This window comes from Rutidosis leptorrhynchoides, chromosome 2, assembly GCF_046630445.1.
Source record: "Rutidosis leptorrhynchoides isolate AG116_Rl617_1_P2 chromosome 2, CSIRO_AGI_Rlap_v1, whole genome shotgun sequence".
NCBI lineage: Eukaryota > Viridiplantae > Streptophyta > Magnoliopsida > Asterales > Asteraceae > Rutidosis > Rutidosis leptorrhynchoides.
The window spans coordinates 451,461,657-451,530,000 of record NC_092334.1 but is presented as its reverse complement, the minus strand read 5'-3'; the positions used below and the strand labels follow the sequence as shown (position 1 = coordinate 451,530,000).

Sequence of the window (68,344 nt, the reverse complement as noted above, 5' to 3'; positions counted from 1 at the left end):
ACTTAATATTTTTATATATAATGAATATAGGTTATTAACATAAAAGTTATATTACTAATAATATATATAATTGTTTGACTACAAGTACATGATTTAATATATATATATATATATATATATATATATATATATATATATATATATATATATATATATATATATATATATATATATATATATGAATAATATAGGTTCGTGAATCCGAGACCAACCCTGCATTGTTCAATATAGTCATATGTATTTTTACTACAAAATACATTAGGTGAGTTTCATTTGCCTTTTTACCCTTTATATTTTTGGGCTGAGAATACATGCGCAATTTTTATAACTGTTTTACGAAATAGACACAAGTAATCGAAACTACATTCTATGGTTGAATTATTAAACCGAATATGCCCCTTTTTAGTCTGGTAATCTAAGAATTATGGAACAGACACCCTAATTGACGCGAATCCTAAAGATAGATCTATCGGGCCCAACAAGCCCCATCCAAAGTACCGGATGCTTTAGTACTTCGAAATTTATATCATGTCAAAAGGAGGATCCCGGAATGATGGGGATATTCTTATATGTATATTGTGAATGTCGGTTACCAGGTGTTCAATTCATATGAATGATATTTTTGTCTCTATGCATGGGACGTATGTTTATGAGAAATGGAAATATGAAATCTTGTGGTCTATTAAATTTATGAAATGATTATTTATGATAAACTAATGAACTCACCAACCTTTTGGTTGACACTTGAAAGCATGTTTATTCTCAGGTATGAAAGAAATCTTCCGCTGTGCATTTGCTCATTTTAGAAATATTACTTGGAGTCATTCATGGCATATTTCAAAAGACGTTGCATTCGAGTCGTTGAGTTCATCAAGATTATTATTAAGTCGTTTATAGTTTGGATATATTATGAAATGGTTTGTATGCCGTCAACTTTCATTGTAAAGAAAGATTGTCTTTTAAAATTGAATGCAATGTTTGTAAAATGTATCATATAGAGGTCAAGTACCTCGCGATGTAATCAACTGTTGTGAATCGTTTATAATCGATATGGACTTCGTCCAGATGGATTAGGACGGGTTTCTACAGTTGGTATCAGAGCGGTGGTCTTAGTGAACCAGGTCTTGCATTAGTGTGTCTAACTGATAGTCGTTAGGATGCATTAGTAAATCTGGACTTCGACCGTGTCTGCATGTCAAAAATTTTGCTTATCATTTTTGTCGGAAATCGTCAGTTTATCATCCTTAGGAAATTACATGCTTATCATTCCTAGTCTAGACACATCTTACTGCATTGATTACATGAATAGTGTATAGACAAAATTCATATTTTAGCTTATCTGTTATTGTTACCTTTGCCTCGCAGCTTCTGAAGATTCCTTCGTAACTTATGGGATTTTAGTATTATATATGCATATGTAAATTATGTATTGCAGGGTACTAATCTACCTCCTATAATCAATTTCTTATCGGAAATCCTTCATCTGATCGTACGAGATGAATCTCTTCACCAGTTCGAATTCCTCGGATTCCGACAGCTATTCCGATATGGAGTTTCACCTAAGCTCCGAAAGCAGTGTCACCAGAATGAATCAATCAATCAGCCATCCCCAATTCATCTGATGAGTTCGTAGTCGACTTAATCAACGGAGACGAGAAGAAGGCGATCCTTTCCACCCACCAACCTGCACTCTTGACGATGAACCTGAAACACTTACCGGAGAACCTATCCAAAACACCATTTTCAACCTCATTTTCAGAGTAGCTTGACACGATTATATTCTATCTAAAATTCTAAACCTTATTCATTCGCTCGTTCCGACCGACAATCATTCCGGAATAATGGAAGAAGTCAACGAGCTTCGCGCCTGAGTTGTAGCCTTGGAAAATATGGTGCAAAACGTACCAGCTTCAACAACATCACCGGCACCAACGGTACCATCAATAAACAGCACCAGTACCATTAACAATCCATGCCTCAATATCTCATTCTGTACCTCGAATGTAATCATCATTCTACGTATCGTTCTACATCAAATACCTTCGTTCTTCATGCCGATTATGTAATCTCTAATATTTTAGAGATTATGTATTCTAGTTCTAACGATAAATCAAATGAGATTAATATCATTTTGACTCATTAAATCTATAGTTACATCTGAAGAAAATATATATGTATATATATTTTCATGAAGATTGTAATTAAAAGTTCTTTTGTACAAACTGTTAATATTGAAAATATTTTAACGGGTAGGTAATACTCAAGGAATATTCATATTCCACATTAATAAGTTATACTGTACATTCTTCGAAGCTGATTCAACATTCGTTTACTATTCTACTTACATCTATCGTTATACGTATCCGTTCACCGCAGAATAACCCTTTTCATTCAATTTCATATTTGGATTTTGATCTATCAGAATCCAATAAGTGGCATAATGAAGAACACATTTGACGAAATAAAAATTTGATAGAAACAAACAAATTAACTACGAAAATTTTGTTAAGAATCCACGCTAACTGTTCCAGCTAACTGTTCCTAGCTAACTGATTACATTTATTTATCGCAATTTGTTTATCGCAATTTAATTATCGCAATTCTATTTATTGTCATTTAATTTCTGTTATTTACTTTACACATTTTATTTACCGTCATTTAATTTCTGTATTTATTTTACGTACTTTAAATATCGGGACACGTATACAAGGTTTTGACATATCATATCGACGCATATATATATATATATATATATATATATATATATATATATATATATATATATATATATATATATATATATTATTTGGAATAACCATAGACACTCTATATGCAGTAATGATCGAGTTCTCTATACCGGGTTGAGGTTGATTCTACAATAACATATATACTTTGAGTTGTGATCGAGTCTGAGACGAATACGGGTCACGGTATGTATTAATAAATTCGAATATTATATATTAAACAATATATGAATTATTGAATTGCTAACTGTGGACTATCAACTGTGAACTACCAACATTGGACAATTAAAATGAATTAAAATATTGACTATAACATATGAAACTAAACAATTCTTCAAGTTGCCACTTGATTTCATCTTAAACCTCATTGTATCTTGACGATTACAATCTGCGTTCAAACCTTTCACGATTCTTGAAAACATCTCAATCGAGAGGATGAACCAACCGTACTTCATCTACGGAAGGAAAGATTTATGTATATAGTATTGCTCCTGAGAAACTCTCGGCAACTGAGTAAAAGTTTAACACGTATCCGCATCAGATCCTTTGGCATTTATTAGCAAAAAAAATAACTTTGCGATCCCTTTTCAAAGTAGTCAATTTTGTCACAGCTCCAGCAAGTCAACTTCGAATTTTCATTCGAAGTAGCCTTACTATAATCCTGATATATACGATTACCCTTTTGATACCGGAGAATTCTTTTATATTCCACCATATTACCAGCAGATGTACCAGCAACCTCGTCGCTCCTTGGTTTAATTCTCTCCGACAAATCACTATATTTATCTATTGAAATCTCATCATGTACTCATCCGCATATTATAACAAGAACTGTCATACCAATTACCGGGAATCAACAATTAGTACTTTGAAAACTCACAGCATATCTACATCAACAGATATATGTATAACATTTGCCTCTTAGAATTATGATCTTTCATTCTGAAATTCTGAAAAGCACCCAGTCTGCAAATTAATGCTCTGAATTTTAAAAAGTTGAATGAAGCAACAAAAACTGTAAATGACCTCAACAGCCAAAAGTTGATGATAAAGAATGGAGTATTGGAAACACTCAATAGAAAATTTAGTACCGAAAAGCGGATTATGCGAAACTATGAAGGAAACCGTGGACAAATCACAAAGAATAAGTTTGACTTCAAAGAATCCAAATAATTCAATGCCTGCTGAAGTCTTTAGCGAATATCTTGCTTCTTACTCTAGACCCTTGCAGACAATAGTCTCCATCATCCTCTGATCTTAGATATTCAAAGATATTATCGTATCTTTCATTATAAATATCCTCCATATTTCTGAAGATATTTTCATAACTATTCTTATCTGAAATCATTATTCTTTCCATGCTATCAGTGTTACATCATATAGAAACTGTTAGTTTCTATATTCTGTAAACTTTCGAGTTTAAAATAGGAATGTTATTGAAATAATGTTGGAAACTGATGCATGAGTTATTATAATATAATGACACTTGATCAACGTGATTGTATTACAGTAAGTCATGCTGAGTTTTTAATGGAACTTGATGATTCACAGATCATAACGTCATCATGTGCCATGTTACACGAATCTTATGTTCTGTCTAATCTATAAACATATCAAGAACATATTTTTCTTGATAGTCCTATTTTTCCTTGAATTCTGGTAATTTGACAAGTCAAATTGTGCTAATACCATTTCTTTCTTAGGACATTAACAATGTTCATTCTGAAACTTATATCTGCGAATTCTGGACCATTACAAGAGATGCCCAATCGTAAGAAGAAGAAACAAAGGGACAAAACTCTGAAATAGAAATTGGAGTATAAATCGCAGCAAATAGGGGGGAGTATTAACTGGGGATGACAATGATTATAGAAAACAGGAGCAAGGACTTCGAAGTATAAGGGAAGATATAAAGCCCGATAACAACACATAAACTACAAACCGTGTATATCAATGTTTATCGTAACATAAAGACACGGGAGAATTAAAAACACTATAACCCCAAGGGCGAAGTAGAAGAAAACAGATTCCTCCGGTGGAAGTTGAAAAAGGAGAATGATTGTTGTGATAGTAAGGATAAGGACAAGGATCAGAACTGGATTAAGCATTTTCACGATCTTTTGGATATATGAACTAAGAAAGAAAGTATAGGAATGGTGAGGATAATGGAACGGAAGAGTTTAATCTATAATGGAAATATCAGACAGAGTAATCGAGGCAGATCATCGTATTTAATTATAGAGATCTTAATTTCCTTACTCGTCGAAGAATCAAATCTTTTAGATTTCGGAGATCTTCATTAAATCTTTTGAATTCCGGAATTCAACCCCCTACGTCAAAAGTTAAGACGCACCTTATTTTCTAAATTCAACCCTGACTCTGTTAAAAGTTAAGATGAATCTTTACTTTCCTATTTCACTCTTTGGTGATAGCTTCATTCGTATTTTTCGAATAATCGAATTATTTTATCCATATTACTCAATGATGATAAAAATCAATTTATCAACTCATATTTGTCATGAAAACATTTTTATTGTTAGCCAGGACCACCTCACTCAAATTTCGGGACGAAATTTCTTTAACGGGTAGGTACTGTGACGACCCGGGAATTTTCGACCAAATTTAAACTTAATTTCATATGATTTCGACACGATAAGCAAAGTCTGTAATATTGAAGTCTCAAAAACTTTGAACTGTGTTCATGTAATCATTTGACCTTTGACTATGCCCGACGATTCACGAACAATTATTTGTAAATAAATATGTATGTATATATATATAACATATAAATATTCAATATCCAATAATTGTCAGCATAGGATATATAATATAATTATATAGTTAATAAGAAATAACATCAATCTTACTTGCAAATAAAAATATAATTGTTACATTATTAAAACTTTTAATATTAATAGTAATATCTGTATTAATATCATCATTATATAATAGATATAAAATTTGATATATATATTATTGCTGATATTATTATCACCATTATTAATATTAACATTAGCAATATTATGATTTTTTTGTTATTAGTATGATTAATATTATTATGTATATGTATATATGAAATCGAATACATTTAAATACTAATATTATCGTTATCATTATTAATATCATTATTATTATATATAATAGTAAAGTTTATGATTTGAAGATTTATATTTTATTATTACCATTATCATTATTAATGGTTATCATTATTATTATTTTTAGAACAATACAAATTTTTATTAATATCATTATTAACATTATTATTAAAAATTTATTTATTATTATAAGGTATTATCATAAAGAGTCATAATTATCATTATTAACAGAGATATTATATTATGATTACTAATTAATATTTCAGTATTAATATTATTGATTATTACTAAAATTATTTTTATTAATACATTTAATTCTTAGTAAATATGATACCAGCGAATTTTGTCAAGGAGAGCAGTTTCAATCCCTTTCAAACTGTATTACAATTTTGTTGTGTCTCCAATCTGTTATCCATCTATCTCAATTCCTGATTCCCTTTAACTTCTTCCTTGTCTTTAACTTCTTCCTCTTGTCTCTGGATATCAAAGTCTGATTCTTTCTCCTATATCAACTAGTCGATTACTTATTATTATTAATTAAATTCTTTGAACTCTCAACCCTCACTAATAATTACAACTGTCCAAAATTGTGTTAGATGCGAATGTAATATTTTCTTTTTTTTAAAAAAAAAAGGCCGCTATCTCTGTTCATATACTTTTTAGCAAAAACTTCAAAACGAACCAATTATCAAAATCCTTAAATGCAATATTGTTAGGAATCATTCACTCAATCTTTCTTCAAAATCCCATGTTTCAATTCGTTGTATCGAGTACGAATTCGCGAGTCAAACTTTTGTGTCAAAAAGTCAAACGGATGAATATTGATCAAATTCGTATACATATGAATGTTTCAAGGTAAATTAACAATTCCATTAGTTTCTATAAACAATTTGAAAACAAATTCGTGTTATAACCTTTATCAAATTCGTTGCCAATTGAAAAATCAAATTTTTTTTTTATATTATTCAGCGACGAACATGGCTGCTTTTTTTTTTTTTTTTTTGAGTTTCTCTTTTCTAATAAATCGAAACACAAATGGTTCGTTCATATTTTATTATAAGTCAGGTTCCTAATTTGTAGTTGTGGTTGGTTATTGGATTACTCGATTGGTTTGAAGAAGAAGGAAGGAGGAACACAGAAAACTAAGTTAAGTAAATTTGAATATGAAATAAATCAGAAATGTTAGAACGGAGAAGTGGTTTAGTGTGTGTTCGGGTGTTCGAGAGGTCGCGGGTTCGAGTCCCAGTTTGGAGAGCTATTTTTTTTGGGACTCCTTCTTTATGAGGTACTTTTATATTTTAAGAATCATTACTATGTTTACTATCATTATTGATTGTATTGTATTATTATTACAAGTATTATTATTCTTATTATTATTATTATCATTATTATTATTATCATTGTTATTATTATTAGTATTATTATTATGATTGCTATAAGTATTATTAATATTAATATGTTGATTATTGTTAAATGGTATCATTTACGAGATATAGATATTGTTACTAGTATATGTGTTAATATTATTATGATTAAGGTTATTATTATTATGGAATATAATACAAGTTATCATTTTTTTTTCTCATTAATATTAGTACTAGTATCACTTTTGTAACTCTTAGTATTATTATTATTATTATTATTATTATTATTATTATTATTATTATTATTATTATTATTATTATTATTATTATTATTATTATTATTATTATTATTATTATTATTATTATTATTATTATTATTAAACAAAGGTATCATTTTTAACAATATCTTTATTAATATTAGCATTTTTAACAAAGTTATTATTATTATTATTAGTAAATCATTAATATCATAACCACCATAAACAAGTGAAATTAATATTTTTACAAGTATTATTATTAATATCATATTATTATCATTAATAGAGTTATTATTAACATTATTACCTTTATTAGTAATATAAAGTATTAATACTATTATTATGGTAGCCATTACTAAGATTATGGAAGTATTATTATAATTACTATTTTTAACAAATAAATACTATATATATATATATATATATATATATATATATATATATATATATATATATATATAAGAATATAATTATTACAAATAACATAACAAAACTTAATATTTTTATATATAATGAATATAGGTTATTAACATAAAAGTTATATTACTAATAATAATATATATAATAAATACTCTATGCATGGGACATAAATACTCTATGCATGGGACGTATGTTTATGAGAAATGGAAATATGAAATCTTGTGGTCTATTAAATTTATGAAATGATTATTTATGATAAACTAATGAACTCACCAACCTTTTGATTGACACTTGAAAGCATGTTTATTCTCAGGTATGAAAGAAATCTTCCGCTGTGCATTTGCTCATTTTAGAAATATTACTTGGAGTCATTCATGGCATATTTCAAAAGACGTTGCATTCGAGTCGTTGAGTTCATCAAGATTATTATTAAGTCGTTTATAGTTTGGATATATTATGAAATGGTTTGTATGCTGTCAACTTTCATTGTAAAGAAAGATTGTCTTTTAAAATTGAATGCAATGTTTGTAAAATGTATCATATAGAGGTCAAGTACCTCGTGATGTAATCAACTGTTGTGAATCGTTTATAATCGATATGGACTTCGTCCAGATGGATTAGGACGGGTTTCTACAGGAAACCTTCACTAAAGTTCTTTTAGCCTGCTCTTCATGTCACTCTCATCACTGAGTAGCACTTTTCATTAATTTGTAAGCGTTGATAACAAACTGTGAAATTACTTGTATACTTGTATATAGACATATAGTTATTATACGGCTGTAATCTAGTCACGAAACAACTTTTAAAAATGCAAGCTATAATCATGTAGCAGGACGCCTTTTCAACGCCGATTAACGACATGGTCGTTACTCTTTAGTGACTTGATGACTATAGTCTATACCAGAGGCGGAGCCACACACACTCTTGTGTGGGCACGTGACACCAACCAATGAGGCAAAATACTAAAAGCCCAGCAGCTCTCTAGTATATAATACTTAGGATCTTTAAGAGTGACACCATCAATTTGGACTATTTTAAAAGGTGACACCATCAATTGAAGATCAACTTACAAAATACCCTGTAAAATCAATTTACAAGCTATAATTTATAGATAAAAAACTATAGGTATAATATCCATACTCATGGCCCAACGAATACCCATCCAGTAAATTTAATGGGTCAAAAGTCAAAAGAGTTTTGAAAAATTAATTAACAGAAAAAAAAAAAAAAATTGACATAATTTTTCAAGATCTAGCTTTAAGTTCTATGAGTAATGAGTAATGATATTTCAAGATCTAGCTTTACCTCTATGTAAAAAAATGATATATATTTTTATACTAATTACATAGTATTATTTTGTGACACCAACCATATGAAATCCTGGCTTCGCCCCTTGTCTATACATAAAAAAAAAAAATAAGACAATTTTTTATGTGCAGATAAAAGAAAGTTACTATTTACTAGTAAATGATGTAGGACCACTCACATTTTGTTTTTTGTATGTTGGCAGTTTGCTATGTAGTTTTGAATATGATGGGTTGATCTTTTTATGTTGGCCTCATAAATATTATCACTAAAGATTCCATTAAAGGTTTGTTGCAAGCAGAAACAAATGAAAAATACTTTAAAATGTGTGTAAAATGAGAAATTACTGTAAATTGGTTGCCCCATACTCAAAGAATGGGCAATGGTTGTGGACTGTCATCATTTACTGAATTTATTTACTCATTTGTGATGTTTAATCTAAAAATTTACTACTTTTTTTCAATAACCAGTTGTGCAAAATCCAACATGTGATAACATTATGAGCCATGACCCATCCAAAGGCTGACCCATTTCGACCCATGACCCATTTCGACCCGTTTCAACCCATTTATGTTATACGATTTCAATATTTATTCATACAATTACGAGCTTCTTTGTACATTACGAGCTTGTCAACTACATTACGAGTTTCTCAACTACATTACGAGCTTATTTGTATAGTAATGTGTCTTGATTTTGTATATAGAAAATTATACTTATGTTTATTGTAATTTTCAGAATTGATAGAATTGTAGATTCTTGAAGAAAGATGTTATTGGCCTGTACCCTTGCTACTATTTGCTGGCTAAGCATGTTATATGTCTTCCATGTTGTCTTCTCAACTAACATGTGTGTCAATTAATATTTTATAAAATAAAATCCTATGTGTTTGTTTATGTCCTAATATCCAATCCAACCCACTTAAATAATGTGTATAATCAAAAACTATAACATCTATTTATTATTAAGTTCAATCTAAATTGTTTCAGTGACCAGCTTTTTGCAAAAAACTCATTGAAATGTTTCTCTAAAGTCTAATAAAAACAACAAATACCTTTTAGTACCATATTATAGTACTTTAATCTGATCTGATATAACAAGCTATTCATGAGTCACGAGGCACACTCAAAAATCACATTTTCCCAACTTCAGATACAAACTGCCTAACACTTTATAATTAAGGTGAGTTTAACATTATTCAATATCTAATCTCAGTCATAACTTCTTAACAATGATCTATAACCATAAAAGTTTATTACTTTCAACTTATATGTAGGGATGAGCAAAATCCCGAAAAACCGAAACCGAAACCGAACCGGTACCGTACCGGTACCGAAATCGGTACCGATAGAGATTCGGTTTCACGTTAATTATTTTAAGCTGGTGTCATATGCTACGGTTCTACGAGCACTGTATGTGCAATACGTTAAACAGTACCAAATATGTCACCATCAGTTAGAGATTATACACTTTTTAACTATTTCAAAATATTTCTATAATTAAGGTGTTTGAGAGTCTTTTTGTACTTAACACTCTCCAAACAATCACTTGGTATTATATTGAATTTGGTGAAGCTCAAATTCTGTTCCATTCGGTATTTTACTGCAAATACCGATACCGATACCGGTACCGTTTTCTTAGTTAGGTATTCGGTTCTTGATTTTGGACAAATTCGGTTTCAGTACTTTCGGTTTCGGTACGGTACGGTTCGGTATTCATACCGATCTCATCCCTACTTATATGCCACATAAAACTCATCGACTAATTACACTTTAAGACACCATACCAAATATAATTAAGAAAAAAAAAGCAAAAACAAGGGTCCTTCCAGGAGATGTCATCATGGCCGAATCATAAGTTCTGTTTTCACACACTACTATTCATTCATTTATGCATATATGTATAGAATCCGTCTCTCTCACACACACTTTATATCTCTCTCTCACACACACTTATCTACACAAAAACTCACACTTGTCTATGGACTATGGACTGTCAGTTTCACATGTTTTATCTCCACAAAACCTTCAATTTCACCACTTAAATTTCTCTAAGTATTCTATCTCTAATTTCTCATTCACTCACATACATACAATACAGCCATGCATATATTTCTTTGCAAGAACTCATGACCTCAAACCACTCTCCAATGGTTACTCAACTCAAATTTCAGCCTCTGACCCGAATACTTAAACCGGGTTTCACCAAATATTCATGGGTAATCATTTTGGTTTTCATTGTTGGAATCTTGTGTGTGGAAGTTGAGTCTGATAGCTCACAGGTTTTTATCAAGTTAATCGAGAAACCTGAACCAATATCCAATCTTGATTCCCCTGTTTTTGTTTTTCAAGTTGGTAATAATGCTGAATCTTTTTGCACCAATTGTACATCCAGCTGCAAGGTTTGTGCATTTGTTGCTCTCTGTTTTGTTTTCTTGAACTGAAATGGGAAAAAGATTGAATCTTGATATAATTTAGACCTAATGTTTACTGCAAATTCATGTTTGTTGTTGTTGATGTAATGATGTTAATGTACTGAATTACAAATGCTTCAAGATTTCTTTTTTCTAATATAGATTTGCATGCAATAATCATGAGATAAAATTCAAACAAAAGTTTATGTTCAGTTTAAGATAATTTGGACCTTCATTTTAAGACCAGTGTGATCATAAACCTTGCAAGTCATGCATTAATGGTGTTCATGCATGGGTTGGGACTTGGTTCATTTCCCAACTTAGAGGAATTTATTAAACCTTTGAGTCAAACATGCAATTATTCAAATCCGGAACAAATTTGTTTAATATGATATAAAGACAAAACATTAATATAGCTGTGTTTTGTTAGATGTATGCATATCAGTATCAATCTGAATAATTAACTCTATCTTTCAAAATGGGTTGATTATTCTAGTAATTTTATTTGCACCTATGCTTTACGAATTCATACAAACAAAAAATGTTTATACTAAATAGCTAAATTGAACTATTATATTGCAAATACAAATTTCGACAACTGTTGAACATAAAGTAGTAGATGTGGGTAGTGTTTCATCTCCAACGGGTCAATTTAGTTCTTTATCTTACAAGAAAACGGGTCAAATGGGTAGGATGAAGGTGTCCCTAAGAAATTTCTAATCAATATGTTTTCTAAATGGTTTTATTGGGAAACATTCACATTATTAATGTGAAAAGTTTGGACACAAAATTGCCAAAAATAGTTTCTCCCGTATTATAATGAACGTTTTAACCAGAAATAGTTAATCTGTTACCCGACCCGCCCATTTTACCATCCTAGCTCTAAGAATAAGTCTTCATATCCAAAACAAATAAATACACTGTTTTATTTACATGCAGCTGGATGATCTTCCACCATCAAATTGTTCATCTGGGGAAGTTTCTTACACAAAATTGAAAGACGGGAACCACACATTTCAGATATGCACCAACGAGATGCGTCACTGCGCTTCATATAACTGGATCATTGGTTACTTATTTCACCCTCATCTTTTTAGTCCTTATTCAAACTATTAGTAAAGATACGATAAAGTAAACATTTTTCATTTTGTATCCAAAGTAATTTTGGTAACTCATTGTCCCTGCAGACACTATTCCTCCTACAGCATACGTTGCAACATCAAGATCGTTTACAAATGCTTCAAATGTTTCGGTGCATATATCTTTCAGTGAACCATGCAGTGGTTTCAGATGTTTGTCTGTAAATGAATGCAGTGTAAGTATGTATTAGTTACCTAAGCAAACTAACTAACTAAGTGATCAGTGACACCTTATCAATTGTTTAGTTATATGATTGTATTACCTATACTAATATATAATGCAACCAAGTGTATATGCATAGGTTACAAATATTGATCTGAATTTTTTCATTGTTTTTATGCAGATTCTGGCTTATGGTCCTGGCCAAGTTATTCCAAAAACACTAAAGACCATCAAACCGAATCTTGAATATTCAATTTCTGTGAACTTATCAACAAGCATCGAGTATGGTAGGGTTGTTTTAGTAACAAATAAAGATATCTGTAGAGATACTGCTGGAAATCACTTTACACGAACGACAGATTCTCATTCCTGGGTTATTTTCGGTAAGATTGATTACCTTAAAGTCAAACATAATGATCTAAAGATCCAATTTTGATATGAAATTTTGAAATTTTTTAAGAATGTGATCATGTAAACCAATGATATTACAAATGCTAAGAAATAAATTCAATTACTTATATATCATTGCTTAATTTTGTTTGTCAAATATATGTAGTTTGACTTATATACTTTTACAGACAGAAGAAAGGTATATGTTGATATGAGGACACATATATCCGAGCAACTACTTCAACTCAATAATAACGTTAGATCAGTTCAAGCGACAAATAAATACAAGAACCTGAAGTTATATCTATATTTCACACAACCTATTGTCAACACATCAGCCGAAGTCTTGAAGGCTCTCAAAGTTAGTGAAGGATCACTTGTTTCAACTACTAGTGCCAACGAAAGCCTCGGAAACACAAGATTCGGTTTTGAATTTGTAAATATTTCAAACATTGCTATTGTCACTGCGAGTCTAGATTCGGGATTAGTCCTAACAAGACAAGGCACTTCAGCTTCTTATGTTGCACCGGTCACTTTTCTTTTTGGTACTTCTGAAACTTTGACTTTATAAATGTAGTAGAGTTGACCTTTAAAAGTTTAAGTATAGGTCGTTACTAAAGATGAAGTGACCATTCAGTATTGAATGGTTCAACATTGAATGCTGAACCATTCAACATTCAACGCGTTCGTTTTTGACATCTGAATGACAAATGATGATGTTGAACCGTTCAACAATCTGTGTTGAATCATTAAGAGTTGAATTACTCTTCTAACCATTCGGCACATCCATTTCCTCCAGCATCCTCCTTTAAAATCACATCCAAAACACTTATCAAACAATTGTATTCTTTTATTTAATCATTTAAAAAGTTAATACATTGATTTTACATCATACATAAAGTTTATTCAGAATGATTATCAAACAAGTTATTGTTGTTCAGCACCAAGTTTAATCAAAACCTATGAATCATTCGGATTTTGAACCATTCAACGCTTAATTATTTCGTTTTATCAAACACATCCTATGTAACTAATGTTTATGTTGGTAACTGTTGTAGATTCTGAACGACCTTATGTGAGATTAAGCACAATGAGCCATATGAGGACACAGCAGGATCATATCCCGGTGACGATAAAGTTCTTGAAGCCGGTTTTCGGCTTTAATTCAACTCAGTTATCTATATCTGGAGGATCGGTTCAAGGGTTAGTATTTCTTAATTTTTGATTTTCCGTTTTAAAAAAGGTTATCATTTCTTAGTTACAATGTTACTAATCGTTTTCAACGAATATGTGCAGATTTCGTGAGGTAAGCAAAAGTGTCTATACACTCGAGGTTCAACCAACAGAAGAAATGATCGTTCTACATGTACCTGAAAACGTAACCACAGACGTTGCTGGAAACAAAAATCTCGCATCAAACGTCTTACACTTATTTCACTGTAACATCTCATTTCCTAACATCCTTTTTAAAAAAAAAAAAATCCTAAATGCAGTCAACACAACTCACAAAAATCTCAATTTTAAATACAGATTCTGTACCAGCTGCATCAATGGCGCTTGCATGTTCATTAACTGCTGCATTTGCATTAACCGCCATAGTCGCCACCATCCTCACCATCTCCACCGCTTCTCTCCAGAATTATGGTGCATTTGCATCACCATCACCATTATTGACTTCAAGTCCAGCTAGAACTCTTTTTGTAAGACAACTTTTAACTACACTCAAGGTTGTAAAAGTCGCGAGTTGGGAACGAGTCGGTCGGGACTTTGGAGGGACGAGTCGGGCGTTGACTAATGTTAAGTTGACTTTTAGTAGTAAATAAATTAAACATATATATTACACACAGAACCATCATTAGTTTAGTTAGCCCAGTGGTTGGCCCCCGAGTTTCTTGCAAGAGGTCTCAGTTTCAAATCTGCTTGGGTCGAATTTTGTGGTGGTCAAGGTTGGAAACTTATATTACACAAATTATATCAAACATAAAACATAAATATTTTAAACATGAATACATGGCACAAAATCTAATTTTAAAAATTATCAATTTTTTTTTTTTTATCTAACTTTAACTTTGACCGACTCAGACCCGACTCGGCTCAGCCCAACTTTGACCAGACTTTTTAGCATTGACAGAATTTTAAGGCGTTTTTGGGCGAGTCGGGACGGGCATTTCCCCAAATCGACATGTCAATCGACTCGGCTGACTTTTACAACAATGACTACAGTATGTTCCGTACACTTTTTTAATTTCTAAATCATGATTTGTTATTGAAATCAGAGAATTGTATGTCATATACAAGTCTTCGCGTTATCCGGATGGTTAGCAGTTCCTTTACCAGTTGAGTATAGTGAATTTGTGAAAGGATTAACATGGAGCATACCGTATTTTCGACTCCCATGGGAATCTAGTTATGTAAAGACTATTTGGCCCATGAATCCATATTCTTACTCTTCTAAAATCGATGATTCCGACATGAAACCTGACGTGGTATACGGATTGCCACTCACTGCAGTGGAGTATAAGTCCTTTTTTGAGGTTAAGAGATTGTAATTTTACAATTTACATATAAAAAAGTGTGTTTTTTTTTTTTTTTTCAATTCATTATGGTTTCTAATGGTGGTTTGTATGCACAGAGCCAAACAATGATGCCAGAGGCTGAATATATCACAGATTCAGATGATCTACACGGGTGCGTGTTTTATCTGATTATTTTGTATTGATATAACAAGCAACAATCTGAAACTTATGTTTCAACTGAGATTGTTTTGTTTATTCAGGTGGAGATATTTTAACCGGAGCATGTTTTGGCTGGCGGTTATTAGCGGCGGATTGATCGTTCTGCATATCTTGTTTCTTCTTATATTGAAACTTCGAAAGAAAAAAGAAAACGAGAACACTTACGCCTCTGTTATATTTCCAAGATTCGAGATCTTTTTGGTGATTCTTGCAGTTCCTTCTGTTTCTGCAGCGTCAGCATCTCTACTCAAAGGTAAATTTGTTGTACTTTGACTTTTAAGGTCAAACATATTACTTTTTAAGTTCAAATTTACATCGATTTCTTACTATTTTACCATCTAAACTTGTCGATTGTATGTTGTTTGTATGATATTTTTGAAAGGTTTAATAGTATGCAGGAAAAAAATTAGATTTTGTTCTATCTTTTGACTTCAAATTTAGACCGTTTGACTTAAAAAGTCAAATTTTGTGTATGTTTGCAGGTGGAACAGCTTCAGGGATTGCAGTTGGCGTGCTACTATTAGGAACCGTGATTTTATTAATACTAACGTTGTTTACGTTTCTTTCTATCGGAATATCGAAAGGGAAGCTACTTCAATACAAAGAAGTTCATCAAGAAGATCAAAAAATGCATTGGTATCAAACACTAGTTAAAGTAACTTTAGGTCCTGGAAAACGAGGCCAATGGACATGGATCAAAGAAGATTCAAATTCAAAATGGCTAACCATTTTAGGCCCGTTATTCGAAGATTTAAGAGGCCCACCAAAATACATGCTTTCCCAAATCACTGGAGGATTGGATTATCGCACGAATACAGGCAGTATAATCGCTTCAGACGATGAAAACGAAGATTCAGAAGCACCCTTTGTTCAAAAAGTATTTGGGATTTTAAGAATCTATTACATATTCCTAGAATCGATTAAACGGGTCACTTTAGGAATCTTGGTGGGCAGTTTTTCTAGAGACGGGTACTCTGAAACGCCTACAAAAGTGTTACTTTGCGTAACGTCGTTTCAACTGTTTTTCATGGTCCTTAAGAAGCCGTTTATCAAGAAAAAGGTTCAGTTAGTTGAGATCATCTCAGTTACAAGTCAAGCTGCGATCTTTGCGATTTGTTTGGTTCTTTTAAGAAAAGATCTTTCGACCCATGATCAAACCAAGATAGGCATTGTCATGCTTTGCTTGTTTTTATTCGCGTTCATCGCTCAAATCTTGAACGAATGGAATTCCTTGATCTGTCAAACGAAACAGCTTGATCCCGATAACAGGTCTTTGTATACGGGTCTTAAAATAGCATTATGGGGTATTCTTTTACTGTTTGTTCCTATCAAGTTGATGAAAAACATCGAAAGCCAGTTCCCGTTGAAAGGACAAAGTTACGAGAATGCAGTGGCGGGATCGTTTGTGAGATCGAGAAGCACGAGTACAAACGATAGGCCGTGGATGAAGCAATTAAGAGATTTGGCTAAGTCTAGTTTTGGTAAAGAAATTGGAGGTGATGGAACTACTACAAGTACGACTGACCCGTCAACTAGTCGTACAAAATGGAGCGGGTTTTGGGGCGGGAAGAGAAGTAGTAGTTCATCACAACCCACAACATCTATGGATTCGAAGTCGAGACCGAAAGGAATGTATAAAGATTTTGAAGCCATTTTTGGGTCTAAATAAATGACATTATGCATTGTGCATCATTTTAATAATCTTTGATGAAGATGGTATGTTGTAGTTTAATTATAGCTTGTGAATAGATATGATTAAAGAGGATTTAATGATCTTTGTGTTGCTTCATTAGTTAGTTTTTTTGTCTTTTGTGTAAGACCGAGCCTAGTCCTCGGCACGCACTAAAATGCGCGGTAAAGCCCTACAACTCGAGAAGAACCTTAAGGCCAACTCCTAATGACTCCTTATGTTATTTTTGTGGGTTTTGATTAACATGGTTTTTTTTTTTTTTTTTTTTGATAAACGGATAATTTTTTCTATGTTTAACGAAGAAGGTGAATATGTATCTCAAATGTATGCAATTCAACCGGATTATTGTATGATGTTTTTAACCCTTTCTCTGATCACCGCAAGACATGTTGCTAGTGAAGTTTCAACTTTAAAACCACTTAAAGATATGACTTTTATCTGGCCATGTTCAAGATGACAATGGTGAGATTTTGAACCAGAAATCTATTGTAAGAGTATCAATCACTAGACTATGCTGTTGATTATATTGATTATTGATTATAAACATAATTTCCTAAAAGTTAATTGGCATGTAAATCCAAATACCGAAAAATAGAAAGTTCTATGTAGTAAGAAAAAGTCAACGGGGTACAGGGACTAAACATGTATAAATGGAATTCTCGTACCGTGTGGTAGTCGCAATCGGATAAATATTCGAATATGGGTAAACGCCATGTACGCTATACACTAAGCAAACGCCGGCTTCAAACACATCACCGTTTTCCTGTTTCTTTCCTTCTTTAATTTATTGTTTGCTTGAATAATAAGCTACCCAAATTTGTTTTCTATAAATATAAATATGGGAAACCTATTGAGCAGTAAACAAGTATCCAAAGAAGAAATTGAAATGGCTCTCTCTAAAGTTAAACAAATTATTTCCTCTAATCCCGCTGTCGTCTTCAGGTTATTTTTTTTTCTCGATTTCAATCTCAAATCTCTTATTATTATGATCTTGTTTTGCTCTGTTTTTTTTTAACCCAGTTCTTATTTTATTAGGTTAAAGATTCAAAATTTTTATCCTTATACATGTGTTAAGTTCTGAAAGTTTTTATTGTGTGATATATAGACAATTTTGGGAGAAAAATGATAGATACATAAGTTTAAAAATCAAATTTACCTGTAAACCAATCCATCTTTTAGGCTAATTTGATTAGGCTTTATATCATTGCTCTTTAGAAAAATAATTCCAATATAGCCAAGTTGTTGGACTCTCAAATCCTTGCAAGATTTTAAACCTCACCAAAAGCGTATCTTAGGGGCGGTTCCTTTTTTTCTGTATTAAGTCCTGTTTCCATTTGACTTTTCATCTGAGTGTCTGATTCTATGTCTCCTAAAAGCATACCAATTTTCAAATTAAGTGTCAGATTAAGTGAGAAAGAAATAACAATTTTACCTCTTGAATTATGAGTTGTACAAAAATAGATCGAAAAGTAAACAGGCCCTTAGAGTGGCTAGGGAAAGGGTCGATAACCTCCCTTCAGCTCGTGTGCGTGTATGGATCAAGGAGCTCCATACACGCACATCAAGCTTTTTATTATACATCACTTTCATCATCTAATTCAAGATGATTAGGAATTACTAATAAGTTTAAGTTGATTACTATATTTTTGCAGTAAAACTTGGTGTGGATATTGTCAGAAGGTTAAACAACTGTTTAAAGAGCTTAATGTATCTTACAAGCTTTATGAATTAGATGAAGAAAGTAAGTTTGGACCTTTTCTTCTCATCATTCCCATTATTGATTGTAATTTATCATCCAAGTGAAACATTTCCAAAACTAATTTTATTGACTTATGAAAGGTGATGGTGGTGAGATTCAAGCTGCTTTGAAGGAGTTGACTGGTCAAAGCACTGTTCCTAATGTGTTCATTGGTGGGAAACATATTGGTGGTTCGGATGGTGAGTGTGTTTCTTGAGCCATTTTGTGTTGGTTCTTGACTTTTTTTATTGTTATGGTGTGTTGACTTTGACTTTTGTTGCAGTTGTTATGGAGAAACATAGGGCTGGACAGCTGGTACCATTGCTGACAGAAGCTGGTGCCATTGGCAATAACTCTGCTCACCTCTCCAGCATTTGAATGGATCTTTACTGTTTTTATTCACATATCATATGATATATATATATATATATATATATATATATATATATATATATATATATATATATATATATATATATATATATAAGTAATAAATATGTAAATCTGATCTTATAATAAAAGTTTACCAAATAAGTCCTAACATGTTTAAGAATGTTTTCATTATATTCCCGTGTTCTTATTATGATTGGTATTATTGTTATCATCGTGACTGCGGTTTGCATCATCCTTGGACGACCCATTCGAAGAAATGAAGGCGAAAATTTATGCTACTTGTATTCGTATTTAATTGAACTAATACTTGGGGTTAGAGGTGCACAAAAAAACTAGACACGATCCGATCCGACTCGTTCGATCCGAAACCGGTTCTTAAAAAAACCGGATCTCAAAAAATCCAGTTCCGAATCTGATCCGGGATTTTTTCCGGCGATCTCAAATTTCTTTCTAAATCTCTAAATACTCTCTAATTACTCTTCAATCTCTACTTATCCTACAATGGATAATTCACAAGCTTCCGCTTCTTGTTTCACTTCCGTTGGAACATCTTCACTTGGTTACACCATGACGGACATTGACTACAAAAAAGAAACAAAGCTAAAATGTGACGTCTGGTCGTATGAGTTGTGTGTAATGAAGGATGGTAACGAAAGAGCTCGTTGTATACAATTAAGAAAACATCTTGAAAAAAATTGTAGCGCAAACGCAAGAGACCGGACACAACAAACACTTCGGCAAGATGGTTCGAATTTTGAATATGATGCCGAAGCTCTTTGGCAAGATTTGTCATTCAACAAGGGCTTCCTTTCAACCACTTTTACAATCCAAGGCTTACGGCGCTAATTCGGAATCGATTACAACCGCGATATAGCAATGTAACTCGTACTACATTAAGAAGTGACGCCTTTAAATAATGGAAAAAATATAACATTGAAATAATTGAAGGTTTTCAAACATATAAACATAGTTTTTATATAACTTGTGATGTTTGGAGCGCACCGCATGGAACGGAAAATTCTTATTTAGTCGTTACCGCTCATTGGTTTCATCCCGATTCGTGGCTTTTAATGAAACGAGTTATCGATTTCAAAATATTTGCTCAACCGCATAACGTTTATAATATAAGAAAAGCCGTGCAAGACACTTTAGAAGAATATAATTTAATCGATAAAGTTTTTACAATTTCGCTAGTTAATGCATCTAATAATGATGCGGCCATTGATATGTTGAAACTAGCAATTAAACCGATTTGCAACGGTGCATTTTTCATACACGTTGTGTTGCATGTTATAAACTTGGGAGTTCAAGTTTGTTTAGCTTTTTGTAGTGCGTTAAAAGATAAATTTAGAAATTATTAGTAACGATTTATCGTACGAGCAATCAACGACATCATAACTATAAAGAGTTCGTTAAAAATTGTAACGGCACTTGGTTAGGTCCTTATTTTGATAATAATACTGGATGAAATTCTACTTGTTTAATGTTCGAAAATATTTTACAACAAAAAGATACGTTAGTCGGTTTTAATAATAGACTAATTAGAAATGGATTTTCCGAACCAATTGAAGCCGACGAATGGGATGACTTGGAATAATTAACAAGGTTTTTACAAGTTTTTAAAGAGTCAACAACAAATCGGGTGTTCATGACCCAAATAGCGTACTAGTTTTACAACAATTTTATATAATAACGGTAAAAAATATGCGAATTTGCAAACTCAAATAATATTATTTTTGACAAGCCATTTTTCATATAATAAAAAAACTAAAAAAATATTTTGGAGCGATACCGAAAGTATTTTTATGTGCGGCCGCACTTGACCCACAATTAAATTTTAATGGGGTCGAACGATTGATGACAACAATATATAGCAACTTTGATTGTACGTAACCAACCAAACTATTTAAATAACCAAGTACACGAATTTAATGAAGTTTTTGAGAAAATGTTTGGTATTTATGCAACAAAATATGGTCAACAAACAAACCCAATTGTTGACCTAACCCTGGCTGGATCATCTTCTCGAAGGGCCCGAGACATCAATATAAGTCTTTTAACCTAGTATGTGAAGACGTTTTCAAGCGTGCATGAACATCGGCACCCACAAGCGAGTTGAGAAATCATAAGATTGCAAACTTTGCACTACACATAAGAACAATTTCACCACCTTGACGTTTTAAAATGGTGGCAATCAAAAGAAGACACATATCCAATATTATCCATTATGGCTCGTGACTTATTTGTCGTTCAAGCTTCAACCGTAGCTTTCGAATCGGCATTTTCTTTAAGTGGTCGGATTATATCGGATAGAAGGTCAAGACTTACCCCAGAAGCCCTGCAAGTATGTTTATGTTTGAAGGATTATTTGGATGGGGTAGATAGGATACAAGATCAAACGTCATTAGAAGGTCCTTTAGATAATGACCATCACAAGAAAACTGACATCTTAGGACCCCTCGTCTAGGACCCCGGTAAAAAAGGGTCCTAAGCAACCAAAAAATAGGACAAGGCAATTTTTGGGGTCCCATATGATATATGCAAAAGGAGTGGTGTCTTAAAACACGATACGCTTATAAAGTGGGGTCCTAAAAAGCTATAGAATATGACACATGATTTTTGGGTCCCTTTATGAGATGCGTTTATAAATCTGTGTCCTAAAAAGCTGTTTAATATGACACATAATTTGTTGGGGTCCTATTTTTCTATATTTGTATAGGACACTTAGAAGGTGAGTCGCATAGTGTCATATAATGATAGGACACATAATTTTTTGGTCATATTATCATGGGTATATAGAGATGGAAGAAAATGAAGCCGGATTATCACCTACATCAACCGAAGAGAATACCGACAACGAATTGGATGAAGGTGAGTATAAACCCGTTATTGGAGAAGATAATGTATCAAGTTACCAACAAGCTTTTTTTGCAGGTGTAGTTGATGACACCGAACTTTTAGAATACGAAAGAAGAAACGCTTTTAGACAACGAAACACATTTGACGACTAAAGTATAACGGGTGATGGCAATGCCGAAGCTCGGTATACTGTCCAAATACATTATTGGGTGATGGAAGCTCAAAATGTATTAACTTTTGTATAAATTATAATTGTATCGTTTGAAATTTCGAATAAAAGTATTGTAATCTATATCATTACCGGTTAGTAATCGTTACAAATAAAAATGTTGTTATTTAGATTATTTATTGTGTTAAGCGTTATAATTTGTGTTTATATTCATTATATTATTATTGTTGTTCAAATGTTAATAAAATCGAACAGGTAAAAATTTAACCGGCAAAATCGAATCATAGTCCGAAAAAAAATCCGAAAAAATTCGGTCGAGAACCGAAAAAATCCGATTCCGGAAAAAATCCGAAAAAAAACCGACGCCGAGATCCGGAACCGGATCCGGGACCGGCTTCGGAAAAACCGGACAAAAAAGTCAGGTGTTTTTTTTTTTATCCAAATCCGGTTTGTGCACCTCTACCTTTCGTCGCCAAAAAAATGATGCCTTAGTATTTCATAAATTTATATGCGTATAAAGCTAAAAAAGAGTGATTTTGGCATGGAACAAAGTACGTAACAGTTTTTTTTGTTTTTCACCCTAGTATATGTTTGTTTTGCACCTAATGCTATTAACAATACAGATGTCTCGTGATTTTAACATTAATTATTAATGGTAGACTTAACTTTCAAATATTTTAACTATGACGGACAGAAAAAGATGGTTATGGAAACTCAAACTAACCCCCATTTCCTGGCTGCATTTTGCTTGCCGGATATAATAAACTAATAAATTCCATGAATTATAATTATCAAAATTTATATTTGAACATAAATAATAAAGCTGGCAGTGAAATGAAGTTCTTTGTACCTAAATAATGTATAAATTCATCTTCACCTCCAAACAAAACTTTTCCATATGAATGAAATACAACTAGTGCAGAATCAAAAGCTTCAAATTCTTTCAATTTTTGAGGAGACAGTCATATATGGCTAACACAATTATGTTACAAACAGTCATGATTCTTCCTTGCCTGCTAAGTATACGAAACAAAATTGTGTGAGGCTACAAAATAACACTTGCACCAAATGAGCGAAAACTTAAGACGTGAACAGGGGGCTATGATCCTTACCATCAGTGACTGTTTGTGTGCTTTCTCGTGGCTTCTTTGCCATATTCTTCGCATTTTCAGCTGTCATCATTAATCAAAACGAACAATGAAATTACACAGGGGTATTAAAGAAATGAAAGAATGAAACATCTGAAAAATAACAGATTTCTATTTTTAATTTTGAAAGGCAAATTATATTAAAAATAAAAATAATATAAAACTAGCAAGATGCTAGGAATTACAAAACATATGATGACACAATTGTTACAACCTCAACAAACTGCAATTCATGTACGTTAAATCAGCCACAATACATAACCCACAATACTACAACCAATAGAACCAAAAACACCTTAACATGAATTAATTGGACACAAACAAGACCACGTGATTCCACCAACCATGAAAACGGGATTGAATACCAAACCTAAACATGAACCTGAAACCATTAAAAAAAACAACCAAACCACACTGTAAACCACCTGAAAACCAGTCTAAAGCCACCCAAAAACTCACCTGAAAACAACCATGGAAACCACTCACAAACGTCCCTAAAGAATGGCCTATAAAACTACCTTAAATACTGAAAAGGGCTACCTGAATACCGAAACTAAAAAAACACCAAGACTCAAAAACCACCTAATACCACAAGCTGAACCAGCGTTAAAACCACCACATGGAAACCCCTGAAACCACTCGGATCTACCTGAAGATACTATCGTAAAAACCTGACCTGCTACCATTCACATGTGTCGGCTTTGGTTGAAAAGAAGCTTTACGAGTTTAATGAAAAAGCTAATAACTAAGCGAACGATAAGAAGAGAAGTATATACGCAGTAGAATAAAGAAGGTTCCTCCGAACCGACGTCTGTTGCCGGCCAGAGAATGAAATGACCAAGGGATTATTTTAGATCAAGTATATAATTTCTATATTTTAAATACATAATTATAGTTATGGTTATGATTATTGTAACAATGAAGTTTTATGATCATTATTCAAAGCATTAAATATTTGCACATATCTTTAGTAGAAAGTTTTTAGGGTTAAGCCAACTAGTTTCGACCCGTTACTCCCCAGCCCATTTCCCAGCTCTAGTATTAACAATGGGCACTTGCTAAAATCTATCAAGATTCACAATATTCAATTGATATATGTTAAACATGTATATAGGGGGTGTGTTCATAACAGAACATGACATTCTTAAGTTACACACACGGGCTATTAAACAAAACAAAGGGTACCTTCAAAATAAATATATTATAAGCTATTATGATAAATGAACAATATTTATATTATTGGTGAAAATGGGTACCTTTAAATTTTCTTTTCTTGCTAGCTCTCCTCCTTTTTCTATCTGCCTGAGTGAGTTCAGCCTCTTCTTTAATGTCTCCTTTACCAGAAAATACTTCCTCAGGTGCAAGCATAGCCGCATCCGACACAGCCGTAGGTGCAATCTACATCCATCAGAATAATATAAAATATATCCCCAAAAACTACAAAAAGGAAAAAAATATTCAAAATTGATGAGATAAATGAGATGCACAGAAGCAGATACCTCTTCCATTGCAAGGGCGGGCACATTTGTTTGGATACTCATGTCTTCAATAACCTGGATATAAGTACATAAAGTACTAGATGAGATTAAACAAGTTTTAAACAAAAGCGTCGTGACAAAAGTATGTATGTATGTATGTATGTATGTATGTATGTATGTATGTATACATACTGGTTTTGGAGCGAAGTGGAAATGAGACAGAGCGTCCAACTTCAGACACAGTTTCTTGAAAATATCCCCTGCCTAATGACATGTGATTTATCCGTGGGGAACTTATGATATAATTATTGTGATAACAGGACAACAAATCAACGTCTACATTACAGAACAAATCAATGGAAAAAGTCTACCTCCTCCTTTTGCTTATCTGAAAAAGTCAACGCTTTGGAAACCAGACCAGTCTTTTGAGCATACTCATCCTGCAGAATGATAGTAAAAAGTAAAACATGTATGTCATTTAAATTGTAAAATCCAACTTCTACAATATGTTAGTGATACCAAATACTTAATTCATAATCATCAATAATAAAGTGATCAACAAAAAAAGAGGGAAAAAAAAATACAGACAGCGTATTCTTCACCCAGGCCCTTCTTACTCTGATTCTCATCCTGCAAATTAACATTACAAAATTTATTACATCTTTTAATGTGTAAAACTAGCTACTAATAAGCACGAATCAGGGTAATTTAAATATATGATATGATATATCAGTGTGATATTATACCAGTTCCTTTATTTCCCTTGGTCCTTTAGAAGGCAAACTAGGAGCCTTTTGAACATCATCAAACGAACCTTCCGATATCCGTTTCATAATTAGTTGTTCGATCGACATAGAAACCTCCTCGGTGATCACAGGTGGCGGCTGGGCATTGCGTTCCCAATCCAAATCAACTTCCAATGCACTATTTTTAGGTCTTTTAGTAGCAGTTACCTGATACAATATAAACAAATAAACAAGTGATATGCTATTGAACTATTACATTCACATACATAAACTGATATACAACTAATTAATAAGATTTCGCACCTCTCCCTGCATGGTCCATGTCTTCGCTTCCAAGTTTTCTTTCTCCACTTGCTCTATTTTGGCACGTTGTTCTAAGAGTTGTTTCTCGTGAGTAGAAAGATTGGCCTTTTTCTCCTGAAATTAAAATGATATATATGTTAATCATGTGTGATTATCAGCATTTGAGTATTAACATGACATATGAAATTGTAGACACTACCTCATCATCAGATGCCATGTCATCATCATCATCATCTTCATCACCTAAGTCTTGATCCTCATTTTCTTCTTCGCTCAAATCTACATCCTCCATTTTCTCATTCACCTTCTTGTTCATTTGAGAATTCTTACTTTTGTCTAACTTCTTATTAGACGTATAAAAATCATCATATCTGCAAAAGAAAAGATATTTTCATGACCAAGTGACCAACAAACAACACACACAAATTGCTATGAGTATAACAAAAGAAAACAGAACATCACAAGCTTGGGCAGATTGAACCACAGTAACTACTAGAGGTGATCATAATATCCGAATCCGCAACCCGAATAATCCAAATATCCACATGTGATTTTTAAATACTGTACATTGTATATCATGTGTGGACCATTAATTTTTTTTTTTCACCTAAGGTTCCAGATTGGTTCCCCATTCTCAAGATTTTCAATGGTCTCATAAAAACCTACCCAAATAATTAAACTGTTATCTTCCTTGTAATACTCATTTGCACAATTGAACACACAATCAAATTAATTCCAATATCAGATAAGCCATAAATGAACAATAAAAAAAATTACTTATCGTATTCTGCTTCTGAATCGTCTTCTTCTTCTTCTCCTGTAAGTCCAAAAACTCCAAGCTGCATAACAATTGCAAAAACAGTCAAACAGATATTTCTTCATATAAAAACCAATGGGCATATCAACTAAATAAGTTCATATTTAAAAAGAACTAAAGGCATGCTCAAAATTAATAAAATTAACTAGAAATTATAACTAAATGAACTCCATTTATAAATTCAAAGCAGAGCATCCCTTTCTTCCAACACAGCCAATAAAATTAAGGAATGGCAACACACTTAAACCCAATCCAAATAAAACAAATTAGATTACTTTACTTAGATAGTAATTAATCTAGAATGTATATCAATATCTTTACAAATGTACTCACCTCATCCTCATCCTCATCTTCATCATCATCTTCTTCTTCATCATCCTCATCTTCCTCAAATTTACTAGCCTTTTTCTTCTTCACCACCTTGTTATCTTTCTTAATTCCATACTCTCTTGCTTCATCATCTTCCATGAACTTCTTCATTTGCCCTAGTTTAAGAAATCTAGTCTCAACACCACCATCTTCAGCTTTCTCTTCCATCTCATCATCATCCTCATCTTCCACGTCATCATCTTCACCCTCATCATCTTCCACGTCGTCATCACAATCTTCATCTTCATCCTCATCTTCTAATTTATCTTCTTTCAACACTACCTCTTTCTTATCGTCTTCTTCAATTTCGTTACTTTTGAATATATTTCTAACCTGTAGTGGATCCTTTTCGAACTTGCTTAACTGACGTCGAACAGAGGAGATCAACGGCTGAGATTGAAGGTCAATTTGCTGCCAAATTTGTTCAGCATCAAACTTGCTATCAATAAGAAGACGGTCAAAAGGTGATTTAGGAGTGTAGGGTTTGAGTGAAGCGAACAAGTGCTCTGATGCAATACGAGCGGCGCTTGCGAGTTCCGGCGATGGAGTTATGAACATCAGTGGTTCTGTAAGTTTAAGGCGGTGGAGCGCTTCTACTCCGGCGGAAGATGTCGCCGCCATGGTTGATTGGTGGTTCGGTTGGTTGATTGAGCACAAAGGGGTTTTTGTTACGTTTTAGGGTTTAAGAAATCGAGTCAGAGTGCAAAACTGCGAAACGATACTCTGTATGTTACGGAATACTTCGCATTATAAAAAATGAAAAAAACTTTATTATACTGGAATCTAATTTTATTTTATTTTATTTATTTTTTATTTATTTTTTATTTTCATTTAGGTAAACTAACTAGTTTATTGACCCGTGAATTCACGGGTTTGGCGAAAGAAATCTACGTTATAATATTAGTGTCATTGACCCGTTAATTATTATTTATTGCTCCTTATTTGGTAAAATTAATTGAATTTGAATATTTTTAACATATATAGTTTATTATAAAGTGTTTATAATATTAGTGTCATTCACATTGGTTTTGGTTTTAGTAATTTTATTAAATGAAAACATACTCAATTTTTAAACATTTAAGATTACTCGTATTCTAGAAATTTACAAAACCACAACAGTTAATAAAGATATAATATAACGATCTTTTTTTTATTTATGTGGCTTTTCAAAAAAAGTTAATAAAAAATTATTTTTTCTATAAAAAAATAAAAATAAAAATAAAAATTATTTATTTCTATAAACTTTCGAAATCATATATATGTTACGTTGTAAAAAGTATTTATAAGTACGGTATTGACTACTATTAAAAACAACATCAAAACCTTATAATCATGTAGCACTTTCTACAAACAAAACATAAAGCAAAATACGTAAAACGTAAAGCGGATACGTAAAAAATAAAACATAAAAGTAAATGTAAAAATATAACATAAAATATACTGAAAGCGAAATGAAAACATAAACATAAACCATAAATTTAAAACGTTAATGCAAAATATAAAAGTAAAAAGGTAAACTCATGTGTGTATCAATGAAAGGGTATTTATAGATATTACTTGTTTATGTTATAATCTAAAATTTTATACTGAATTTAATACTGAGTAATTAATTCATTTATAGTACTTTTTATTTCAATTTTAACTATTCTTCTCAATTGGAAATAACAAAACATACACTTGTGCGTATATATGCAGTATATAATATACTCCTTTATCCAAAAATATTACAGTACTCCGTAACTTTCTTGTAAATAGATTAAAAACAAAAAATAGTTTCTCTTTGATATGAGGATTCCATACCCAAATGGCTGGGGCCTCGAAATCCCATTACTTTGTCACCTCAATAATATATATGTCTATATTTTCTCTCTTTTGATTTTGACTAACCCAATAAAATAATTGAAGAGATTTTATTATTTTTATTATTGATTAATTTTTAAGTATGACATCATCCAATTTCCAAGTACAAATTTTAGAACACATTTTACAACTCTATAAAACACATGATGACCTCAACATCAACTCCAATTTATTAGATAGAATATATTTCTTTTAATGTAAAAACGGATAAACTTATACTAACAAGAAGGATCATCATAAGAATGAATTTTCCTTTAAACTTACAAACCAAATAAACTCAAGCATAAGTAGACAAAAACTGCACGAAACTCGTAACCAAAAAACATAGATAAAGGCAACGAGGCATTAAAAGCACAATACAAACAAAACTAAAAAGAAGAAATCCAATCTAAACAGCAAAAGAAAATGAAGATTCATCTAGAAACAAAGAAGAAGATCGTCAGCGTAGGATCCAAGAACGCTCAAGTGTCTTTGAAGAATTCGTCAAATACCACAAACTCCTCGTCGTCGGTAAACTAGTTTTACCCGTGACTTTGCTAGAATAAGTAATAGTATGGTTAAATTTGTTATTACTAATGGTTAATTTGTTATTACTCCATTAAATTATTAATATTAATTACTTTAATGAATTTCTCAATGTAAATTAATTAACAACAAAATAAAAGTAGTTTTTAATTGAAAATTTTAAACTAATAGTTAGAAATTCAAATTAATGGTTAGAATTCAAATTCAATCAATGATCAAATATATGAGTGAGACGATTATTACATCATCCAAATAATTTGTTAGAATGGAATGCTACGGAGTATTAATATATGTGAAGGTTGAATTCAATATTTTGAAAAAGATGAAATAATTATGACTTTTTTGTATACATATTAAAATTAGAGGATGTTTTGTTTTATTTTATTTTTTTGAAAGGCCAACAAACTTTATTGATAATTATAAAAGGAGATACAACATGAGAGATAAAATAAATACAATGGAAACTAGAAAAAAATAAGAGAACCCGACTAGCTAAATTGATACAAACATGAAGAAATAAAAGAAACCGGAGACTAACTGTACAAGAAGGAATGATTAGCAAGATGAAACCAGGAAAAAGCCATCATCTTTCGTTTACTAAACAAGATAACGGGGACAACTTGTAACGACAAGCTGGGGAATAGACTAGACACAGTGCTGTACCAAGGCAGCGACAAAGCATCCAGGCCATACCCCACTTAGCCCCGAGACAAGAAGAAAACGAAAGATTCCGGCATAAAAAACCTGCGCTAACCGATTCCTTCTTTTGTGGCTATACCATCGAAGTATCTCGGGTTCGTGGTCCATTTTAACCAATCAAGATTTCCTTTCTTCCACCGACTATTGATCCATTCGAAGCTTCTTGTTTGAATGGATCAAATATAGTTTCTTGTTTACTGAAGGATTTCCTCGAGTTGAAGGTAAATGGTGCAGAGACGTTTTGTTTAGTGGCATAATGATTTTCAAGAAATTCCAATGAAAAGCAGGGATTTGAGAGGCCCAAGTTTTCTTCGATGGGCTCACGCACGTTAATGGGATTTGGGTTGTAATTTGGAGGTGGGCTTGAAGGGTACTTTAATGGGCTAAAAGTATCCGAGATATGTTCTGATTCATTAGAAGTATTTGGGATAGTGTTTTCTTGTGTGGAGTTGGGGTGATTTTGGGAAGAGTTTGCTTTAAATATCTTATCTTTGGAAATCTCAAAAACATTACAGCTATCACCGGAAGTCGAGGGGTTGGCATTTATATCAGCTTGTGGAAATGGGCCGTTAAACTTGGAGTCGTGATCATTAATGTCACCCAAATCTGCTGACGTAGCTACAAACCTGGAACTTTCGTCTTCTCCTGTGTGATGATGATGATCGGTTTCTGGTGGATATTCAGCTTCTTCATCTGATTCTTTGCCAAAATGTTCAGAATCATAATCATTCTCGTAGTTGTTGTTGGAGTCGGTATTATCTTCATTGGATTCTAATTCCTCCATTTCAATTTCTACAATGCTTTGGAGATCCTCCATAATTTGGACATAGTACATATTATCTTTTGTTCTCACTTGGACAATTGTATTGAGCAGCTCGTTTCCCCATCTTTTGACCAGGACTTTCCCGGTGATAAGATTCTGGTTACCATTGAAATTGCAATTGTAGGTGTCAAGTATAGTCCCGTACCAGCTTGCGATCTTTTTGAAGTTATTTTCGGACCAATATGAGATGGGGACGCCCCTTATAGAAAGCCATGAAAGTCTAGCCGTTTTAAAGCTTTTGTCTTCACTCTTCTTATGTTTTTGAGCCATTGGTGTATGACATGTTGTTTGTCATTGATACTGTTGGTAATTGTATCTTCGTCTTCGAAGGTAAGGCACAATTCAAGGCCCCCTAAATATTTGATATTGAATTTCGAAAGTACTTCCGCAGTGCAGAGAGAGGGGAAACCTTCAATTAAATCAATGTCAATGATCTCTCCGATTACTGCCTTACTTAAAATTTCCTTATTCGAAACAACTTCATCCAAAATTACTTGTCGCGGTTTAAGGCTTGGGTGGTCGTTTGGGATGGTGTTATTTTGTAAGTTTGATTGAGGATGGGGAATGTTTGGAGGGTTTGGTTCAGTGTAGGTAGTTGACTGTTTTGGACCGGTAACGTTGACATTGGGTGTCGATTTGGGTCTGTAAACTTTTTGGGGGAGAGTGGTTTTTGTGTTAGGGAAATGTGGTCTGGTAGATGAGGTTTTCGGGATAGCAGGTGTGGAAGATTTATCAGGTTGAGTAGTGTTTTGATCTTTGAGGGGATTGCTGTCGTTCAAAGGCTGATAGGAGTTTCTATCATGAGCTTTGTACGCCCTAAGTGTAACGACCCTGGAATTTCCAACATTTATTTATTAATAATTATTATTATTAATACGTGTGATTAAACGAATGTATGTTATTACATTTACATGTTGCCTTGATTGCCCGTACTTGACTTTTAAGAGCCCGAAACGTCTTTGTGACACCCGGAACTTTCACGAATAATATTTTTAGATATTATTTACATTCATGATTAAATTTATTAATCATTTTAATTAACTAAGGCTATTAGTTAGTTACTTGGGCTTTAATTGGTTTAACTTGTGATTTATTTGAACTTGGGCTTTGATTAGTTAATGAACTCATGAATTAAGACTTGTAAGCCCACCCTACCTTTAAGTGGGCTTAGTTAGCCCACTCTTTCAAAGTGTAAGTATCACTTTAACTTGTAACTAGTTGGTTAACTTAGTAAGGAATCAAGTTAGTTGTTCTTCCCATGCATGCACCCATTTTAACCACCTTTAAGGACAACCACATGCTTGTAACCATCAAACAATTGCCTCCCTCCCTTCATTTTGCTGCAGCCGTGAGTTTCAAGGGGATGGAAGGGATTCAAATTTTTTTTTTTTACTTACTACTTGTTCACTTGTAACCTTCATTCATTACACACACACTTTACTTGTAAAAATCCTCTCAACTTTTCTTTCATTTCTTTCTCTCTTTTGCTCCCTTTCTTGTAAGTAACTAGAGCAATTTTTCTCTTCTTCTTTTCTTGTAAAAACCGATTTCTACATAAACATAATCATCATCAGCTTTTGTTTATTGTTACTAGTCTTTGATTAGTTAATTACTTGTGTTTATTTACTTACATGTTTCAAGAATCTAACTTTCTAGTTTGATTCATTCTTTATCTTGTTTTAACAAGAACAATCAAGAACTAAACTCTCTAGTTTAGGTTCTACATATAAAGTTTCAACGATTATAAAGTTCTTGTTGTTGAAATCATACTTGTAAGTCATGGAAGTAAACTTAAAGTTTACTTTACTTAAAGATCAACTTTGGTTGAATCTTTAAAGTATGAGCAACCCTTGAACTAATTACTTGTTTAATTAACTTGTTTCTTTATTTTATACACTTTAATTTCATGTAGTTTGTTTATATGGTCAAGTACTACAAGTTAGTCTTGATCTCATATCTCTTGAACAAATTAAGTTAACTTTGAAAATTCAAGAACACACAAACAAGTTTTCTTTAAATAGAACTTTGGATCTAGACTTTTGAGTCTTGGATCTTCAAGATCAAACTAAGAACTATGTTCTACTACTTATGATCTTGATTAGTTAGTTAACTTTCAAGTTTATAGTTCATGTATGTGTTAGATCTAAGACTTTGATGTAACTTTGGTTCATCAAACTTCATACAACTCTTAAGTGAGTTGTGCTTCATGTCTTAGACTTGCACTAGGGTTATGATGGTCAAGACTTGGTTAAGATTATGTAGATACATCAATGAGTTGTACACTTGAAGCTATATGCATCAAGGATGAGAACCATGATGAACATCAAGCACCAAGACCACCGGAACCCTTTTAAACTCACTGTTCTGTCCAAAACCTACTGACCTGATGCTTCTGGAACAGACCAGTAGACCTGGGCTGTTCTAACCTTGATTTTTAGATAGAACTTTTTGAGTAGATAACTTTTCATATAGGACTCGTCTTAATCCGAGTTACGGTTTAGGATTTATGGCCCTCCGATCGTTACTATGTCCTTTAACGTTGTGCAGAAATTTCTGACCTACTCGCACTTAGACCGTTGCCACGGTCAAACCAAGACGATTTTGCTTCTGTAAATTTTACCACACTTAAGGGACTCATAGACGGAGCCATGGCCACTGGTCTCACCTTAATTCAGTAAGGGTAGAGGCCGTGGTGACTGATCGAAGTCAGCCTTTGTTTTAAGCTACTTTCATAAACGAAACCTACTTTACGCCTTTTGTTTAATGATGATTGATGATGACCCTTAAGACCTTAATTACATACTTTTAAACCTATTAAGATGATTTACTGACTTAGTACTATTTGACTTAGGTTGAGGACTTCGAACCATTTACTTGCACACCTTTCCCGACTACTACTTTACCGCTACATATCATTGTGAGTTATAGCATTCCCTTTTTACTTTAACTTATTTTGGGAACTGAGAATACATGCGGATTTTATGTTTTACATACTAGGCACGAGTACTTAAACTTATATATGTGTAGGTTATACAACGGTATAAACATTCCCTTTAGCTCGGTAACGTTTAATCATTGGTTTTTGAACCGTGAACGCGAATCTTAGATATGGATCCATAGGGTTTGACATCCCCACTCGGGCTAGTCGCGCTAGCAGTCAATGAGTGTTTAATACTTCGTAAACATACGCACTCGCCAAGTGTACTTTCAGGGGGTATTTTAAACGTTAAGTTAGTTACCAAGTGCCCACGGTTAACATATACTTTATCATACTTTTGAAACGCTCGTTGTAGCACTGAAATCTCGTGGCCTACTTACATTACTGTTATACTTAAACTATAGCTCACCAACCTTTGTGTTGACGTTTTTAAGCATGTATTTCTCAGGTGCTTGAGGTTGCTTCCGCTGTGTACTAGTCGTGCTGTAGAACCCACTGCTTAGAGTTGTTATCGCATGACTACTTATCTTGCATTCAAACTTATTTACTTTTGAAACTATGTTATGTAACGACCTTTGGGGTCACGTACACTTATTTATTTGCTTCTACTTAGTGAAGCAGGCTTTTGAAATGTAAAACATTTGATGTCGATTATGACATCACCTTTTTATCGTGAATGCAACTTCTTTAATTACAGCATATAGTACTTAACCTTGTAATGATCCTGTTGTTGATGATTCGTACACGATGGTTTTGTACGGGGCATCACATTTGGTATCAGAGCATTGGTTGTAGGGAATTAGGTTGCATTAGTGAGTCTAAGACTGACCCGAGTAGGATTCACTAATAGGACTAATCTACAACTTGCTAGTTTACGTGTTTCTGCTGAACTTACTGCATGCTGCTGCTTACTGTTACTGCTATATGCCATATGCTATTACATGATTTCACTACTGCATGATGCTACTTGCTTTCGATTGCATGCTACTTTCATACGAATTACTGTTATTACCATGCTAGTTACCGTTATACATGATTTAAACTGTTGGCCTATTATTTTCTTGCTTTATGACATACTGACATGGAAAATTTATTTTTCCTTGTTCAGATGTCGGATGTTCCACCTGCTGGCATTTCGGGCAGTACACACTCAGACCCCGTCGCCCTACCTACTGCTACACCTGCTGCTGCTACTGCCGATACACCGGCCCCGACACCCACTAGTGATCCCGGCGCTTCTACTTCCAGAGCTGGTACTAGTGCACCTGCCCCAGTTTCTGCTCTCGGACCCTCGAGGTCACAGCCCCGCATTGGTGGTATTGAGATCCCCGCAGAGTTCGGGGAAGGTCCTTTTTGTAACCACATGCGCACGCCTTGCCGACGCACTCCCGACGGATGTTTAGTCGTGATTCCTCCAGGCAGACACAGACAGATGTTGGCCGCCTTCGGACGCTTCGGATTACCAGCTCAACCACCAGTGTCACCACCACACGATTCGGATGACTCATCATCCGCCGATTCTTCATCATCAGACGACTCCAGCGATGATGAGGATCCTGCTGATAGACCTATTCAGGCACCCTCCACCCCTCCGAAGAAGCGGTACCGTTCCGACGGCACCGTCATTCCAGGGGTGAATGGAGGTCGTGCTTTTACTGACGCTTTTGGCCATCGTCGTAGGGTTACTGCTCGTAAGCGAGTTGTGCCATACCCTGCCGACCCACAGATATGTAAGGTTCCCCGTTACGTATTGACTATTCCTGGAACCGTACCACCTAGATTTAGATACGGACCACTTACATCTAGGGACGTACCGTCTACATCCGGAGCCGGACCATCTACATCAGCACCACCGGCACCACCGGCACCACCCGCCCCACCTGCACCGCCTGCCCCACCAGCTCCCTCTAACGAGGAACTGATGAGGGAGACTGAGACTCTCCGAGCTCGAGTCACTGAGCTCGCGGAGCAGTTAGCTCGAGGAGCAGTTCACCCGCCTTCACCGTAGGACCTTGTATTTAGATTTCATGATGTAATCTAGATATAGTTTCATGTATTTCATATGTATTGTACGAACTTATTCAGATGTATGAAACTTATTATTATTAATGAATGGAACTTTGCATTATTTAATTCTTGCACGATATTCTATTTACATTGTTGTACGATGATTCTGTGGTATTTGTACCTAGATGCATTATTTAATAACATGTGATGTTTTGATTCCATGTTGGTCACTATATACTGTATTATTACTACTTGCATGCTGGATTTTGACTTGAGTCAAAAATTTTGTTTAGAATACCATGGCTAACGGAAGATCCACACCTACCGCCGCCCAGATTGAGGACATGATCAACGAACGGGTCGCTGCAGCCCTAGCAGAAAGAAATCTCGAAGCTCCACCGCCACCACCACCGGTTATTCCACCCGTTCGAAATGGGTGTACATACAAGGAATTCCAGAGCTGCAAACCGCATAACTTCAGCGGCACCGAGGGACCAGTTGGTCTCACCAGATGGTTCGAAAAACTTGAATTAGTATTCCGAGTTAGCAACTGTTCGGAGGACAATAAGACCAAGTTTGCATCTTGCACGCTATCAGACGGCGCGCTAACGTGGTGGAACACGTTAGCTCAAGCGAAAGGTATCGATGAGGCGTATGCTACGCCATGGGAGGAATTCAAGGCGGCTATGATTGATAAGTATTGTCCGAGAACCGAAATTCAGAAGATGGAAATCGAATTTATGCAGTTAAAGGCCGTAGGGAACGACCTTAACAGTTACAACCGTAGGTTTTTGGAGTTGGCTCTTATGTGTCCGACCATGGTCACCCCCGAATTCAAGCGCATGGAGAAATACTTCTCGGGACTCCCTAAGTCCATCAAAGGAAATGTCACCTCATCCAAACCACCGAATGTTCCCGAAGCAATGCGCATGGTGCATACTCTCCTGAATCAAATCATCCTTGACGAGCCGGAGAAGGCTAAGTTTGAAGCCGGTAGTAGTGAAAAGAGGAAATGGGACAACAACCATAACAACCACAACAACCACAACAACAACAACAACAACAGGAGGAGAAACTACGATCAAACCCCCGCCAAGAGGCACAACAACGGTGGAAACCCTAATCCCAACAACAACACCAACACCAACCCGAACTACAAAGGAACCTTACCACAATGCAAGAGGTGTTACAAACACCACACTGGGTATTGCAATGTTGTCTGTGAGAAGTGCCAACGGGCTGGGCACATCGGGAAGAACTGCAAGGTCACTACTTTGAATGGGAAGCCGAACACCAATGGACCTAAGAAGTGCTACGAATGTGGACAGACGGGCCATTTCAGAAACGCGTGCCCAAACAAGTAAAAAGACGGAGGACCACCCCGAGGTAGAGCCTTCAATGTTAATGCAAGGGATGCACGCGATAACCCCGACTTGGTGACAGGTATATTCAAAATCAACAATCTTTTAGCTTCTGTCTTGTTTGATACTGGTGCGGATAGAAGTTATGTATGTAGACATTTTTGCGATAAGATTAATTGGTCATTAGTCCCGTTAAAAGAAAGTATGCTTGTCGAGGTCGCAAATGGAAAACTTGAAAAAGTTGACCACATTAGTCGAGGAGCTATTATCAACATAGCTGGTGCAGATTTCGAAATTGATTTGATACCCATCAAACTGGGAAGTTTTGACGTGATCGTTGGTATGGATTGGTTGAGCAAGATAAAGGCCGATATTATCTGTGGAGATAAAGCACTTCGCATACCACAAGGAGATGGCGAACCACTGGTTATCTATGGAGAGAGATGTACCTCGAAGTTGAACCTCATTAGTTGCGTGAAAGCGCAAAAGATTATGAAGAAGGGACGCTTTGCTGTCCTAGCACATGTGAAAGCGGTAGAAACTGAGGTGAAGAGCGTGAATGACGTTCGAATTGTGAACGAATTTTCCGATGTCTTCCCAGAGGAATTGCCTGGATTACCACTGCCGAGAGCCGTAGAATTTCAGATTGATTTAGTGCCAGGAGCTGCACCTGTAGCTCGCGCACCTTATAGACTCGCACCTTCCGAGATGCAAGAATTACAGAGTCAACTACAAGAGCTGTTAGATCGAGGGTTTATCCAACCAAGTTTCTCGCCTTGGGGCGCACCTGTTCTGTTTGTGAAGAAGAAGGATGGATCCTTTCGTATGTGTATCGACTACCGTGAGCTCAACAAATTGACAATCAAGAATCGGTATCCTCTGTAACATCCCGCCTTTTTCCATTTACTTTTCCATTATACTAATTTAAACTCCGTTATATGTTTATAACATCTCCCGTTAATACGCGTTTTAAATTATCTCGTTTAGGTAATTCACGCACCCGATCCAAATTAGAGGGACTAAACTTGCCAAGAGGCCAAAGATTTGACTAGGTCAACTAGTCAAACCTTCAACCTCCTCCTCTCATTTCAACATCTCCATCTTTCTTTTACTCCCTTTTTCTCTCAAGAACACCAACAAGAATTCATCATCTAAATTCGGATTAGGAAGCTAGCAACAAAACAAATTGCAAATTCGTGATTCTTGCATCTTCCTCTTCGATTCCATACCGATTTCATTACATTTGGGTAACTTTCTAAAATCACTAGATTTTGTGTTCTTGATATTTTTTGAACTTATAAAGTTGTTAATTAGTGTCTATGGCTCAAGTCTAACATGAATATATGATTTATATGCTCGATTTCTTTATTTGAAGTAACTAGCTTGAGTATGTGAAATGTCCCGTTCTTATTGATTAAAAACGTTCCATATTAATTGATTTCGTTGCGAGGTTTTGACCTCTATATGAGACGTTTTTCAAAGACTGCATTCATTTTAAAACAAACCATAACCTTTATTTCATCAATAAAGGTTTAAAAAGCTTTACGTAGATTATCAAATAATGATAATCTAAAATATCCTGTTTACACACGACCATTACATAATGGTTTACAATACAAATATGTTACAACAAAATAAGTTTCTTGAATGCAGTTTTTACACAATATCATACAAGCATGGACTCCAAATCTCGTCCTTATTTAAGTATGCGACAGCGGAAGCTCTTAATAATCACCTGAGAATAAACATGCTTAAAACGTCAACAAAAATGTTGGTGAGTTATAGGTTTAACCTATATATATATCAAATCATAATAATAGACCACAAGATTTCATATTTCAATACACATCCCATACATAGAGATAAAAGTCATTCATATGGTGAACACCTGATAACCGACATTAACAAGATGCATATATATAAGAATATCCCCATCATTCCGGGACACCCTTCGGATATGATATAAATTTCGAAGTACTAAAGCATCCGGTACTTTGGATGGGGTTTGTTAAGCCCAATAGATCTATCTTTAGGATTCGCGTCAATTAGGGTGTCTGTTCCCTAATTCTTAGATTACCAGACTTAAATAAAAGGGGCATATTCGATTTCGATAATTCAACCATAGAATGTAGTTTCACGTACTTGTGTCTATTTTGTAAATCATTTATAAAACCTGCATGTATTCTCATCCCAAAAATATTAGATTTTAAAAGTGGGACTATAACTCACTTTCACAGATTTTTACTTCGTCGGGAAGTAAGACTTGGCCACTGGTTGATTCACGAACCTAAAACAATATATACATATATATCAAAGTATGTTCAAAATATATTTACAACACTTTTAATATATTTTGATGTTTTAAGTTTATTAAGTCAGCCGTCCTCGTTAGTAACCTACAACTAGTTGTCCACAGTTAGATGTACAGAAATAAATCGATAAATATTATCTTGAATCAATCCACGACCCAGTGTATACGTATCTCAGTATTGATCACAACTCAAACTATATATATTTTGGAATCAACCTCAACCCTGTATAGCTAACTCCAACATTCACATATAGAGTGTCTATGGTTGTTCCGAAATATATATATATGTGTCGACATGATAGGTCGAAACATTGTATACGTGTCTATGGTATCTCAAGATTACATAATATACAATACAAGTTGATTAAGTTATGGTTGGAATAGATTTGTTACCAATTTTCACGTAGCTAAAATGAGAAACATTATCCAATCTTGTTTTACCCATAACTTCTTCATTTTAAATCCGTTTTGAGTGAATCAAATTGCTATGGTTTTATATTGAACTCTATTTTATGAATCTAAACAGAAAAAGTATAGGTTTATAGTCGGAAAAATAAGTTACAAGTCGTTTTTGTAAAGGTAGTCATTTCAGTCGAAAGAACGACGTCTAGATGACCATTTTAGAAAACATACTTCCACTTTGAGTTTAACCATAATTTTTGGATATAGTTTCATGTTCATAATAAAAATCATTTTCTCAGAATAACAACTTTTAAATCAAAGTTTATCATAGTTTTTAATTAACTAACCCAAAACAGCCCGCGGTGTTACTACGACGGCGTAAATCCGGTTTTACGGTGTTTTTCGTGTTTCCAGGTTTTAAATCATTAAGTTAGCATATCATATAGATATAGAACATGTGTTTAGTTGATTTTAAAAGTCAAGTTAGAAGGATTAACTTTTGTTTGCGAACAAGTTTAGAATTAACTAAACTATGTTCTAGTGATTACAAGTTTAAACCTTCGAATAAGATAGCTTTATATGTATGAATCGAATGATGTTATGAACATCATTACTACCTTAAGTTCCTTGGATAAACCTACTGGAAAAGAGAAAAATGGATCTAGCTTCAACGGATCCTTGGATGGCTCGAAGTTCTTGAAGCAGAATCATGACACGAAAACAAGTTCAAGTAAGATCATCACTTGAAATAAGATTGTTATAGTTATAGAAATTGAACCAAAGTTTGAATATGATTATTACCTTGTATTAGAATGATAACCTACTGTAAGAAACAAAGATTTCTTGAGGTTGGATGATCACCTTACAAGATTGGAAGTGAGCTAGCAAACTTGAAAGTATTCTTGATTTTATGAAACTAGAACTTTTGGAATTTATGAAGAACACTTAGAACTTGAAGATAGAACTTGAGAGAGATCAATAAGATGAAGAAAATTGAAGAATGAAAGTGTTTGTAGGTGTTTTTAGTCGTTGGTGTATGGATTAGATATAAAGGATATGTAATTTTGTTTTCATGTAAATAAGTCATGAATGATTACTCATATTTTTGTAATTTTATGAGATATTTCATGCTAGTTGTCAAATGATGGTTCCCACATGTGTTAGGTGAATCACATGGGCTGCTAAGAGCTGATCATTGGAGTGTATATACCAATAGTACATACATCTAAAAGCTGTGTATTGTACGAGTATGAATACGGGTGCATACGAGTAAAATTGTTGATGAAACTGAACGAGGATGCAATTGTAAGCATTTTTGTTAAGTAGAAGTATTTTGATAAGTGTATTGAAGTCTTTCAAAAGTGTATGAATACATATTAAAACACTACATGTATATACATTTTAACTGAGTCGTTAAGTCATCGTTAGTCGTTACATGTAAATGTTGTTTTGAAACCTTTAGGTTAACGATCTTGTTGAATGTTGTTAACCCATTATTTATTATAACAAATGAGATGTTAAATTATTATATTATCATGATATTATGATATATAATATATCTTAGTATGATGTATATACAGTTAAATGTCGTTACAACGATAATCGTTACATATATGTCTCGTTTCGAAATCATTAAGTTAGTAGTCTTATTTTTACATATGTATTTCATTGTTAATACACTTAATAATATATTTACTTATCATTTAACATAATTAACCAAGTGTATCAATATCTTAATATGATTCATATGTACCTAGTAAGACGTTGTTATAACGATAATCGTTATATATATCGTTTTCGAGTTTCTTAAATTAATAGTCTCATTTTTTATGTATATAACTCATTGTTAAAATACCTAATGAGATGCATACTTATAATAAAAACATGTTAACTATATATATAACCATATATATGTCATCGTATAGTTTTTACAAGTTTTAACGTTCGTGAATCACCGGTCAACTTGGGTGGTCAATTGTCTATATGAAACATATTTCAATTAATCAAGTCTTAACAAGTTTGATTGCTTAACATGTTGGAAACATTTAATCATGTAAATATCAATCTCAATTAATATATATAAACATGGAAAAGTTCGGGTCACTACAGTACCTACCCGTTAAATAAATTTCGTCCCGAAATTTTAAGCTGTTGAAGGTGTTGACGAATCTTCTGGAAATAGATGCGGGTATTTCTTCTTCATCTGATCTTCACGCTCCCAGGTGAACTCGGGTCCTCTACGAGCATTCCATCGAACCTTAACAATTGGTATCTTATTTTGCTTAAGTCTTTTAACCTCACGATCCATTATTTCGACGGGTTCTTCGATGAATTGAAGTTTTTCGTTAATTTGGATTTCATCTAACGGAATAGTGAGATCTTCTTTAGCAAAAAATTTCTTCAAATTCGAGACGTGGAAAGTGTTATGTACAGCCGCGAGTTGTTGAGGTAACTCAAGTCGGTAAGCTACTGGTCCGACACGATCAATAATCTTGAATGGTCCAATATACCTTGGATTTAATTTCCCTCGTTTACCAAATCGAACAACGCCTTTCCAAGGTGCAACTTTAAGCATAACCATCTCTCCAATTTCAAATTCTATATCTTTTCTTTTAATGTCAGCGTAGCTCTTTTGTCGACTTTGGGCGGTTTTCAACCGTTGTTGAATTTGGATGATATTCTCGGTAGTTTCTTGTATAATCTCCGGACCCGTAATCTGTCTATCCCCCACTTCACTCCAACAAATTGGAGACCTGCACTTTCTACCATAAAGTGCTTCAAACGGCGCCATCTCAATGCTTGAATGGTAGCTGTTGTTGTAGGAAAATTCTGCTAACGGTAGATGTCGATCCCAACTGTTTCCGAAATCAATAACACATGATCGTAGCATGTCTTCAAGCGTTTGTATCGTCCTTTCACTCTGCCCATCAGTTTGTGGATGATAGGCAGTACTCATGTCTAGACGAGTTTCTAATGCTTGCTGTAATGTCTGCCAGAATCTTGAAATAAATCTGCCATCCCTATCAGAGATAATAGAGATTGGTATTCCATGTCTGGAGACGACTTCCTTCAAATACAGTCGTGCTAACTTCTCCATCTTGTCATCTTCTCTTATTGGAAGGAAGTGTGCTGATTTGGTGAGACGATCAACTATTACCCAAATAGTATCAAAACCACTTGCAGTCCTTGGCAATTTAGTGATGAAATCCATGGTAATGTTTTCCCATTTCCATTCCGGGATTTCGGGTTGTTGAAGTAGACCTGATGGTTTCTGATTCTCAGCTTTGACCTTAGAACACGTCAAACATTCTCCTACGTATTTAGCAACATCGGCTTTCATACCCGGCCACCAAAAATGTTTCTTGAGATCCTTGTACATCTTCCCCGTTCCAGGATGTATTGAGTATCTGGTTTTATGAGCTTCTCTAAGTACCATTTCTCTCATATCTCCAAATTTTGGTACCCAAATCCTTTCAGGCCTATACCGGGTTCCGTCTTCTCGAATATTAAGATGCTTCTCCGATCCTTTGGGTATTTCATCCTTTAAATTTCCCTCTTTTAAAACTCCTTGTTGCGCCTCCTTTATTTGAGTAGTAAGGTTATTATGAATCATTATATTCATAGATTTTACTCGAATGGGTTCTCTGTCCTTCCTGCTCAAGGCATCGGCTACCACAATTGCCTTCCCCGGGTGGTAACGAATCTCAAAGTCGTAATCATTCAATAATTCAATCCACCTACGCTGCCTCATATTCAGTTGTTTCTGATTAAATATGTGTTGAAGACTTTTGTGGTCGGTATATATAATACTTTTGACCCCATATAAGTAGTGCCTCCAAGTCTTTAATGCAAAAACAACCGCTCCTAATTCCAAATCATGCGTCGTATAATTTTGTTCGTGAATCTTCAATTGTCTAGACGCATAAGCAATCACCTTCGTTCGTTGCATTAATACACAACCGAGACCTTGCTTTGATGCGTCACAATAAATCACAAAATCATCATTCCCTTCAGGCAATGACAATATAGGTGCCGTAGTTAGCTTTTTCTTCAATAACTGAAACGCTTTCTCTTGTTCATCATTCCATTCAAATTTCTTCCCTTTATGCGTTAATGCAGTCAAGGGTTTTGCTATTCTGGAAAAGTCTTGGATGAACCTTCTGTAGTAACCAGCTAGTCCTAAAAACTGGCGTATGTGTTTCGGAGTTTTCGGGGTTTCCCACTTTTCAACAGTTTCTATCTTTGCCGAATCCACCTTAATACCTTCTTTGTTCACTATGTGACCTAGGAATTGAACTTCTTCCAACCAAAATGCACACTTTGAAAACTTAGCGTACAATTCTTCCTTCCTCAATACTTCTAACACCTTTCTCAAATGTTCACCGTGTTCTTGGTCATTCTTTGAGTAAATAAGTATGTCATCAATGAAAACAATGACAAACTTGTCAAGGTATGGTCCACACACTCGGTTCATAAGGTCCATGAACACAGCTGGTGCATTAGTTAAACCAAACGGCATGACCATAAACTCGTAATGACCGTAACGTGTTCTGAAAGCAGTCTTTGGAATATCATCTTCTTTCACCCGCATTTGATGATACCCGAAACGTAAGTCAATCTTTGAATAAACAGACGAGCCTTGTAGTTGATCAAATAAGTCGTCGATTCTCGGTAGTGGGTAGCGGTTCTTGATGGTAAGTTTGTTCAACTCTCGGTAGTCGATACACAACCTGAATGTACCATCTTTCTTCTTGACAAACAAAACAGGAGCTCCCCACGGTGATGTACTTGGTCGAATGAAACCACGCTCTAAAAGTTCTTGTAGTTGGCTTTGCAGTTCTTTCATCTCGCTGGGTACGAGTCTGTAAGGAGCACGAGCTATTGGTGCCGCTCCTGGTACAAGATCTATTTGAAATTCAACGGATCGATGTGGGGGTAATCCCGGTAATTCTTTCGGAAATACATCGGGAAATTCTTTTGCAATGGGAACATCATTGATGCTCTTTTCTTCAGTTTGTACTTTCTCGACGTGTGCTAGAACAGCATAGCAACCTTTTCTTATTAGTTTTTGTGCCTTCAAATTACTAATAAGATGTAGCTTCGTGTTGCCCTTTTCTCCGTACACCATTAAGGGTTTTCCTTTTTCTCGTATAATGCGAATTGCATTTTTGTAACAAACGATCTCTGCTTTCACTTCTTTCAACCAGTCCATACCGATTATCACATCAAAACTCCCTAACTCTACTGGTATCAAATCAATCTTAAATGTTTCGCTAACCAGTTTAATTTCTCGATTCCGACATATATTATCTGCTGAAATTAATTTACCATTTGCTAATTCGAGTAAAAATTTACTATCCAAAGGCGTCAATGGACAACTTAATTTAGCACAAAAATCTCTACTCATATAGCTTCTATCCGCACCCGAATCAAATAAAACGTAAGCAGATTTATTGTCAATAAGAAACGTACCCGTAACAAGCTCCGGGTCTTCCTGTGCCTCTGCCGCATTAATATTGAAAACTCTTCCGCGGCCTTGTCCATTCGTGTTCTCCTGGTTCGGGCAATTTCTAATAATGTGGCCCGGTTTTCCACATTTATAACAAACTACATTGGCATAACTTGCTCCGACACTACTTGCTCTGCCATTACTCGTTCCGACACCATTTGTTCCTTTCGTTCTATTAACCCCTGGTCCGTAGACCTCACACTTCGCCGCGCTATGACCATTTCTTTTACACTTGTTGCAAAATTTGGTGCAGAACCCCGAGTGATACTTTTCACACCTTTGGCATAGCTGCTTCTGATTGTTGTTGTTGTTGCGGTTATTATTGTTGTTGGGATGATTGTTGTAGTTACTGTTGTTGTTGTTGTTGTTGTTGTTGTTGGGCCGTTTGTTGTAGTTGCGATTGATGTTGCGATTGTTGGGATAATTGTTGCGATTATTGTTGTAATTGCTGTTGTTGTTGTATTGGTGATTCTTATCACCGTTTTCCTCCCACTTTCTTTTGACTTGCTTCACATTGGCCTCTTCAGCAGTCTGTTCTTTAATTCTTTCTTCAATCTGGTTCACTAGTTTGTGAGCCATTCTACATGCCTGTTGTATGGAGGCGGGCTCGTGTGAACTTATATCTTCTTGGATTCTTTCCGGTAATCCTTTCACAAACGCGTCGATCTTCTCTTCCTCATCTTCGAATGCTCCCGGACACAATAGGCACAATTCTGTGAATCGTCTTTCGTACGTGGTAATATCAAATCCTTGGGTTCGTAACCCTCTAAGTTCTGTCTTGAGCTTATTGACCTCGGTTCTGGGACGGTACTTCTCGTTCATCAAGTGCTTGAATGCTGACCACGGTAGTGCGTACGCATCATTTTGTCCCACTTGCTCTAGATAGGTATTCCACCATGTTAACGCAGAACCTGTGAAGGTATGCGTAGCGTACTTCACTTTGTCCTCTTCAGTACACTTACTTATGGCAAACACCGATTCGACCTTCTCGGTCCACCGTTTCAATCCGATCGGTCCTTCGGTTCCATCAAATTCCAAAGGTTTGCAGGCAGTGAATTCTTTGTAGGTGCATCCTACACGATTTCCTGTACTGCTAGATCCAAGGTTATTGTTGGTATGTAGCGCAGCCTGTACTGCGGCTATGTTTGAAGCTAGAAAAGTACGGAATTCCTCTTCATTCATATTCACGGTGTGTCGAGTAGTCGGTGCCATTTCCTTCAAAATAGTCCAATGGAACAAGTTAATCATACAGAATATTAAGAGTAGTTAATAGTATTTCGTAGCATAATATGAACTCATTTATAAAAGCTTTTTCTTCATATTAGCGTTTTATAAGTTTAAATTCGGGTAGTACGTACCCGTTAAGTTCATACTTAGTAGCTAATATACAATTCAACTACTACAATTCTATATGAAAAACTGATTATAATAATATTTCGCGTTCAAACTTTTATACAATATTTTACAAACTTACAATACCGCTTATTTTACATAAAGCATGAAATATAGCACACAATAACTTTGATACAAGATAGTTGTGAAGATAATTCTAGCTAGTACACAAGTCGTTCAGCAAAGGCAATAAAGACACGTAATTCATACGTCCAGAAACAAGTCATGCATTCTGGTTTTACTAGGATTACTTCCCATCCTTGGTCTTGTGGAACATAACCGTTATGGCCGTTGATAAGACATCGTGTTGTAACGTCGTCAAAGGGACGAGGGTTACGTAATGTCCAACAGTCCCGTAACAATCTAAAAACCTCATTTCTTACCCCAATTACCGACTCCGTCACTTGTGGAAACGTTTTGTTTAATAGTTGTAGCCCGATGTTCTTGTTCTCACTTTGGTGAGAAGCGAACATTACTAATCCGTAAGGACTTCGGGGGTTGACGATACATATAAAGTTCATCGGGGTTGGAATTAGATTTCTCTATTTTTATGCCCTTTCCCTTATTATTTTCTTTTGCCTTTTTAAATTCAGTTGGGGTAATTTCTATAACATCATCGGAATTCTCGTCGGAATCCGATTCATCGAAGAATTGGTAATCCTCCCAATATTTTGCTTCCTTGGCGGAAACACCATTGACCATAATTAACCTTGGTCGGTTGGTTGAGGATTCTCTTTTACTTAACCGTTTTATTATTTCCCCCACCGGTTCTATTTCTTCTTCCGGTTCCGATTCTTCTTCCGGTTCCGATTCTTCTTCCGGTTCCGACTCTTCTTCCGGTTCCTCTTCGGGAACTTGTGAATCAGTCCACGAATCATTCCAATTTACATTTGACTCTTCATTATTATTTGGTGAGTCAATGGGACTTGTTCTAGAGGTAGACATCTATCACATAATATCAAACACGATAAGAGATTAATATATCACATAATATTCATATGTTAAAAATATATAGTTTCCAACAAAAATGTTAAGCAATCATTTTTAAAGAAAACACGGTCGAAGTCCAGACTCACTAATGCATCCTAACAAACTCGATGAGACACACTAATGCAAATTTTCTGGTTCTCTAAGACCAACGCTCTGATACCAACTGAAATGTCCCGTTCTTATTGATTAAAAACGTTCCATATTAATTGATTTCGTTGCGAGGTTTTGACCTCTATATGAGACGTTTTTCAAAGACTGCATTCATTTTAAAACAAACCATAACCTTTATTTCATCAATAAAGGTTTAAAAAGCTTTACGTAGATTATCAAATAATGATAATCTAAAATATCCTGTTTACACACGACCATTACATAATGGTTTACAATACAAATATGTTACAACAAAATAAGTTTCTTGAATGCAGTTTTTACACAATATCATACAAGCATGGACTCCAAATCTCGTCCTTATTTAAGTATGCGACAGCGGAAGCTCTTAATAATCACCTGAGAATAAACATGCTTAAAACGTCAACAAAAATGTTGGTGAGTTATAGGTTTAACCTATATATATATCAAATCATAATAATAGACCACAAGATTTCATATTTCAATACACATCCCATACATAGAGATAAAAGTCATTCATATGGTGAACACCTGATAACCGACATTAACAAGATGCATATATATAAGAATATCCCCATCATTCCGGGACACCCTTCGGATATGATATAAATTTCGAAGTACTAAAGCATCCGGTACTTTGGATGGGGTTTGTTAAGCCCAATAGATCTATCTTTAGGATTCGCGTCAATTAGGGTGTCTGTTCCCTAATTCTTAGATTACCAGACTTAAATAAAAGGGGCATATTCGATTTCGATAATTCAACCATAGAATGTAGTTTCACGTACTTGTGTCTATTTTGTAAATCATTTATAAAACCTGCATGTATTCTCATCCCAAAAATATTAGATTTTAAAAGTGGGACTATAACTCACTTTCACAGATTTTTACTTCGTCGGGAAGTAAGACTTGGCCACTGGTTGATTCACGAACCTAAAACAATATATACATATATATCAAAGTATGTTCAAAATATATTTACAACACTTTTAATATATTTTGATGTTTTAAGTTTATTAAGTCAGCCGTCCTCGTTAGTAACCTACAACTAGTTGTCCACAGTTAGATGTACAGAAATAAATCGATAAATATTATCTTGAATCAATCCACGACCCAGTGTATACGTATCTCAGTATTGATCACAACTCAAACTATATATATTTTGGAATCAACCTCAACCCTGTATAGCTAACTCCAACATTCACATATAGAGTGTCTATGGTTGTTCCGAAATATATATATATGTGTCGACATGATAGGTCGAAACATTGTATACGTGTCTATGGTATCTCAAGATTACATAATATACAATACAAGTTGATTAAGTTATGGTTGGAATAGATTTGTTACCAATTTTCACGTAGCTAAAATGAGAAACATTATCCAATCTTGTTTTACCCATAACTTCTTCATTTTAAATCCGTTTTGAGTGAATCAAATTGCTATGGTTTTATATTGAACTCTATTTTATGAATCTAAACAGAAAAAGTATAGGTTTATAGTCGGAAAAATAAGTTACAAGTCGTTTTTGTAAAGGTAGTCATTTCAGTCGAAAGAACGACGTCTAGATGACCATTTTAGAAAACATACTTCCACTTTGAGTTTAACCATAATTTTTGGATATAGTTTCATGTTCATAATAAAAATCATTTTCTCAGAATAACAACTTTTAAATCAAAGTTTATCATAGTTTTTAATTAACTAACCCAAAACAGCCCGCGGTGTTACTACGACGGCGTAAATCCGGTTTTACGGTGTTTTTCGTGTTTCCAGGTTTTAAATCATTAAGTTAGCATATCATATAGATATAGAACATGTGTTTAGTTGATTTTAAAAGTCAAGTTAGAAGGATTAACTTTTGTTTGCGAACAAGTTTAGAATTAACTAAACTATGTTCTAGTGATTACAAGTTTAAACCTTCGAATAAGATAGCTTTATATGTATGAATCGAATGATGTTATGAACATCATTACTACCTTAAGTTCCTTGGATAAACCTACTGGAAAAGAGAAAAATGGATCTAGCTTCAACGGATCCTTGGATGGCTCGAAGTTCTTGAAGCAGAATCATGACACGAAAACAAGTTCAAGTAAGATCATCACTTGAAATAAGATTGTTATAGTTATAGAAATTGAACCAAAGTTTGAATATGATTATTACCTTGTATTAGAATGATAACCTACTGTAAGAAACAAAGATTTCTTGAGGTTGGATGATCACCTTACAAGATTGGAAGTGAGCTAGCAAACTTGAAAGTATTCTTGATTTTATGAAACTAGAACTTTTGGAATTTATGAAGAACACTTAGAACTTGAAGATAGAACTTGAGAGAGATCAATAAGATGAAGAAAATTGAAGAATGAAAGTGTTTGTAGGTGTTTTTAGTCGTTGGTGTATGGATTAGATATAAAGGATATGTAATTTTGTTTTCATGTAAATAAGTCATGAATGATTACTCATATTTTTGTAATTTTATGAGATATTTCATGCTAGTTGTCAAATGATGGTTCCCACATGTGTTAGGTGACTCACATGGGCTGCTAAGAGCTGATCATTGGAGTGTATATACCAATAGTACATACATCTAAAAGCTGTGTATTGTACGAGTATGAATACGGGTGCATACGAGTAAAATTGTTGATGAAACTGAACGAGGATGCAATTGTAAGCATTTTTGTTAAGTAGAAGTATTTTGATAAGTGTATTGAAGTCTTTCAAAAGTGTATGAATACATATTAAAACACTACATGTATATACATTTTAACTGAGTCGTTAAGTCATCGTTAGTCGTTACATGTAAATGTTGTTTTGAAACCTTTAGGTTAACGATCTTGTTGAATGTTGTTAACCCATTATTTATTATAACAAATGAGATGTTAAATTATTATATTATCATGATATTATGATATATAATATATCTTAGTATGATGTATATACAGTTAAATGTCGTTACAACGATAATCGTTACATATATGTCTCGTTTCGAAATCATTAAGTTAGTAGTCTTATTTTTACATATGTATTTCATTGTTAATACACTTAATAATATATTTACTTATCATTTAACATAATTAACCAAGTGTATCAATATCTTAATATGATTCATATGTACCTAGTAAGACGTTGTTATAACGATAATCGTTATATATATCGTTTTCGAGTTTCTTAAATTAATAGTCTCATTTTTTATGTATATAACTCATTGTTAAAATACCTAATGAGATGCATACTTATAATAAAAACATGTTAACTATATATATAACCATATATATGTCATCGTATAGTTTTTACAAGTTTTAACGTTCGTGAATCACCGGTCAACTTGGGTGGTCAATTGTCTATATGAAACATATTTCAATTAATCAAGTCTTAACAAGTTTGATTGCTTAACATGTTGGAAACATTTAATCATGTAAATATCAATCTCAATTAATATATATAAACATGGAAAAGTTCGGGTCACTACAGTATGAACTTTGGTGTGTTTGATTTGGTGATTTGGTTGTTTGAATGTTGTTAAATGTTATAAATGCATGTATTAAATGTGTTCCTAGTATCACTAGCTTCAAATTAATGTGTAGGTTGCTTGAGAAAACTCCATAAACTTGATTAGTGATTTTGGTGAATTCGGGTTAGGGTTTGATAAGCTTGAAATGAATATTTGATGCATTGAATGACATGAATTGTAGTTAGTAAGTAGTTAGTTGTATTGTATGCTCGATTACCTACAAAACGGCATGTTATATGTATGCATTAAATGCCCGAATCATAAATGTGCGCTTATCAAATTTGTGTATTAAATGTGTGCATTAATTGATCATTTACTTTGGAAAGCCGATTGTTACAAATAACATTTTTGGTTGGTGAAATGTATTTAGATGTGTTCTTTGTCAAATTACCTTTCTAACGATATAAGATACGAGTTCTAAGTATTAGCGGTTTGCGAGTTATGCTTGAAAGTGTTTGGAATTGAGACTTGGACATTTGAGACTGACCAGGTACCAGTTCCCGTGTATTGTCGCGGCACGACAATTTGGGGCCGCGGCGCGGCCTAAGCCGTGTCCAGTTTCTGACCTCTTTGGTCAAAATACGAAAAATGTTTGGCACACTATGGACCTCCGATTCACATGAGACTTGTTCTAACATACTTATATATGAATAAAAACCTCAGAAAAATAGTTCGGGACCCGACCCGAACGTGTTGACTTTCGTTGACTTTGACCGACCAAAGTTTGACTTTTTGTCAAACTTAACCAAATGATTATGCAACCTTCCTAACTTGTTTATATACTTGTATCTTGCATGAAACTTGACAATTTGATTTCACATGCTACATAATCGAGTCGTAACGAGCCATAGGACTAATTGAACATCTTTGACCTATCGTGTTTACCGTTATTGATACGACCTATTTGTTTAGGTCAAGACTAGCACTATCCTTCGCACACGTTATTTTGTGAAGTACTTTTCGTACGTGCACTCAAGGTGAGATCATAGTCCCACTTTTACTCTTTTGCACTTACATTTGGGATGAGAAAAACATAAACGTTTTGTTTTACTAAGTGAACACAAGTACAGGAAAACAAACATTCTACATACGAGTTTGAACAAAAATCCTCAATTCGATTATCATTAGTTACACTTGCCGGATGTAAGCAAGAACTTATGTTATATGGCCATATGGGTTTGACAAACCCTCATTCAAATGGTTCGCTACCGTTTACGAATGAAATATATTTTCGAGAAACAGTGTATGTTCAAACACTATTGTGATGGGGTTCTATGGAAGGAATGTTAAGCATTGATAATTGGGTGCTCGTGAAACAAACTTTTGGAATGTATTACTATTATCTCATTGTTGCAAATCTTGTGGTTCACTTGTACTTACTTACTCAAACCTATGATTTCACCAACGTTTTCGTTGACAGATTTCTATGTTTTTCTCAGGTCCTTGAACGATACATGATACATGCTTCCGCTCTTTATTTTGATAGTTGCATTGGATGTCGAGTATATATGCATACATGGAACGTCTTTTGGCTACTTTTAAATTGTGTCGCATAAGTTTCATTTGTACTTATAACTTTGTAACGCAACTTGTGGTGGAACTATTCTTGTAAACTTTGAACAATCTTTACATTTGAAATGAATGCGACATATCTTTTAGTCAAACGTTGTTTTAAAGACTTATGACCACGTAACGGGACCTAAGTAGACGGCGCCGTCAATGACGATTTTGTCGGGTCGCTACATCCTCTTCCGCGAATTGATGATCTTTTTGATCAACTACAAGGATCGAGCGTTTATTCAAAGATCGATTTGCGATCCGGCTATCACCAGTTGAGGGTGAAGGAAAGTGACGTGATGAAAACTGCATTCAGAACCCGCTATGGTCATTATGAGTTTCTTGTGATGCCATTCGGTTTGACAAATGCACCTGCCGTGTTCATGGACCTCATGAATCGTGTCTGCAAGCCTTACTTGGACAAGTTTGTTATCGGCTTCATAGATGATATCCTCATCTACTCTAAGAGCGAAGAAGAACATGAGCAACACCTCCGACTAGTACTTGAACTCTTGAGACAAGAACAACTTTATGCCAAATTCTCCAAGTGTGAATTTTGGTTGAAGGAAGTACAGTTTCTGGGTCATGTTGTGAGCGACCAGGGTATCAAAGTTGATCCCGCCAAGATTGAAGCCATCAGCAAGTGGGAGACCCCCACTACTCCGACGCATATTCGCCAATTCCTAGGTCTCGCCGGTTACTATCGAAGATTCATCGAAGGATTTTCTCTGATTGCGCGTCCTTTGACCGCGCTGACTCACAAGGGCAAGAAGTTCATTTGGGAACCCGCACACGAATCAGCATTCCAAACTTTGAAGAAGAAGTTAACCACCGCACCTATCCTATCGCTTCCTGTGGGCAGTGACGACTTTGTTGTTTATTGTGATGCATCGAAGAGTGGTTTTGGTTGTGTATGTAAGACCCAAATATTTATTGTAGATAATGTATTTATGGTGTACTATGCATGTATGAAGTGTACGAAGCATGTACGTGTTGCTTGCTCGAACGTTGGAGGAAACTGGACATTGTCTGAAGTGACAAGGAGTGTACGTATCTTTTCAACCCCAAATAAAGTTGGTGTTAATGTTTCAAAGCCTTACCATTGGAAAGAAAATCTTATTACGTTTCCAACGATATTTGATTCATCGAAAACGGAGCTACGGTCAAAAAGTTATGGCCAAAACAAGTTTCTGAAAACTGAACTGTCAGTTGGAGCGGCGCCCCACCTTGTGGCGCGGCGCGCCGATCACTGCTGAAGCAATTTTCAGCCTTTTTAAAGGCTTTAAATGAAGGGTACTTTGGTCTTTTCACTTGGGGTCGGTTTAGGGTCATCAAAACTGATCCTTTGATCAGTTTGGATCATATTTCACTCATCAAACACTCTCATCTTCAAACCCTAGAGTGAGAGGAGAGTTTTAGAGAGAGAGAGCTCTAATTGGAGAAGAAGAAGGGTGTTTCGGGTCAAACCTCGGGTATTAAAGTTGTTCCACTCGTCAACGGCATCATTTTGGCGGTATTGGTAAGTTCTAACTCCGAATTTCATTGTTGATTTTGCTATTCAAGTTAGGGTTTGAACTTGATTTGTTGATAAACCCATTTAGACTCATGAAGTGACTTTAGTGATGCTAGTAATCGGGTTTATTGTTATTGTTGGTGGATTTCGGTTTGGTGAACAAATTGGTTATGTTTAGAACTTGAAATTGGGTTTAATCACTAGGTTTAGTGATTGTGGAAGTATTGAAACCTATTTAGGGTTATTTGGTTGACTAACTTTGACTTTGGGTCAAATTAGGGTTTGGTGGTGATTATGACCCAATTGGCGATTTAACAAAGTTTATAAACTTAAAATGGATTAAGTTGAAGTGTTAAACCGAGTTAAATATGTTTTGGTGTCAAAACTTGCTAATAGCGTGATATTGACTTCTTATGGGTCAAACTAGGGTTTAAGTGTCATTTTGGGCAAGATAGGTGTTTAACACCTATGATCGGGTTTAATTGGCGTATTAAGACCATTCTCACTTGTGTTAGTGATTATTGGTTAATTTTGGGCGCGTTTTGTACTTGGAAGTGCATTTGGGTCAAATTTGCACTAAGTGTCAATTTGGGTTGATTTGTGAATCCATTCTAAGTGTATTGTTGTAATTATGATAATGGAATAGGTATTTTCCATTGGCGAGTTGCAGATTATTTGGAAGCTTTCATCAAGACTTCAAGGTGAGTGTTAATATCCTATATGCATATGTATGTGTAGGATGGGTGCGGGTCGGGTGAAGTGATTCTCGGCTATAGAGCTCACTTCACATATAGGTGGATTTGATGGACTTGTGCATAGGTCCAATTGGCACGGTTGTGCGTTTTGGTTGACTACCTTTGGCAAAGTACACATTTTGGGTGTACGTTATCACACGTGGTTGTGAGTGGAATAATTATGCGTGTATGTATGTAATGTATTTAATTGTGTTGTACGAATGTGGTACTGTCGCGTTGTTTAAGACACCACGTTCTATGAAACGAGTAGTATTGTCGCGGTGTTTAAGACACTACTCATTGTGGAATTGACGAGTAGTATTGTCGCGGTGTTTAAGACACTACTCATTGTGTAATTGACTTGTGGTATTGTCGCGGTGTTTAAGACACCACAATGTCATGGGAGTGGAAGTGTCGAGGTGTTCAAGACACCACTCATTGTATTGAATGAAGTGTGGATTCGTCGCGGTGTTTAAGACGCCACATTGTTGTAAGGGTGAGTTAGTCGCGGTGTTTAAGACATCACCCGGGGGACTAGTGATTACGCGGTGTGTAAGTAACACTAGTGGATGTTATGAACTCCAACGGACTTTCATGTACCGTTCTCTTATGTACTTGGTTAACCATGGTTGTATGAGTTATGTATTGGCATATTTAATTATGAACTATATGCTTTTGGTATTGCTAGCTATTGTGGACTTGCGGTTATTGGTGTATGCACGATATGTTGCATGATTGTCGAATTGCTAATTCATGATTAATGTTGTGTTGTCGTGGTTTGGTTTGGGTTGTTACAAGTGGTATCAGAGCATGGTCTAAGGGATTTAGGTGACTTGAGATAGGTGCCTAGACTTAGACTTTTGTGTGTGCTTAAATTGTTGCGGGACTTGTAGGATTTCGGGTCGGAATGGGTTTAGTTAGTGCCTTGTTTATAGGTCGACTAACGTATATATTAGTAATGCGGATATTATTAATATGCTTTTGTGTTGTGGTAATAATTCTCGCGTGTGTTTGTATCGCGTAGAATTTTGGTTGTGTTTGTTCTTATCATCGAGCGAGGCGGTCGTTGTACTAACGAGTCGATGCGGCGTGTGTGCGTAATAAGAACTTGCAAACCTTATTACGGGTACAAATCGTGTCTAACAAGTGATGTACGACGAGTGTTTAGCAAGATGGGACGGTGTTGTGCGTGCGGTTTTATACGTTCGTGGACTAATCGTTTTGCATTCTTTTGAATGATGACGCGAAACGAGACCGAGGCGAATGACGCGGAGTTTAACGCTAGAGTTGCGGCCGCCGTTGCGGAGCAAATGGGTGCGTTGGAAGAAAGAATGGAAAGGAGGTATTCCGAACTTCAAGGTAGTAGTGAAATGGAGCGTTATCTTAAGAGCTTCATGAGGACTAAATCCCCGATGTATAACGGAAAGTCGGATCCTTTGGTGAGCACAACTTGGATTTCGGACGTCGAAGGGTGTTTCCGTACTATTGATTGCCCTCCCGAGAGAAAGACGAGACTCGCTACGAGTTTGTTGCGGGGTAGGGCGAGGGATTGGTTGGATGGTAAGATTGATCTTGTCGGTGGTGAAACGTTTATGGCCTTATCGTGGGACGAATTTAAGGAGGAATTCTTCGAGGAATTCCGGACTTCGGCCGATTTGTGGGAATTGCGTAATGAGTTGCGAAATTTGCGACAAGGATCTATGGATTTAAATACTCTCAAGACGACCTTTATGGCGAAGGCTCGTTTTTGTCCGGAGTATTTGGGAAGTGATCGTTTATTAATGGGGGATTTCTATCGGACTTTGAATGACGACTTGAAAAGAAAAATTAGACGTGGTCAAGCGAAATCGTTTTCGGAATTATTCGACTTGGCTAGGGGTTTCGAGTCGCATACACGATCGAAGAAGGGTGAGCCTTCAAGGGATAGAAGGGTTGTTTCTTATGGTGCTCCGAGTAAGAGGACTAAGGGTCCGAGTGTGAGCACAGGTGGTACGCGGACGAGTATATCGAATTCTAGCGCGTCTAGATGTTACAATGGTGGCATGAGGGGTCACAAGTCTTGGGAATGTTCGATGCTGTTTGAGTTTGAGTTGTTAATGCCTTGTGTTGTGCATATTGTTGTTATGGGTGACGTTCCTAATGGAAGTACCCTATGGTGACGTTTGATTGTCGGGCGAAGGGCGTAAGACTTGGTGCAACCAAGCATTCCTTGATATTTGAGAAATGTTTCTACCAAGCCACGGAAATGGTTTTGGTGTTCGATTGTTAAGCGCGTGTTCGCTTTTATGTTGAAGTGATGAACCATGAGGTTCGTCGGGTGGTTGGAACCCTTGAGATCGAGTGTTTTTAATCTCGATGTGTGTTGGTAATGGAGTCTACATGATGCAACATTAGGTGCCTCTTTTATACCTACTAGCATGGTGTTCGACTCCGATTGTGTTGCGGTACGCTTTCGTTCAAAGTGTATAAGGATTGGTTAAAATCCTTCGTGAACTCGAGGTTAGAGCGAGATGTGGTGATGGGTCGTGTGTACCCAATCGTTGGTAAAGTCTACATTTGGTAGCACTGTACGGTAGTACGAGTTATGGATATGGAACGTAGTTCCAAGTGGGGGAGTTACACTCCCGCACGAGGAAGTTTTAGGGTGAGATTTCGGATAGTGCTTATGGTAGATCCGAAACTTGTGTTGGGACCTAGTTTTTGGTCGATTTGTGGTGGAGTACAATTTTGGTTCAAGTTGTACTATTGGTTTGGATTTAAATTACCACCGAGGTGGTAATGTGGTAAATCTCATTGAGAGATAATGGATGTGTTTGGTAAGCAAGGTGAAATCCCTCGGTTAAGGGATGTGTGTGTGTCGGATTCTCTTTTAGAGAATTATTGTTTGGTTCCTATGTTTGATATAGGTGGTTCTTGCTCGATTGTGGGTGGTTAGTGGTATCCGTTAGGGTTCCCCATAGTGTAGCAGAGCGCGATGTTGCACTACTCGATGTTTGAGGCCAAGTGCGTATGAGATTGGTGAAGCATGACCTTCGGGGTCCGCTGACTTCATCATGGGATTATATCGGTGAAGCATGACCGTTGACGGGGTCCGCTGACTTCATCGGGTGTTGAGTGATCTATCGGTTGTTTTATACACTGATGGTGGGATCGTGAGGACCGTGTTGTGTGATTAGGGATGCGATAGCCGTGTTTCGCTCACATGTTGTTACGGGTGTGACAATAGTCGATTTTGTACACCTTAGGTTTAGCGTTGCCATAGTCGTTTTGGGCGCTTTTGGTGTTAGCCGTTGGATTTTGATGCTATGGTAGTTGCGTATAGGTCGTATTGCGCACTACAAGGGATGTTAGTGATTAATGTTATCCGTAAGGATTTGTTTGGTTCGGTCTTCATCGTTTCGGATTGTTGACTTTAAGTTGAGACTTGGTTGCTTTTAGCGTTGTCCTTGGTAAAGGTACGCTAAGGAATTGATATCTCGGTACGAGATGGGTCGAGTTTTTCCCGATATGGGAAATTGAGCAGGTTTCAGTGCTCGGATTGTGGTTTTGATAAATCACGGTTGACGACTTTAGTTGTTGAAAGTGATCCATTGGGAAGAATGGTCTAGGAAAGTTCGTATTGGGACTTGAGTGAGGATCGTTAAGCAGGTCCGGATTGTTTAAGTGGAGAAGATCACGAGAACGTGATCGAGTTTAAGTGGGGGAGAGTTGTAAGACCCAAATATTTATTGTAGATAATGTATTTATGGTGTACTATGCATGTATGAAGTGTACGAAGCATGTACGTGTTGCTTGCTCGAACGTTGGAGGAAACTGGACATTGTCTGAAGTGACAAGGAGTGTACGTATCTTTTCAACCCCAAATAAAGTTGGTGTTAATGTTTCAAAGCCTTACCATTGGAAAGAAAATCTTATTACGTTTCCAACGATATTTGATTCATCGAAAACGGAGCTACGGTCAAAAAGTTATGGCCAAAACAAGTTTCTGAAAACTGAACTGTCAGTTGGAGAGGCGCCCCACCTTGTGGCGCGGCGCGCCGATCACTGCTGAAGCAATTTTCAGCCTTTTTAAAGGCTTTAAATGAAGGGTACTTTGGTCTTTTCACTTGGGGTCGGTTTAGGGTCATCAAAACTGATCCTTTGATCAGTTTGGATCATATTTCACTCATCAAACACTCTCATCTTCAAACCCTAGAGTGAGAGGAGAGTTTTAGAGAGAGAGAGCTCTAATTGGAGAAGAAGAAGGGTGTTTCGGGTCAAACCTCGGGTATTAAAGTTGTTCCACTCGTCAACGGCATCATTTTGGCGGTATTGGTAAGTTCTAACTCCGAATTTCATTGTTGATTTTGCTATTCAAGTTAGGGTTTGAACTTGATTTGTTGATAAACCCATTTAGACTCATGAAGTGACTTTAGTGATGCTAGTAATCGGGTTTATTGTTATTGTTGGTGGATTTCGGTTTGGTGAACAAATTGGTTATGTTTAGAACTTGAAATTGGGTTTAATCACTAGGTTTAGTGATTGTGGAAGTATTGAAACCTATTTAGGGTTATTTGGTTGACTAACTTTGACTTTGGGTCAAATTAGGGTTTGGTGGTGATTATGACCCAATTGGCGATTTAACAAAGTTTATAAACTTAAAATGGATTAAGTTGAAGTGTTAAACCGAGTTAAATATGTTTTGGTGTCAAAACTTGCTAATAGCGTGATATTGACTTCTTATGGGTCAAACTAGGGTTTAAGTGTCATTTTGGGCAAGATAGGTGTTTAACACCTATGATCGGGTTTAATTGGCGTATTAAGACCATTCTCACTTGTGTTAGTGATTATTGGTTAATTTTGGGCGCGTTTTGTACTTGGAAGTGCATTTGGGTCAAATTTGCACTAAGTGTCAATTTGGGTTGATTTGTGAATCCATTCTAAGTGTATTGTTGTAATTATGATAATGGAATAGGTATTTTCCATTGGCGAGTTGCAGATTATTTGGAAGCTTTCATCAAGACTTCAAGGTGAGTGTTAATATCCTATATGCATATGTATGTGTAGGATGGGTGCGGGTCGGGTGAAGTGATTCTCGGCTATAGAGCTCACTTCACATATAGGTGGATTTGATGGACTTGTGCATAGGTCCAATTGGCACGGTTGTGCGTTTTGGTTGACTACCTTTGGCAAAGTACACATTTTGGGTGTACGTTATCACACGTGGTTGTGAGTGGAATAATTATGCGTGTATGTATGTAATGTATTTAATTGTGTTGTACGAATGTGGTACTGTCGCGTTGTTTAAGACACCACGTTCTATGAAACGAGTAGTATTGTCGCGGTGTTTAAGACACTACTCATTGTGGAATTGACGAGTAGTATTGTCGCGGTGTTTAAGACACTACTCATTGTGTAATTGACTTGTGGTATTGTCGCGGTGTTTAAGACACCACAATGTCATGGGAGTGGAAGTGTCGCGGTGTTCAAGACACCACTCATTGTATTGAATGAAGTGTGGATTCGTCGCGGTGTTTAAGACGCCACATTGTTGTAAGGGTGAGTTAGTCGCGGTGTTTAAGACATCACCCGGGGGACTAGTGATTACGCGGTGTGTAAGTAACACTAGTGGATGTTATGAACTCCAACGGACTTTCATGTACCGTTCTCTTATGTACTTGGTTAACCATGGTTGTATGAGTTATGTATTGGCATATTTAATTATGAACTATATGCTTTTGGTATTGCTAGCTATTGTGGACTTGCGGTTATTGGTGTATGCACGATATGTTGCATGATTGTCGAATTGCTAATTCGTGATTAATGTTGTGTTGTCGTGGTTTGGTTTGGGTTGTTACAGTGTACTGATGCAACGATCAAAGGTTATTGCCTATGCCTCCCGCCAATTGAAGATTCACGAGCAGAACTACACTACACATGATCTTGAGCTTGGAGCCGTTGTCTTTGCACTTAAATTGTGGAGACATTATTTGTATGGAACTAAGAGCACTATCTTCACCGATCACAAGAGTCTCCAGCACATCTTCGATCAGAAGCAACTGAATATGAGACAGCGTCGATGGATCGAGACGCTCAACGACTACGATTGTGAACTCCGTTATCACCCTGGCAAGGCCAATGTTGTAGCTGACGCTTTAAGCCGAAAGGAGAGGACGGCACCTCTTCGTGTTAGGGCTCTGAACATCACCATCCATTCGAACCTCAACAGCCAGATCAGAGTAGCCCAAGTTGAGGCTCTCAAGGAGGAGAACATATCTCACGAACATTTGAACATACTTGTCTCTCGATTCGAGGTTAGGGAGTCTGGACTCCGATGTTATTCCGGAAGAATTTGGGTACCTTGTTATGGAGATCTACGAAACCTGATACTTGATGAAGCACACAAATCGAGATATTCAATTCATCCTGGAGCGGGTAAAATGTACCACGACCTTAAAGAACAGTATTGGTGGCCGAATCTTAAGAAGGACGTTGCAACTTATGTTGGGAAGTGTTTGACTTGTTCGAAAGTTAAGGCCGAACATCAGAGACCTTCTGGGTTACTTCAACAGCCGGAAATCCCACAATGGAAGTGGGAAAGGATCACAATGGATTTCATTACTAAGCTGCCGAAGACGGTGGGCGGATACGATACTATTTGGGTTATTGTTGACCGCCTTACCAAATCTGCACACTTTCTAGCGATGAAGGAAACTGATACAATGGAAAGACTTGCTCAGCTGTACATCAAGGAGGTTGTATCTCATCATGGTGTACCTTTATCGATCATCTCAGATCGCGATCCCCGTTTTGCCTCTAGATTTTGGCGTTCTTTGCAAGAAGCCATGGGAACTCGTCTCGACATGAGTACTGCGTATCATCCTCAGACTGACGGGCAAAGTGAACGAACGATTCAGACCTTGGAGGACATACTGCGTGCATGTGTCATTGATTTTGGAAAGGCCTGGGAAAGACATTTGCCACTCGCCGAATTCTCGTACAACAACAGTTATCACTCTAGCATTAATGCTGCACCTTTTGAAGCATTGTATGGTCGTAAGTGCCGATCTCCTATTTGTTGGGCCGAAGTAGGCGAAAAGCAAATCACCGGAGCCGAGGTAGTCCACGAAACGACGGAGAAGATTGCTCAGATACAAGCGAGACTTAAGACTGCCCGCGATCGTCAAAAGAGTTATGCTGATCTTAAACGTAAAGACTTTGAATTCAACGTTGGTGATCGTGTTATGTTGAAGGTTGCACCTTGGAAAGGTGTGATCCGTTTTGGAAAACGTGGGAAGTTAAACCCACGGTACATTGGTCCTTTTGAAATCCTGGAACGTGTTGGACCCGTTGCATATCGTTTGGATTTACCAGCACAATTGAGCTCAGTTCATCCTACCTTCCATGTATCAAACTTGAAGAAGTGTCTTGCTGCACCTGAACTTATCATACCATTGGAAGAACTTACTATTGACGACAAACTCCACTTTGTGGAAGAACCTGTTGAAATTATGGATCGTGAGATCAAAACTTTGAAACGCAACAAGATTCCGATCGTTCGAGTACGATGGAATGCCAAACGAGGACCTGAGTTTACTTGGGAGCGAGAGGATCAAATGATGCGGAAGTATCCTCACCTTTTCCCAACTCCTCAATCTACCTCAGCTTAAATTTCGGGATGAAATTTTCTTTAACAGGTGGGTAATGTAACGACCCTGGAATTTCCAACATTTATTTATTAATAATTATTATTATTAATACGTGTGATTAAACGAATGTATGTTATTACATTTACATGTTGCCTTGATTGCCCGTACTTGACTTTTAAGAGCCCGAAACGTCTTTGTGACACCCGGAACTTTCACGAATAATATTTTTAGATATTATTTACATTCATGATTAAATTTATTAATCATTTTAATTAACTAAGGCTATTAGTTAGTTACTTGGGCTTTAATTGATTTAACTTGTGATTTATTTGAACTTGGGCTTTGATTAGTTAATGGACTCATGAATTAAGACTTGTAAGCCCACCCTACCTTTAAGTGGGCTTAGTTAGCCCACTCTTTCAAAGTGTAAGTATCACTTTAACTTGTAACTAGTTGGTTAACTTAGTAAGGAATCAAGTTAGTTGTTCTTCCCATGCATGCACCCATTTTAACCACCTTTAAGGACAACCACATGCTTGTAACCATCAAACAATTGCCTCCCTCCCTTCATTTTGCTGCAGCCGTGAGTTTCAAGGGGATGGAAGGGATTCAAATTTTTTTTTTTACTTACTACTTGTTCACTTGTAACCTTCATTCATTACACACACACTTTACTTGCAAAAATCCTCTCAACTTTTCTTTCATTTCTTTCTCTCTTTTGCTCCCTTTCTTGTAAGTAACTAGAGCAATTTTTCTCTTCTTCTTTTCTTGTAAAAACCGATTTCTACATAAACATAATCATCATCATCTTTTGTTTATTGTTACTAGTCTTTGATTAGTTAATTACTTGTGTTTATTTACTTACATGTTTCAAGAATCTAACTTTCTAGTTTGATTCATCCTTTATCTTGTTTTAACAAGAACAATCAAGAACTAAACTCTCTAGTTTAGGTTCTACATATAAAGTTTCAAAGATTATAAAGTTCTTGTTGTTGAAATCATACTTGTAAGTCATGGAAGTAAACTTAAAGTTTACTTTACTTAAAGATCAACTTTGGTTGAATCTTTAAAGTATGAGCAACCCTTAAACTAATTACTTGTTTAATTAACTTGTTTCTTTATTTTATACACTTTAATTTCATGTAGTTTGTTTATATGGTCAAGTACTACAAGTTAGTCTTGATCTCATATCTCTTGAACAAATTAAGTTAACTTTGAAAATTCAAGAACACACAAACAAGTTTTCTTTAAATAGAACTTTGGATCTAGACTTTTGAGTCTTGGATCTTCAAGATCAAACTAAGAACTATGTTCTACTACTTATGATCTTGATTAGTTAGTTAACTTTCAAGTTTATAGTTCATGTATGTGTTAGATCTAAGACTTTGATGTAACTTTGGTTCATCAAACTTCATACAACTCTTAAGTGAGTTGTGCTTCATGTCTTAGACTTGCACTAGGGTTATGATGGTCAAGACTTGGTTAAGATGATGTAGATACATCAATGAGTTGTACACTTGAAGCTATATGCATCAAGGATGAGAACCATGATGAACATCAAGCACCAAGACCACCGGAACCCTTTTAAACTCACTGTTCTGTCCAAAACCTACTGACCTGATGCTTCTGGAACAGACCAGTAGACCTGGGCTGTTTTAACCTTGATTTTTAGATAGAACTTTTCTAGTAGATAACTTTTCATATAGGAATCGTCTTAATCCGAGTTACGGTTTAGGATTTATGGCCCTCCGATCGTTACTATGTCCTTTAACGTTGTGCAGAAATTTCTGACCTACTCGCACTTAGACCGTTGCCACGGTCAAACCAAGACGAGTTTGCTTCTGTAAATTTTACCACACTTAAGGGACTCATAGACGGAGCCATGGCCACTGGTCTCACCTTAATTCAGTAATGGTAGAGGCCGTGGTGACTGATCGAAGTCAGCCTTTGTTTTAAGCTACTTTCATAAACGAAACCTACTTTACGCCTTTTGTTTAATGATGATTGATGATGACCCTTAAGACCTTAATTACATACTTTTAAACCTATTAAGACGATTTACTGACTTAGTACTATTTGACTTAGGTTGAGGACTTCGGACCATTTACTTGCACACCTTTCCCGACTACTACTTTACCGCTACATATCATTGTGAGTTATAGCATTCCCTTTTTACTTTAACTTATTTTGGGAACTGAGAATACATGCGAATTTTATGTTTTACATACCAGGCACGAGTACTTAAACTTATATATGTGTGGGTTATACAACGGCATAAACATTCCCTTTAGCTCGGTAACGTTTAATCATTGGTTTTTGAACCGTGAACGCGAATCTTAGATATGGATCCATAGGGTTTGACATCCCCACTCGGGCTAGTCGCGCTAGCAGTCAACGAGTGTTTAATACTTCGTAAACATACGCACTCGCCAAGTGTACTTTCAGGGGGTATTTTAAACGTTAAGTTAGTTACCAAGTGCCCACGGTTAACATATACTTTATCATATTTTTGAAACGCTCGTTGTAGCACTGAAATCTCGTGGCCTACTTACATTACTGTTATACTTAAACTATAGCTTACCAACCTTTGTGTTGACATTTTTAAGCATGTATTTCTCAGGTGCTTGAGGTTGCTTCCGCTGTGTACTAGTCGTGCTGTAGAACCCGCTGCTTAGAGTTATTATCGCATGACTACTTATCTTGCATTCAAACTTATTTACTTTTGAAACTATGTTATGTAACGACCTTTGGGGTCACGTACACTTATTTATTTGCTTCTACTTAGTGAAGCAGGCTTTTGAAATGTAAAATATTTGATGTCGTTTATGACATCACCTTTTTATCGTGAATGCAACTTCTTTAATTACAGCATATAGTACTTAACCTTGTAATGATCCTGTTGTTGATGATTCGTACACGATGGTTTTGTACGGGGCATCACACTAAGCCAATTCCCATCCAAATATATAGTGTTTAATCTTTTGAGTAGAAAATCGAGATCAGGAATGTTTTCAAATCTAACAAAACCAAATTGCTTCCCATTCCTTAATTTTTTACCAGTAGGAACATAGACATCAGAGACTTTGCCATACCTTTTGAAAAAAATTCTGAGATCAAAATTATTCCAGTGTTCTGGATGATTGAAAAACATGATGGATGTTGATTGATTCCGATCGGCATGAGAGGTGTATAGGTGGTTACGTACAGGGATATTGTTAGGGGAGGAGACGAACGGTCGGCGATGATGTTTCAATGGAGGAGATAGATTGGGGTTGTGGTTTGAGTAATTACCATACTTCCGGATTAAATCTCTGAGGAAAAAATTGTCTTTTGTTTGTTTTCTTTCAGCGCGAAACCAGCCATATTTGTCGGATTTGGTATTGAATCTTGGTTTAACAGTGGGGGTTCGATGTGATTTGGGGGTGAAAGGTGAAGTAGGAAAAGAAAACATGATTGCTTTGAGGTGAAAAAAGTGAATTGTGTAGAAATTAGAGTAAAAAGACGGGAAATTAGAAGTTACCGGAGAAATAATTTGCCGGAGTTATTGCCGGAAAATTAGAGAGCATTATGACCAAGTTGTATGTTTAAAAAGCATATCTATCTAATTATAGTTACAATTATTAATCTAATTATATGACTTGAGTTTTATCAAAAACGAACATTACGGGTCTTATTATGCATATCAAATAGCGACTTAATTTCCCATTCATCCGAAATAGTATAGAACAGAGGCATTGTGGGCTGACTACTATGACTACATGTGTATCTAGTGCAGTGGCTTGGAAACAAGCTACATTGACCATCTTCGAAGTTCTAAATAAACTGATCAAAGGATGTAAGGGCGGGCTGCTCTACATTCAGCCACATCACTGTGACCCCCGAAGCGATCTCATTCTAGTTGCGGGACGAAATTCGACAGCCAATTGCTAGCTCTAAATAAAACTTGTAAAAGGTTCAACTTTATGAGTTACGATACATCTCATAACTGTCATATGTAATTTCAGCTTCTAGCTCGTGTTATAACTAAAACTTAAGGAATAAATAAGTTATTGCTTCAAACTTTTTAAATCGTAACATAACTTGTTGCGTTGGTGGAGACTAGGAGTATGAGTTATCAAATATCATTTTATTTGTTTTTTTTTTTAACTCCGTGTAATAAGTGGGTTCAATTCATTTCGACAAAACTATACAAGTCTCTTATGGTTTACCGCAAATTACACTAGTTGAGTCCAACATTTTTCTAGATATTGAGTCTTTATGGTTTATCAATGTTACATGGAATCCTTACGACAAAATGGTTTATTGAACTCTTTAAAGTTTAATGCATTGCAAAGGTTTTATAGATAATTATTGGAAAAATTATTTGAAAATGCACTGAACTTTTACCAAATTCCTATTGTATGCATTCAACTTTCAAATCTTCTATTGTATGCGTTTAACTATTTCAATTGTTCTATTATATGTAGTTAACCTGTTATTACAGGTAAACTTCAGGTCACCTTTTAGACAAAGTTACATCATCGGTCCCTCGTGTTTGTCAAATACTGCAGAGTAGTCATTTAAGTTAAGTTTTGACGTCATTAATCCCGCATATTTCTACTCTTTAGAATTCTTGTTACAATTATTATTATTAATTATTAAAATTATAACATAACATCAAAATTAAATGATATTTCGTTCAACTAAAATCTAAAACCATAATCATGAAAGAATAAACATGGATCAG

General features: G+C 35.4%; 3 protein-coding genes across 3 annotated transcripts; 2 read left to right on the top strand and 1 right to left on the bottom strand.

The window, feature by feature from the left end:
• The first annotated feature begins 11,067 nt into the window (after positions 1-11,067).
• On the top strand, positions 11,068-17,967 carry LOC139892486 (uncharacterized). Its single transcript, XM_071875587.1, has 12 exons — positions 11,068-11,586; positions 12,538-12,667; positions 12,786-12,913; positions 13,082-13,283; positions 13,479-13,835; positions 14,349-14,493; positions 14,587-14,729; positions 14,821-14,990; positions 15,567-15,824; positions 15,923-15,978; positions 16,067-16,278; positions 16,508-17,967. The coding sequence occupies exons 1-12, from the start codon at positions 11,314-11,316 to the stop codon at positions 17,692-17,694; spliced, it is 3,261 nt and encodes a 1,086-aa protein (XP_071731688.1). The 5' UTR covers positions 11,068-11,313; the 3' UTR covers positions 17,695-17,967.
• Positions 17,968-18,443: 476 nt separating this feature from the next.
• LOC139894497 (glutaredoxin-like) lies at positions 18,444-19,891 on the top strand. Its single transcript, XM_071877823.1, has 4 exons — positions 18,444-18,657; positions 19,368-19,456; positions 19,555-19,653; positions 19,737-19,891. The coding sequence occupies exons 1-4, from the start codon at positions 18,554-18,556 to the stop codon at positions 19,829-19,831; spliced, it is 387 nt and encodes a 128-aa protein (XP_071733924.1). The 5' UTR covers positions 18,444-18,553; the 3' UTR covers positions 19,832-19,891.
• A 3,777-nt stretch (positions 19,892-23,668) lies between these two features.
• On the bottom strand, positions 23,669-28,450 carry LOC139894496 (M phase phosphoprotein 10). Its single transcript, XM_071877822.1, has 11 exons — positions 27,700-28,450; positions 27,327-27,388; positions 26,749-26,920; positions 26,550-26,663; positions 26,247-26,453; positions 26,089-26,130; positions 25,872-25,940; positions 25,693-25,764; positions 25,522-25,575; positions 25,279-25,420; positions 23,669-24,046 (listed from the first exon to the last, which is right to left on the bottom strand). Exons 1-11 carry the CDS (start codon positions 28,354-28,356, stop codon positions 23,955-23,957), a joined length of 1,683 nt encoding a protein of 560 aa, XP_071733923.1. The 5' UTR covers positions 28,357-28,450; the 3' UTR covers positions 23,669-23,954.
• Between the last annotated feature and the right edge of the window lie 39,894 nt (positions 28,451-68,344).

Excerpts from the sequence above, each read along its gene's own strand:
- LOC139892486 (XM_071875587.1), top strand. The coding sequence starts at position 11,314 with ATGACCTCAAACCACTCTCCAATGGTTACTCAACTCAAATTTCAGCCT. Across the intron at positions 11,587-12,537 it reads ATTGTACATCCAGCTGCAAG|CTGGATGATCTTCCACCATC; the intron begins GTTTGTGCATTT and ends ATTTACATGCAG. Across the intron at positions 13,284-13,478 it reads TCATTCCTGGGTTATTTTCG|ACAGAAGAAAGGTATATGTT; the intron begins GTAAGATTGATT and ends ATACTTTTACAG.
- LOC139894497 (XM_071877823.1), top strand. The coding sequence starts at position 18,554 with ATGGGAAACCTATTGAGCAGTAAACAAGTATCCAAAGAAGAAATTGAA. Across the intron at positions 19,457-19,554 it reads TTATGAATTAGATGAAGAAA|GTGATGGTGGTGAGATTCAA; the intron begins GTAAGTTTGGAC and ends GACTTATGAAAG. Across the intron at positions 19,654-19,736 it reads ACATATTGGTGGTTCGGATG|TTGTTATGGAGAAACATAGG; the intron begins GTGAGTGTGTTT and ends CTTTTGTTGCAG.
- LOC139894496 (XM_071877822.1), bottom strand. The coding sequence starts at position 28,356 with ATGGCGGCGACATCTTCCGCCGGAGTAGAAGCGCTCCACCGCCTTAAA. Across the intron at positions 27,389-27,699 it reads AAGATGAGGATGAGGATGAG|CTTGGAGTTTTTGGACTTAC; the intron begins GTGAGTACATTT and ends ATTGTTATGCAG. Across the intron at positions 25,421-25,521 it reads CCGCCCTTGCAATGGAAGAG|ATTGCACCTACGGCTGTGTC; the intron begins GTATCTGCTTCT and ends TGATGGATGTAG.